The following is a 59124-nucleotide window of genomic DNA, read 5'->3' on the forward strand; positions in this document are numbered from 1 at the left end:
ACAGTATCCCTCAATGACCGCAGGATATTTACTGTAGTGCAAAGCAAAGTCCTGGGTATGTACTAAATACCCCAAAACTCGTTTCATGGCCATCCAATGAGATTGACCTGGATTGCTCGTATATCGACTCAATTTACTTATAGCACAAGCTATATCTGGTCGTGTACAATTCATGATGTACATTAAGCAACCCAACACACGAGCATAATTCAATTGTGATATGCTTTGGCCTTTGTTCTTTGCTAATGCAAGATTCACGTCAATTGGAGTCTTTGCAACTTTAAAACCCAAGTGCTTGAATTTTTCAAGTACTGTCTTAATATAATGAGATTGTGACAATGCCAGACCTTGAGAAGTCTTATGGATCTTAATTCCCAGAATTAAATCAGCAACTCCCAAGTCTTTCATATCAAACTTGCTAGTTAGCATACGCTTAGTAGCATTTATGTTGGCAATGTCATTACTCATTATGAGCATATCATCCACATATAAGCAAACAATGACTATGTGATTTGGAACATTTTTAATGTACACACATTTATCACATTCATTTATCTTAAATCCATTTGACAACATTGTTTGGTCAAATTTAGCATGCCATTGTTTGGGTGCTTGTTTGAATCCGTAAAGGGACTTAACAAGTCTACAGACCTTCTTTTCTTTACCTGGAACCACAAACCCTTCAGGTTGTTCCATGTATATTTCTTCCTCCAACTCTCCATTTAAAAAGGCAGTCTTAACATCCATTTGATGAATTTCTAGACCATAAAGTGCAGCTAACGCTACTAACGTTCGTATGGACGTAATTCTTGTAACTGGAAAGTACGTATCAAAATAGTCAAGACCTTCTCGTTGTCTATGCCCTTTGACCACAAGTCTTGCCTTATATTTGTCAATAGTTCCATCATCTTTCATTTTCCTCTTAAAGATCCATTTAGAACCCAACGATTTATTTCCAAGAGGAAGATCAACCAATTCCCATGTATGGTTGTTCAATATGGATTCTATTTCACTATTGAATGCCTCTTTCCATAACAATGATTCCGAAGAAGACATAGCTTCTTTAAATGTTTGAGGTTCATTTTCCAATAAGAAAGTACAAAATCTGGTCCAAATGAAGTAGACGTTCTTTGACGTTTACTACGTCTTGGATCCTCCTCGTTAAGTGTACTTTCTTTTGTTTCTTCCCGAGGTCGTTTACATCCTTCACCAATCGACTCACATTCCTTTTTATACGGATATATATTTTCAAAGAACTCAGCATTATCTGATTCTATAACTATATTATTATGAATGTCGAGATTTTCTGATTTATGAACCAGAAATCGATATGCTTTACTATTAGTCGCATATCCTATGAAAACAGAATCAACTATTTTCGGTCCTATTTTTACCCTTTTGGGTTTAGGAACTTGCACTTTTGCCAAACACCCCCACACTTTAAAATAATTCAAGTTGGGCTTCCTTCCTTTCCATTTTTCATATGTAATGGATTGTGTTTTGCTATGGGGTACTCGATTTAGTATTCGGCTAGCCTTTTAAGAACGGCTCCCCCCCATAAGTTTTGTGGCAAACCAGAACTTATCAATAATGCGTTCATCATCTCCTTTAATGAACGATTCTTTCTTTCTGCAATCCCATTGGATTGGGGCGTGTAAGGGGCCGTTGTTTGATGAATAATTCCATATTCTAAACATATTTGTTCAAAAGGAGATTCATATTCACCACCCCTATCACTTCTTATCATTTTGATTTTCTTGTTAAGTTGCGTTTTAACATCATTTTTGTATTGCTTGAATGCGTCTATTGCTTCATCTTTACTATTAAGTAAGTAAACATAGCAATATTGAGTACTATCGTCAATAAAAGTAATGAAATACTGCTTTCCATCGCGAGATGGTATTGACTTCATGTCATAAATATCTATGTGAATTAAGTCTAAAGGATTTGAATTCCTTTCAACCGACTTATAAGGATGTTTAACATACTTAGATTCCACACATACTTGACATTTTGATTTGTCACATTCAATCTTAGGCAATACTTCCAAATTAATCATTTTCCGTAAGGTTTTATAATTGACATGACCCAAACGTATATGCCATATTTCATTTGACTCAAGTAAGTAAGACGAAGCTGAAATTTTATTATTATTTTCAACAACCATTACATTCAGCTTGAAAAGGCCCTCAGTGAGGTAACCTTTTCCTACAAACATTTCATTCTTACTTATTACAACCTTATCGGAAACAAAAACACATTTAAAACCATTCTTAACAAGAAGTCCAATAGAGACTAAATTCTTCCTAATCTCGGGAACATGAAGGACGTTGTTTAAAGTCACCACTTTGCCGGAAGTCATTTTAAGAAATATCTTCCCACATCCTTTAATCTTGGCCTTTGAAGCATTTCCCATAGAAATCGTCTCATCGGGTCCAACAGGAGCATAAGTAGCAAAAGCTTCTCTAACAGCACAAACATGGCGAGTGGCTCCAGAATCAATCCACCACTCTTTAGGATTGCCCACCAAGTTGCATTCGGAAAGCATGGCACATAAGTCATCAACATCATCATGCTTTTCAACCATGTTTGCTTGACCCTTCTTCTTGTCTTTCTTTGGAGCACGACACTCCGTAGATTTGTGTCCGGTGTTTCCACAGTTGTAGCAGTTTCCACTGAGCCGCTTCTTGCTTGGGTTGTATTTTGGTCCAGAAGCCTTCTTCCTCTTTTTGTTCTCTTCAACAATATTTGCTCCATTATTGTTGAGTTTCCACGGCCTCTCTTTTCAGCAGCTTTGTTGTCCTCTTCGATTCTCAACCGAACAATGAGATCTTCAAGGGACATCTCCTTCCGTTTGTGTTTCAAGTAGTTTTTGAAGTCCTTCCACAAAGGAGGCAACTTCTCAATCATTGCTGCTACTTGAAATGTTTCATTGATGACAAGACCTTGAATGAAATTTCTGTTAGTAAAAATGCTAAGATTACTACTTTCAACATCAATATTAATTTGATTTATACCTTCAGCAAGGAGATCGTGAATAATCACTTGCAATTCCTGGACTTGGGTAATAACAGACTTGCTATTACCATTTTTAGTCCAAAAACTTTGCAGCAACAAACTTTTTCAACCCGGCATCTTCGGTTTTGTATTTCTTTTCAAGCGCAGACCACAATGCTTTTGAGTTTCCACGCCACTGTAGACGTTATACAAAGCATCCTCCAGCCCTCTTGGAATATAATTCTTGCACAAAAAATCTGAATGCTTCCATGACTCAATCACGAGAAAGCGTTCAGTTTCTGGAGTTTCATCGAACAGCACAGGAACATCTTCCTTGATGAACTTCTAGAGACTTAGAGTAGTCAAATAGAAGAACATCTTTTGCTGCCAGCGCTTGAAATCAATCCCGAAAAATTTTCCGGGTTTCTCGGCGGGTGCCAATGCTGCCGGTGTTGTTCGGCTTGTTGAGGCATTGGCAGTCACCGTTGGAACAGCTTGGTTCACATTATCATTAGTCATTTCTGTAAAAGAATGACACAAATGTAAAAATCACGTAGATTTTAATCTCCAATAGAGTACAAAACCACAAAGGTTTTACTCTCCAGAAACAGTAAGTACAAATACAGAAAATATTTAAATTCCTTAAGCTTGTTAGTATACTGTATTTGTAGTATAATTCTGGAAATATAAATGAATATAAACAGAAATGAACATAAACAGAAATGACAGAAAACCAATTCGAGCCCACTGAATTTACAGTGTTTCCTTAGGGAATCTAATCCCCTTCTAGTACCCCAAGGTTATGGATTATTTTCTCCCAGGATAGAACGAATTACACACTGGTATAGTGGTACTTCAAACTCCAGTGTTTCAGCGAACACAAAGTTCGGTAGCAAATCACACTTACTTTTGCTTTGTTTCATGTTAAAAGTATGCAGAAGAAGGAGAGAAAAATTAGAAAATCGTAGTGAAATTCTGAGCAGAATAGTGTTGTATTTATAGCCAAAGTTGGACTGAAATCTGAAGAGGTGCAACTCTTGAGAATGGCTGTTTATGCAAAACGGCCACAGCATAAATGTCATTACATAAATGGCCATTTACTCAACAATAAAGAGGGAAAATAAAGAGGAAAAATTGAAGAGGGTAGTTACTTTTCTGTTACCAAAATAGAAAACAGATTGGATTTAATATTAATATTCTGTTATTAAAACAAATATTTAATAACATTTCTGTTAATATTTTACTATTAACAAATAAATTTGGTCCAATAAGTTAGTCAATCAATCGATCATTTGACCAAATCCAAATCCAAATCCGAAGCCGAAGCCGAAGTTGTAGCCGAGCCGAGCGAGCGACGGCGACGACGGCGTGAGGCTTACCTTCTTCTCAACTCTTTAAGAGCTAGAAGAAGAGCAATTGCTTATATACCCATAAAAAACCTCTTCCTCTTCCAATATGGGACAATGTCCATTTGCCAAGGGGGGAAACTTAAAATTTCACTCAAAATTTCATTTCCCTCCATTTCCCATTCACCCCCTTTAAGTATTTAATATATTAATTAAATACATAAAAAAAACCCAACAGATTCTTCGTCCAACAAGATACGTAGGCAATCCTACATAAGGATTCGGTCATCCTATTTTATTAAAATTTCGTGTCCTCAGAATCGAAAACTGGGGCATATCTTAGAATAAACCAACTCTTCACATCTTCAGTCATTCTACCGGTTCACTACATGCCCTCAGTATTGGAAACTGAGGCATATTTTTAGATCAACCAACTCTTCAAATTTTAGCATTCTAATTATCTCAAACTCCAGAACTGAAAATTGGGGCAGCTTTTGAAATAGTTCAACTACTCTTCAAAAATTGTTCAACCTACAACCAACTTGTTTATCCCTACTATAAATTTCATTTCCACCCATACCTATGTAATGACCCGACCGATCGTTTTGAGCTTTTGCACTTCGCTCGCCAGTTCTCAGGCATGATTAGCCCCGTATTATGTATTGTGATTTATGTAAATCGTCGGTTTTGGTTTTCAGGGCAATCGGAATGGACTTGGAAGGACAGTTCTCCGTTTGAAGCTTAAAATATGAAAGATTTGACCAAGTTTTGACTTGTTGGTATATGATATCGGATTGGAATTTTTATGATTTGGTTAGCTCCGTTAAATGATTTGGGACTTAGGAGCGTGATCGGAATGTAATTTGGAGGTCCGTGGTAGATTTAGGCTTGAATTGGCGAAATTGGAATTTTGGCGTTTTCCGGTTGATAGGTGAGATTTTGATATAGGGGTCGGAATGGAATTTCGGATATTGGAGTAGGTTCTTTGTGTCATTTGTGACGTGTGTGCAAAATTTCAGGTCATTCGGACGAGATTTGATAGACTTTTTGATCGAAAGCAGAATTTGGATGTTTTTGGAATTCTTAGGCTTGAATCCGTTGATGATTTGATGTTTTGATGTTGTTCTGAACGTTCCGAAGGTTGGAACAAGTTTGAATGATGATATGATATGTTGGCATGTTTGGTTGAGGTCCTGAGAGCCTCGGGTGAGTTTCTGGTGTATTTCGGATCATTTTGGGCTACTTTGAATGCTGATTTTTTGATATCTGGTGTTTTTCTTCGCGTTTGCGTAGAGCCCGTGGCGTTCACGAAGAAGAATTTGGCTTATGGAGGTTTGTTCTTTGCGTTCGCGAAGAGATTCCCGCGTTCGCGAAGAAGGAAATCTAGGTTGCACAGATCTGACTTCGGAGGCTCATATCTCACAATCTATAAGGAATTAGGAGATGATCCAAACACAAAAAGTTGTAGCCGTTTGTGTCTAGTTTTCAGAAATGTAAATTAATTGGCATTTTGATTTGTGTACAAGAAGTTATGGTAGTTACACTACAGTCTGTCCGGGGAGAGTTTGAAATCGCAATATATAATGATTCAGGAAATGAGCAACCTATGAAATTATATCCCTTGGTGTCTAGTTTTCAGAACATCAAACCATTTGTCATTTAGAGTTGTGTACAAAGAGGTATGACAATTATACTAAAGGCTGTCTGGAATGAGTTTGGAAATCGCTAATGAGGAATTTGTTCATCGCGAATGCGAGAGGAGGGTCGCGAACGCGAAGAACAAACCCTTGGGCAGCAGAATAAAGTCCAAATTCGTCCCATTCTTCCATTGTTGGACCAAGGAAGCTCGGGTGGGGCGATTTTTCGAGGGATTTTCAGAGAAAATAACGGGGTAAGTGTTCTTAACTCAATTTTGGTTAGGTTACTCGAATCCATCGTTGTTTTTAACATTTAATTGGTGATTTCAAGTTGGAAAAGTTTGAAAACCCTCTTGGATTAATCTAAGGATTTGAGGGGTCATTTGTGGTCGGATTTTGATGTATTTGGTATGTATGAACTCGTGAGAATGTAAGGATTCTAGTTTTGTGATTTATATCAGATTCTGAGACGTGGGCCCGGGGGCCAGGTTTGAATAATTTCGGGATTTTTGATGTAAATTGAATATTTTCGAGTGGGCTTTGTTCCTTTAGCATATTTCAATGGTTATGTACTGATTATGGCTAGATTTTGAGCATCCGGAGGTCAATTCGTGAGGGCAAAGGCATCGCGGGCTAGAGTTTGGACTGGATAGAGGTAAGTAATGATTGTAAATACTGTTCTGAGGGTATGAAACCCCGGATTTCACATCGGTGTGCTACCTTGAGGTGACGCACACGCTAGGTGACGAGCGTGGGGTCGTGCACCATTGGAAATTGTGACTTGGTCCATCCCGTACGACTATTAAGTAGCGTATTTACTTGGAAACTATTTGATATTGTTATATTTTGGAAAGTATTATTGTGTTTGGGGCTAAATGCCATGTCTGGGCCTTGTGTCGATTGTTTGGACCCTTAGGGGCTTTTATTACTGATTTCCTCACTATTTTTGGTTTGATATTTACACTCAGTCTTGCTATGTTCTTACTGTTTTCATAAATCGGTTTTATTCACTCCTCTTGATTTCAAAAATGATATTTTTAGCCGAGTACTTGTTTTTACTGGCAGCCCGAGGGGCTTGAGTGAGTTTTGGCTGAGTGAGGCCGAGGGCCTGTGTTGTGAGGATGTTATGGGATCGGGCTGCATGCCGCAGCATGTGGTACTGATTTGTGATATATGAGAGGTCGAGGGCCTGGTTTATTATGCCACGAGGTGGCTTGTGATTGACATGAGGCCGAGAGCCTGTTGGATTATGCCACGAGATGGCTTGATATTGCGGTTGGGCCGTAAGGGGCCCCTCTAGGAGTCTGTACACCCCCAGTGAGTGCTGGTACCCAGTGTGATGATCCTGTCTATTATGTGAGGCCGAGGGCAGGATTGATTATGCCACGAGATGGCTTGATATTGCGCTTGGGCCGTAAGGGGCCCCTCCCGGAGTCTGTACACCCCCAGTGAGCGCGGGTACCCAGTGTGTGTGATGTGTTGTAGCCCGAGGGGCTGTTGTTGTTTCATATTGAAGCCCGAGGGGCTGTTCTTGATCTATGTTGCCCGAGGGGCTGGTTCTATTGATATTATGCCCGAGGTGCGGTTTATGGTATATGTTTTGGCCGAGGGGCTGTTTACGTTTCTATCATTTTTACTCACTGATTTTATCACCCGTTTTGAAATTATTGAAAGTTGTTTTAAAAGGTTTTACTGAAACCAAGCTTGATTTACGAAGTAAATAATTTCTGTACTGTTTTGGAAATGTACTGTATTTGCTGTAGCGCTATGACGTGGCTTACGTGTTATCTTACTGCTCAGCTTTTATTTACTTTTATTACTTACTGAGTTGGCGTACTCACATTACTCCTTGCACCTTGTGTGCAGATTCAGGTATTATTTTGAACCCGGTAGCGAGTGTTGGCTGCTCAGTGACAGAGTCATCAGAGTTAGCGAGGTAGCTGCCCGGTGTTCGCAGCACTGCTTTTCTCCCTCTTGTCTTCCTTAGACTGTATTTAGTACATTTTTAGACTCTTAGCTGTATTCAGACCTTAGTAGATGCTCGTGACTTGTGACACCCCGATGTCGGGCTGGGTTTTGTTTTCCGCAGTTGTTATATTTCGCTTTATTTTTGGGATTGATCATTATTAATGACTTGATTATGAATCATTGTATCTGTTAATTACACTTGGGGTTTGTGTCGGCTGGCCTTGTCTTCACGAGAGGCGTCATCACGATCGGGTCAGGGTTTAGGGTCATGACAACCTAAAACAAGTACAACTCTTTAGATGGATCCTCATAAGTTAGAAAAATTTGAATTCGAGGTCCAGAGCTATCTACTTTTCATTATTACTACACTAAATGATCAAAAATCCCAAATATGATGGTTCAACACAAGTCAACCATTTTCTTTTAAACAAATGAATTTTACTTTGAGTGAGCAGGAGCATACTGTCATAGGAGCAACAAAAGCCACAAGATGATGATGTTGAATCAAACATCAAATCTACCAATCATGACCCAAGACGTCATTAGGAATTAACACCAAGTCTATCACTCAAGATCATAATCGTGATAAGAATCAACAAACAAGTCCATTAACTAAGACTGAAAATATTATTTGGCCTGCCACGACCTCGCCTTAATAAGACATACGACTTAATCTCTCCCTTTATTAACATCTTTACATAATCATTTGCAGATGACATTTTGCTAAAATAATAGAGGAGTTAGCAATTAAGTCTACTGACCAAGAAGCACCATTCGCCCTCCTGTGGCCTAATCATCATAAGCCAAATGGCTTTATATCTCACTTTATCCTTCACTTTAACATTTATATTTATCCTAACTTTATGACTCAGTTAATAACTTTAGCCTAAATTTTGTTGTAACAAATATCAAGTCTATCATTCAAGATCGGAGGCGTTATTCAGCTCGACACTTCCTTACATCACAAGCCGGACGATTTTTCTCTTACTTTACTCTCTACTATACCCGTTATATTATCATTCACTTTATCTATTGTATGCGTCATATAGTCCATCCAAGCCTCAACTTCATAAGCTGAACAACAAATTTCCTTCCTTACTCTATACTTTATCATTTACTTTATATCAACTTTATGACTATAATGATTTTACTGTGAACTTTACATGAAAATTTATTCAAGACTTCACAAGCATCCACATGACATAATAAGACAAAAAAACTCATTCATACTTAATCATTGACTTTACCCCCTACTTTATTGTGCCCTTTTAACTTTGCGAATTTATCCTGAACTTTACAAGAATAATCATCAAGTCTCCAGAGACAAATGAAGGCATCATTCAACATCAAATCTTCGAAGACAACCGGAGATATCACTTGGACAACCTCATCTTCATAAGCCAAATGGCTTCATTCATATCATTGACTTTACCTTACTTTATCATAACTTTACGACTTTATGACATTATCCTGAATATTACAGGAAATTGTACCCATGACTTTACAAACATCATTCGTCATTAAGTCTCCGAAGACAACCGGAGGCTTCATCAATATCAAGTCCAACGACCACAATCGGAGGAATTATTTAGGCTCGTCCGCCTTCAATAGGACATTTAGGCTCGTCCGCCTTCAATAGGACATTTAGGCTCGTCCGCGTTCAATAGGACAATTAGGCTTATCCGCCTTCAAAAGGACATTTAGGCTCGTCCGCCTTTAATAGGACATTTAAGCTTATCCACCTTCAATAGGATACTTAGGCTTGTCCGCCTTCAATAGGACACTTAGGCTTGTCCGCCTTCAATATGGCATTTAGGCAAATCCGCCTTCAATAGGATATTTAGGCTCGTCCGCCTTCAATAGGACATATTTAGGTTTTTTCACCCTCAAATAGCACATAACAGGTTCGTCCACCATCAAATAGGACATATCAGGTTTATCCACCTTCAAATAGGATATATTGGGCTAGTCCACCCTCGAATAGGACATATTAGGTCGTCTACCCTCTAATGGGACATATCGGGCAACTTTACCCAAGACTTTACAAGCATAATTCATCATTATGTCCCCGAAGACAACCGTAGACGTCATTCTTCATCAAGACTCCTAAGACAAACGGACTTATAATTCGTTATCAAGCCCCGAAGACAACCAGAGACATCGTCTAGCTACACAACCTCATTTTTACGGGCCACACGGAAACTTTATCCAAGACTTTACAAGCATCATTCGTTATCAAGTCCCCGAAGACAACTGGAGACATCATTTGGCCACACGGCTCCATCATCATAAGCCACATGGCATCTTTCCTACTTTAACATTGACTTTACCCTTTACTTTATCATGACTTTATGACTTTACGATTTTACAAATGACTTTACCTGAACTTTACATGCAACTTTATTTAAGGATTTACAAGCATCAACATCAAGCAACCTTATCTAAAACTTTACAAGCAACTTCGTACAAGACTTTACAGACATCATATCAAGGCCATCGTCCAACAATCAGAGGCGTCATCACGACTTTTGTGGCCTCATCCTCATTCTCATAATCATCTTCATTATCATGTTATTCTCTTCGTAATTCTGCACCACTGGCTTTATCCCAAATTTTACTAATGATTTTACTACAAACTTCCAGATGAATTTTGCAACAAACTCTACAAGACACAATTTTTGAGCAAAATACTATCAATGTTCTTATTTGAAATTAGAGATGCCAATTTCGACTCGTCACAACTTCACTTTCATTCACATAGCCAAACGGCTTCACTCTTATCTTATTACTTTATCCAACTTTATTTGCTAACTGCTTTACATTAGATTTGACAGAAAATACAATCAGAAATATGATTACAACTACAAGGGATATACAACACAACGTAGAACTATCTCTTAGCAGTGAACTGGGGCAAAATTTGCTGAAGAGGAATATCAAACTCAAAAGCAAGTCAAGGATCTACTCTCTCACTTTACTCCGCCTACGTCCTATAAACACGAGATATGTAGGTGATCTAAATAATTCTAAATTTTTCATCGTATCCACCACTATATTTTCTCAATCAGTTGCTTTTATAACCCCTTCATTCCTCAAATATCTAGTGTCATCATAACTCCACACTGGGGAAGATTTTGAAAATCAAGTGGTTCATTCAATCATAGGGTGTCATGGAACTTTGTCTAGTAGGGTCCTACTTATAGGTATGCTGTCGACCATATTTTATAATTAGGAGACTACAAGCATTTTCCACTCTCAAACAAGTATTTTCCACTCTTAAACAATCTTTTCCAAGATAACTCTCGAACTACATATGGCCTGATTCTCATGAAACCCGAGGTATGTAGGCAACTCGGAATCGGGGTGCGGCCACAAATTCCCAAAACATCACTTTATCCATAATTTTTCCATAACCTCCTTCTACGCGTAATCTTCCCAACATCCTTATTAGTTCAATCAAACCGTACCTGGTGATCGGAACAAAATTGGCGAATATGTCAATTTCTTTGCCCGAAAACTCTTATATCGTCTTCAGTCAAAGAGGGGCAGCTGTTGACATCCAATTTTGTCCCTCCTTTCTTCCAGTTAATTTCTTGAGCTTCTAAGTTATTAGTACATCAAATACTTTATTTTTCAGTATTATTTTTCATCTACTATTATTATTATTATTATTATTATTATTATCATCATCATCATTACTACTACTATTACTACTAGTATTATTTCTATTACTACTACTACTACGACAATTCTTAATATTATTGCTACTACTATATTATCACTATTATAGTCATTATTAGTATTTTTATTATTATTATTGTTGTTGTTGTTGTTGTTGTTGTTATAACTATTAGTATTATTATTATTGTTGCTATTATTATTATTGTTTACCTAGTAGTATTTCATAATGTGTTTGAAAAATAATATATGTGATCCAATTTAAAGGCCCAAAGAAAATAATTGAAAGAAGTAAATAGGCCATGAAATACAAGCCCAAACCCGTTTAGCCATTTCTTAGCCCAAAAAATAAAGAAATCCTAAATCAGCTAGGGTATCTATTTTTTACTCCATCATCACATTGCTCCCACAGTTTCACCCGTTCTATTACCCCTTTGCTCATTCAAGCAAAAGCTTCAGTAGTCTTAAACATGGCAGAAGCTTGCCTCGCCGATTTTGAGTAAGTTCATTGTCTCTCTTCAAATCTCATGACTTCTCTTTCTCTTTCTCTCTCTCGTCCGCAACAAGATTTAGTCAATACAAGAGGCCAAAATACTTTTGAAATTTCTGACCTTTGTCCGGAGATAATTGCTGGTGTAAAGATTTTCTCTTTGATTTCAAACGGCTCTTTTTTAAATTCAAACGGCTAATCTGCTCTTCATATCCCACCCGAGAATCACTTCTCAAGGGGCCCTAACCTTTCTCTATAAATACTCTCTTTGGATCTCAGCCGAAAGCAGAGGTGGAAGGGAACAAGAAATAACACTTTACATTATCAAAAATACTGTCTAGGACCGGAGCGGCTGCTCGAACACTACTGCAAATACTACTGTTTTTCTTACTCTTTGCACTCTTCTCATCCCTTAGAACTCTCAGAAAGAACTTTCAAACTTTTATTTACTGTCTCGGTGTACTTTATCCGCGATAGAGGTGTTCGAACCCATTTGACTCGAGGTTCGGATCTGTTCATGACGAGAGAATAGATTCGAGGTCGAGGCTCCCGTACACTGCCCTACAAGAGGTAAAATCTGACCTTTATCTGGCTTTTTCTCTTCCGTTTAGAAACTTTGTGTCTGCTTAGAAATTATGGTAAAAGGGCGTGTATAGTCAGATTTAACGGTGTTATTATTTATTGTTTGGATCTCCAAAAGTCATAATATTTGAAATTGTTAGTAACCGTGTTCATGATTGTGAGCTAAGCATAAATAAATGTAGTAGAAATCATGTTTAGGCATTCTTTTAATCGTGTGAAGATTTGTGGCAAATTTTGATAGTTGTTGTGGTTTAAAAATTCATCTTTAGTTTCCCTTTTAAGTCAAAATCATGAACAACTTATTTGTGAACTAACATATCTTGAGATGTCTTATTTGTGATAATTACTTTAACCTCTAGAATACATGATTTAGGATTTTTACTGTTTGTGAAACAGAAACCATGATGATAAGATTAATTTCATAGTAGAAGTCACGTCTCTGATTATTTATATCCTTGGTTAATATGAGTAATATTTTAAGGAAGCATGATATGTGCCCTTTGGCTCAAACGCCAGATAAATGAACCTGACCTGCTAAATTTATGTTTAAGCCTTGCACATAAAGCTATTTAAAAGTATTCTATATTTTCTGTTTGCATTGAGGAACACTGTAGAACCAAGGTAAGATTCTGCTATGACTAATAAACTAAGAAATCCCTTTGATTCATCTACACATGATGTAATTTGTGCATGGTTCTTACGATGGCATATCCATTCGTATATGTTTCAGAAATACTAGCTTTAACAAACTCCGTGCTTGACTGAGCGTGTCTGATATTAACTGAAAATATTCCAACTCACTGTTCGCTTTCAGTTTAAGGCCAACATGATTTTACTTAGTTTATTTCATCTTCAATAGGAAGCAAGATTAATAAGATTTCTTCCTAACTTCCTCTTTCCTTTTCTTTTCCTTGTTTACATGACATGACGGAGCTGCTCCCGAGTTCCATTTTGAGACTCCATGTCGCTGTCTAGAACCAGTGTTTGCATTATCATCACTCAGCTCTCTCTCCGAAATAAATCCGAACAGCAAAAAATGGATTTTAAAGGCGCTGAAACAGGAATTGCAAAAGTTGTTATCCTTTTGTTAGGAGCTAAATGGGGCTGTCTACCATATTATTATTTTTTTTTCTCCCTCTTATTACTGCTTACTTGAATGATGGCTAACATTTTACTGTGTGATTATCTTTTAACTTTAGTTGTGTGATTGACATTAAAACCAAATATTAGTACATGATTAGTAACTATGCTCCCATTTGATCACATAGGATCTTCACCTCTAGTTAACAATGTATTACTGACTCTAAAGATCTGTCTATGGTTTAGTTAAAATTTCCCATGTTAGATCTCTTGCGCGGTTTAATTCTTTAAAAGTCGTTCTTGGGCCAATAACGAATATCGTTTTATTTGTCTTTGACTAACTGTTTTCCTTTTTGTTTGACGTAAGTCGAAGATGACCTTCTACTACAGAAAGAGGATTTTGTAAATTAATTGTACTTTCTTCAAGCCTAACATTGATCTTTGTATTTGAACTTTAGTCCAATTTTTAGGACATCGTCTCTTTTCAAAATTTAAGCCCTTTAGACTCTAAAAAGGAAAAGCAGATTTCATGTTACAATACTTTAGTGACGAATTCTTTTGAAGTCATGTTTATGTTACTTCGGACTAAAACTATTTTACACTTAGCCTTAATTATTCTAAGTCCGGTCGGTTAACCATTTTTAAAATGGATGTTAAAGGGTGCCTTAAAAATCTTCCCTTTAGATTCACCCTTACCTAGAATCTTTAGGTTAAGTAGACCATTAACAGAGTTATACTTTAAATTACTTTAACCAATATTAGGTGTCCTAATTCTCCATAATTAATTAGGTGGCGACTCTTTAACTTTAATCAAACTCGGAATCGCCTATATGTTATGCCCTACTTTAACCAGTTTAAAATGGGGTATAACAGCAGGACACTAATAAAGCACTGCAGTCAGGGGGTATATCTAAGAAGAAGGACGTGGGAGTAGCAATGGTCGCCCAAGGACCCAAAACCCCATTCGTATACCGAACCTCCCCACTTGCATATCAAGCACCTCCATCCACATATCAAGCACCTCCCCACTTGCATATCAAGCACCTATCAACCGTCACCTCCACCTACATATCAACCCTCGTCCCCAAGATATTCCCAACCAGCCACTGCGTATCACACCTATAATTCCCAACCATCTCATTTTCAGTCACCTCCATCTCGTCAAAATTACCCAAGACCGCGGCCTAATTTTGACTGCAGACCACCCAAACAATACACTGCCATTGCTGAACCCATCGACCTGCTATATGAAAGGTTGAAAGCTGCTGGTTACGTCTCTCCCATCCCTGTTGTGGCCACGGAGAACTCATCCCAATGGGTTAACCCAAATAAGACTTGTGCGTACCATTCCGGTATGAAAGGGCATACCATTTGACGAATGCCGCACGTTGAAGGAAAAAATCCATGCTTCGATTGACAACAAGATCATCCAGGCAAAGGAGGTCGCGCCTAATGTCCGCAATAACCCCCTCCCAGATCACAAGGGTAAAGGTGTCAATGTGATAGAGATGGATGAAGAATGGGAGTCGGAGGGATCAATCGGACTTATCAAAGAGGGAGACGACCCCAAGAAACCCGCAGTCACACTCAATCCCATTATAGTGCAGGTACAGCCGCCAGTGGAGGTCGAGGTAACAACATCAGTCCCATTTGAAGTTGAGGTAGCACCCCCTACAGTTGTACCTATTCCATTTGAGGTGAAAGTAGCCACACCATTTAAAGTGACAGTATCAACAATACCGCCTTTCAGCACCGAGGCTGTACCATGGGATTATGTGGCCGAAGCTAGAAGAAAAGGAAAAACCAAAATGGGGGAATCTGGTGTTGCACAAGGGATGACTAGGACTGGAAGGGTCTATACACCCGAGCATTTGGGAGAGTCCAGTAAACAGGCCTCTAACAGACCTCCCGTTATTGAAACAGGTCCAGATGACCTCAGGAGGAAAGTACAAGCAAGGGAGTATTCAGTCATCGATCATCTGAACAAGACTCCCGCTCAAATATATATCCTGTCGCTGCTACAGAATTCAGAAGTACACAGGAACGCTCTGATGAAAGTATTGAACGAAGCATATGTGCCCAATAACATCACAAGCGGAGAGATGGCTAACATGGTGGGACAAGTATTGGAAAGTCACAAAATCACTTTCCATGAGGATGAGTTGCTGCCTTAGGGTTTGAATCACAATAGGGCGCTGCATATCACAGTGCAATGCGAAGACTACTTCATTACCAGGGTCCTGATTAATGGAGGATCCAGTCTCAATATTTGCCCATTAACAACGCTGAAGAGGTTAGGCAAAGGCCTATACGAGATACAAGAAGGGACCATGAATGTAAAGGCATTTGATGGGTCTCAGAGGGCAACCATCGGGGAAATTAATCTCTGTCTGCAAATGGGGCCTACGTGGTTTGATGTCGAGTTTCAGGTGCTGGACATATCTGCATCCTACAATCTGCTGTTAGGACGACCATGGATATACACCGCTGGGGCCGTGGCATCAACTTTGCATCAGGCAGTAAAGTTTGAGTGGAACCATCAAGAGGTGATTATCCATGGAGACGGGAGCAACCCCATTTACACCCGTCAGACTATTCCCATGGTCGAGAATAGGAGAAAACTAGGCGGAGAAACTTATCATCACATCGAGCGGGTCAATGCAATCGACAAAGATAAGTGGTGGTATGGCAAGATAGAAAGCATGATGAACTGGGGAGGGTATGAGCCTGGCAAGGGTCTTGGTAAAAATCTTCAAGGCATCACCAAGCCAATACAGCCAAAGTACCATGGTACCACTTTTGGGCTGGGATATCAATACACCTGGCAAGAATACAATGACTAGTCACCACCATGGCGAGGTTCGTACTATCCATTGGAGCAACCTATACCGCATTTGAGTCAGACTTTCCAACAGGCCGGCATCATATGGGGATCAGAGGAGGAAGAAGCACTGGCAGCCTTAAAGAACCTGTTCTTGGAAGATGAGGACATGGACTGTTGTGTAATTGTTAAGGAGGAGGAGGAGGAGGAGGAGGAAGGCCCGACCATCCGAGCTGTGGAGAGAGGATCATTCCTCAAGAATTGGACTGTCAGACCATTCAGGGCCCGACGAGTCCCGGGGTAGCAAGGTTGAACAGTATTGTTTCGTTTATTTTCTAAGAAAATGATTTCCCTTTTGGCATTTTGTTTTAAATAATATTTCCAATATTTCAAAAACGTTGTTAAAAATCGCTTTTATGTCTCAATGAATCAATATTTATTATTACCATTTTTCTCTCATATCTTTATCTATACAACATTACTATTTCCTGTCTCGATGAACCAACAACTGTGACATGTAATGAGACAACACAACAAAAGGATAGTGATTCGGAAGAAGAAGATATCATACCCGAGGAAATTGTCAAAGAAGTAAAAGACTTTGAGAACAAGCCTAAGTCCAATCTGGACGAAACAGAAATAATCAACTTGGGAGACTCCGAAACTGTCAAGGAAACCCGTATCAGCATCCACCTGTCGCCATCAGAAAAAGAAGAGTACACACAGTTCTTGAAAGAGTATGAGGACATCTTTGCATGGTCATACGATGATATGACCGGGTTAAGTACATCCATTGTGGCTCACAAGTTGCCCACAAACCCAGCATGTCCACCGGTAAAACAGAAACTCAGGAAGTTCAAGCCTGACATGAGTCTGAAAATCAAGGAGGAGGTTACTAAGCAAATCAAGGCCAAGGTCCTCAGGGTGGTTGAATACCTAACTTGGCTAGCCAATATCGTGCCAATTCCAAAGAAGGATGGGAAGGTTAGGGTCTGCGTTGATTATCCGGATCTCAACAGGGCCAGCCCAAAGGATGATTCCCGCTTCCAAACATACATATCCTAATCGACAATTGTGTCAAGCATGAACTCCAGTCGTTTGTGGATTGTTTAGCTGGTTACCATTAGATCTGGATGGACGAAGAGGACGCTGAGAAAACGGATTTCATTACACCATGGGGAGTATACTGTTGTAAGATGATGCCATTCGGTCTAAAGAATGTTGGGGCCACCTACATGAGGGCTATGACTACCATTTTTCATGACATGATACATAAGGAGATCGAGGTATATGTGGACGACATCATCATCAAATCCAAGAAAGCCACAGATCATATAACCGATTTGAGGAAGTTTTTCGACAGACTGCAGAAATACAACCTGAAACTAAATCCCGCAAAATGTGCATTCGGGGTTCCGGCCGGAAAGTTACTTGGGTTCATCGTCAGCCGCCGAGGGATAGAATTGGATCCGCCAAAAGTCAAAGCCATCCAGGAGCTGCCACCGCCAAGAGTAAGAAAGATGTAATAAGTTTTCTAGGACGGCTAAACTACATTAGCCGGTTCATAGCCCGGTCCACAGTTATATGTGAGCCGATTTTCAAGATGTTGAAAAAAGATGCTGCAACTAGTTGGACCGATGATTGTCAAAAGGCTTTTGACAAGATCAAAAAGTACTTATCAGCACCACCAGTCTTGGTCCCGCCGGAGCCAGGTAGACCCTTGCTACTCTACCTTGCGGTGCTAGATGGAGCCTTCAGCTGCGTTCTGGGGCAGCACAACGAGACAGGAGAAAGGAACAAACTATCTATTACCTGAGTAAGAAGTTCACTCAATATGAAGCGCGGTATTCTCTATTGGAATGTACCTGCTGCGCTCTGACTTGGATAGCTCAAAAGCTGAGGCATTACTTCTGTGCCTACACAACATACCTCATATCAAGGATAAATCCCTTGAAATATATCTTCCAGAAACCCATGCCCACTGGCAAGCTGGCTAAGTGGCAAATCCTATTGAGCGAGTTTGACATTGTTTATGTGACTCAGAAAGCAGTCAAGGGGGCGCGACAGCATGGCGACTCTGCTGGGGACAGGCATTGGCAAATCATCTTGCTGAGAACCATGTGGAAGGAGAATACGAACCCCTGAAAACGTATTTCCCGATGAAGAGGTGCTATTTATAGGAGAAGATATTGCTGAGTCCTACGACGGTTGGAGAATGTTCTTTGACGGAGCGGCCAATTTTAAGGGAGTCGGCATTGGAGCCGTTTTAGTATTGAAAACTGGTCAACATTATCTGGTATCTGCTAAACTCAGATTTCCCTGCACCAACAACATGGCAGAGTATGAAGCCTGCATACTAGGGCTCAACATGGCCATCAACATGAATATTCAGGAGCTGCTGGTAATCGGTGATTCAGATTTTCTTGTGCACCAGGTACAAGGAGAATGGGCCACCAAGAATTCCAAGATATTTCCATATCTGCACCATGTGCAGGAATTGAGAAAAAGGTTCACGAAGATAGAGTTTTGCATGTTCCTGGGATTCAGAATGAGTTTGACGATGCATTGGCCACCTTGTCATCCATGATACAGCATCCCGACAAGAACTTCATCGATCCCATCCTAGTAAGGATCCATAGCCAGTCGGCGTATTGTGCCCATGTTGAAGAAGAAACAAATGGGAAGCCTTGGTTTCACGATATCAACGAATATTTGGCAAAAGGGGAATATCCGGAGCATGCAAATCATACTCAGAAACGTACGTTTCGGAGGTTGTCCAATAATTTCTTCCACAGCGGAGGAACCTTGTGCAGAAGAACTCCTGATTTGGGATTGCTAAGGTGTGTCGACGCAAAAGAAGCTTCTAAGCTACTTGAGGAGATACATGCTGGGACCTGCGGCCCGCATATGAATGGCTTCGTCTTAGCCAAAAAGATACTTAGGGCCGGTTATTTCTGGATGACCATGAAGACAGATTGCGTCCAGTATGTCCGAAAATGCTACCAATGTCAAGTACATGCCGATATGATAAAAGTGCCGCCAAATGAGCTCAATGTAACAAGCTCACCTTGGCCATTCGCCGCCTGGGGAATGGATGTCATTGGTCCAGTCGAGCCCACCGCCTCAAATGGGCATTGGTTCATCTTGGTAGCTATTGATTACTTCACCAAATAGGTCGAGGCAGCATCCTAGCGGTAACTAAGAAGGTCATAGCAGATTTTGTCCGCGACCGGATTGTTTGCCGATTCGGGGTCCCCGAATCAATCATCACTGACAATGCCTCCAATCTCAACGGTGATCTGATGAAGACCATGTGTGAAACTTTCAAAATCAAGCACAAGAACTCTATAGCATACAGACCTTAGATGAATGGAGCCGTAGAAGCCGCCAACAAGAATATCAAGAAGATACTGAGAAAGATGGTAGAAAAGCACAAACAATGTCACGAGAAGCTGCCATTCGCTTTATTGGGGTATCGTACCTCAGTCCGCACATCAACCGGGGCAACTCCCTACTTACTGGTTTATGGTACTGAAGCTGTTATTCCCGCTGAAGTAGAGATCCCTTCTCTAAGAATCATACAAGAAGCTGAGCTCAACGATGCAAAATGGATAAGGAGTCGTTATGAGGAGCTAGCCCTCATCGACGGAAAAAGGATGAATGCAGTGTGTCATGGGCAGCTCTATCAGAACAGAATGTCCAGAGTCTTCAACAAAAAAGTCAAGCAGAGACAGTTTACACCAGGGCAGCTGGTGTTGATGAAGATCTTTCCGCATGAGGACGAAGCGAAAGGGAAATTCTCTCCCAACTGGCAAGGCCCTTACATGGTTCATAGAGTATTTACAGTAGGATCCCTCATACTTGCAGAAATGGACGGAGAAGTCTGGCCAAAACCGATCAACTCAAATGCAGTCAAAGATACTATGTGTAACTATTTATGTTTTCACAAAATGATGTAAATTGAACTACACTTGACTTGATTCCCGTTTAAGAGGGGATACGTAGGCAGCCCTGTGGGTTCGGTCATATCATAATAAAATTTTCATTTCCCCCAGAACCAGAAACTGGGGTAGAATTTTGAGGAGGACCCTCAAAATTCCGGAGCAAGTTCAGCCAACGCCATCATATGCCAGAAAATCAGAAGTCAATCAGAAACTAGGGCAGAATTTTGAGGAGGACCCTCAAAATTCCGAAGCAATTTCAGCCGATCGCAGCATGTGTAGCAGTCAGACGTGTCCATCTAACTGGGGAAGAATTTTGAGGAGGACCCTCAAAATTCAATAGTATGAGAGGTTGCGATGTCTCGGATCGTGTCACAGTCACTGGTTCATCTAACCAATTTCCAAAATAATATATTTTTATTACGTCTTTGAAACTATGCATGCTTGCTTGTAAAATGACTCTGTTTAGCCAACGCTACCCCATTGATTTGAACAGGTTCTTCGAACCAAGCGAAGCAAGCCGACTGAGGCACGAACCGACCTCCCCCGTTACAGAACTCACGATTTTTCTTTGGATGCAGGAGCGAAGAATATACATGCTTCCAAGTCACAATCTTCATAACAACCGTGATACTGAAATCTATTATTAGTTAAGAAAACTCTGCTATCACCTGCTATTTTACTTTTGCATGGGACTAAGCCCTGTCCCGAATCTGCATGAGGCTAAGCCCTGCCTCCATTTTGCATTAGGCTAAGCACTGCCTTCCATTTGCATGGGACTAAGCCCTGTCTCGAATCTTGCATGAGACTAAGCTCTGTCTCCATCTGCATGAGGCTAAGCCCTGCCTCCATTTTGCATAAGGCTAAGCATTGCCTTCCATTTGAATGGGACTAAGCCCTGTCCCGAATCTTGCATGAGACTAAACTCTGTCTCCATCTGCATGAGGCTAAGCCCTGCCTCCATATCTGCATAAGGCTAAGCTCTGCCTTCCATTTGCATGGGACTAAGCCCTGTCCCGAATCCTGCACGAGGCTAAGCCCTACCTCCATATCTGCATAAGGCTAAGCTCTGCCTTCCATTTGCATGGGACTAAGCCCTGTCCCAAATCTTGCATGAGGCTAAGCCCTGCCTCCTATTTGCATAAGGCCAATCATCGCCTTTATTTGCCAAGACTAAGCATTATCTCTCCAGCACTATCTATTTGCTCCTCTTTCGGGCTAAGCTCTGCCCTCAACCTCATAAGACTAAGCCTTGTCTTGTTGATTTTAGCATCATATTATTGCATCTCATGGGCTGAAATATCGCCAACTTATCCAAAGGCGTCATTGTCTAAAGGCATCATCCACATAGCTGGAAGATACCATGCCATGGCCTGAGGATCTCTCAAATTTGTATATCATTATTCAAAGGCGTCATGGTTCGGAGGCACCATTTTCATGGCCCGAGAACATCATTTCATGGCCTGCGAATCCCCCACCGAACAATTCATGGCCCAGGACATCATGGTCTAAGGACGTCATCCTCAACCGTCCAAAGACAATTCTCATGGTCCGAAGGGAATCTGCATCATATTTAAATTTCCACACAAATATATACTTGTAGTATCTCTTTACTTGCAGGTGACCCGATAAGCAACTACTACTCCAATAGGAGCAATCCTGCTCCAGTTCTTTCAAATTATCTCAAATCTGACCACTCACCATAACCATCTTTCCACCCATTCCAAAGTCTCGTATCCGTTCTTGTGATTACTTCATCGGTATATTCTGCCGATGAATCCGGAACTACACATGGCCCGATTCCTGTAAAATCAGGGATATGTAGGCAGCTCAAAGACCAGAGTCCGGCCTCTATTTTTCAAAACATCCCATTCGGTCAAAATTGGCCATCATTTCTTTACCCGAATAAAGAGGGGCAGCTGTTGATACCCAATTTTTCCCTAAAATATTTTCAAAACTATGCATTAGCATCAATGTGCATTAGCATCAATTGGTATTTTTCATACAATTTTTGCTTTTTTAAAAGATCTTAATTAATTTATCCCAGTATTTTATTTATAAAACAATCACTGATTGCATCACAAATAGTTTTATAATAATTTTGTGGCTTAATTTCATCATTTGCATTTGTACTAAGTTTCAATTATTGCACAAATAACCGCATTTGTACTTTTTAGGTTACAATTGCAATTACTTTGCAATTATAGCCCATGCATGCATTATTACATTATTTTACCGGAAAATTGCCTTTTATATTTTTAAAATATTAAGTAATCATTTTAAAACGTTTCTAGGCATGAAAATCATTTTTATAACTTATTAACTATTTTTAAAAAAATTGTTTTAGCGATTAAATGTGTATTTAACAAATAGCCCCTTTTTATTCGGACCTAGCCAATTAAACAGCCCAATTTCAATCCCAAATTAGCCCAAAATCTACCCAGGCCCAATTCTTTCCTGACCCTAACCCAATTAAACTATCCGACCCAATAACCCCATTAAATCGTAGCCGTTGATCTTTTAGATCAACGATCCACGATGAAACTTTCCTTTTTAATTCCAAACGAACCTCTAACCTCTAACCTCTAACCTGGCACAGATAAGGGCTCTCCATCTTGATCAACATGTCTGTCCTTCTCACAAGAGAGGTGAGCTTCATCAAAGATCACATGTATGCTTTCTTCGACACATTGAGTCCTTTTGTTGCAAACCTTGTAAGCTTTGCTTTGAGATGAGTATCCCAGAAAAATCCCTTCATCACTTTTGGCATCGAACTTCCCAAGAGCTTCCATTCCATTGTTATGAACAAAGCATTTACACCCAAAAGTTCTTAGATGTGTCAGCTTGGTCTTCCTTCCATCTAGCAGTTCATATGGAGTTTTGTTCAGAAGGGACCTGATCATGCACATGTTTACCAAGTAGCATGCAGTATTGACAGCTTCTACCCAGAAATACTTTGCGATCCCACTATTAATTAGAATTGTTCTTGCCATGTCTTCAAGAGTTCTATTTTTCCTCTCCACTACACCATTTTGTTAAGGTGTTCTTGGAGCAGAAAAATTGTGAGTGATGCCATTTTCCAGTGCAGAACTCATCGAATTTGACATTGTCAAACTCCGTCCCATGATCAGACCTGATGCAGGCTACTTTATTACCCATCTTCACTTGGATCTTTTTGACAAAGGCAACAAACACTTCAAAGGTTTCATCCTTGGTCTTGAGGAACAAAGTCTAGGTGAATCTGGAATAGTCATCAACTATCACAAAGATGTACTTCTTTTCTCCTCTACTTGGCATCCTCATAGGTCCACATAGATCCATGTGAAGGAGCTCAAGTGGCCTTGCGGTGCTGACTTCATTTTTGGGCTTGAATGAGGATCTAACTTGCTTCCCTTTGACACATGCATCACTCACTTTGTGATCCTTAAAGCTTGACTTGGGCAGACCACGAACCAGGTCCTTCCTGACTAATTTGTTTAACAACGTAAAGCTTGCATGACCTAGCCTCCTATGCCATAATTCAGTATCATCATCAACGGCGCTTAGGCAGCTTAGATCACCATTCTTCAGCGACTCAAAGTCAGCTACATAGATATTCTTATATCTTTCTGCCACTAGCACCACCTCACCAGTCACCGGGTTTGTGACTGTACAGGTTTTTGACACAAATTCCACCTTGTTTCCCTTGTCACAGATTTGGGAAACGCTTAGCAAGCTGTACTTCAACCCTTTCACATAGTACACATTTTCAATTGAGTGAGAAAAAGACTTCCCAATCCTTCCGACTCCCAGAATGTATCCCTTTTTGCCGTTTCCAAAGGCTAAACTCCCTCATTGTAGTGCCTTAAGTGAAAGGAAATAATTTGTACTTCCAGTCATGTGCTTTGAGTAGCCACTGTCCATGTACCATTTTAGGCTGCTCCCTTTCACTGTTCCCTGCATAAGAAGAGTTAGAAGTTAGCTTTAGGAACCCAAACTTATTTGGGTCCCTTGTAATGAGGAAAGGGGTGAATCGGGGATTTTTTGGTCCATGCAGGCATTATGCGTTTTTTAAAAGAAGGACCGGGTTCTCTACTAGTAGTTACTTTTTCAGCAAAGGATTTATTTTTCTGCTGTGACTGAAATTCGGCCTTACAGTTTTCTTTAAGGTGCCCATTGTTACCGCAGTGGGTGCAAAGCCAATTGTCAGGTACAGTAACGTACTTGCTATGAGGGTTGTAAGGAATCTTTTCCCTTTGAAACCCAATCCCCTGCGTGTTTCCCCCATTGTTGGAGTACATGGCTGTGATAGCATCAGAGGACCAGGTCCATTTGAGTTATTTTTCAACATCACTCTTCACTCTACCAAGTTCTTCCTGAAGTTGTTTGTTTTTCTCAAGCTCAGCACACTAACTAAACTTCACTGAATTTAGCTCACTTTCAAGCTTAATGTGTGCCTCGCTTGCAACTTATTTCCTTTTTGATAATTTTCAGCCCTACTCTCCATTATAGGTTTCCCAATAGTTTCCTTCAAATCTATTACTACCACTAGAAGGTCATCTCTTTCTTGTTCTACATTTTTAATCCTTTTTTCTAAGACATTTCTTTCTTTCTTCAGGTTCTCAATTGACTCTCTTAGATCAACTACAACTATTACTAGGTCATCTCTAGACTGTTCTGCTTCTCTTAGTTCTTCTGTTAAGATATCTCTGTCATTTGTAAGACTATGATAAGCGTCGATTAGCAGATTTGCCAAAGACATGAGTTTCTTAAGAGAATAAGATTTTAGATTTCTCTGAACATCCATAAAATTTACCTCATCATCATCGTCATCTTCATCATCAGACTGGGCCATCAAAGCAAAAATTGAATCATACTCGGTTGCTTTACTTTCAACTACCATCATAGAGCTGTTACCTGGTTCATCATCTTCTTCAGATTCGCTTGATGAATCTCCCCGTGCAGAAAGAGCTTGTCTCACGACATTGTCAGCGGCGTTTTTTCTATTGAAGCGCCTGTCAGGAACCAGGTTCCTTTTGGCTACTTTGTCAGAGTTGTTCTTGTACTGATCCTGCTTTAGGAGAGGGAAATCCTTGATGAAATGTCCTGGCTTGCTGGCAGAGTCATAATTCTTTGGCTTGTTAGAACTTCCTTTTTTTGGGAACGCACCACAACCTAACCCCGATCCTCAAAACTCAACCAACGACCACCACTACACCCAAATCCCTAGAGTACATCAAAGCAACCCCATATATGTGGAAACCTTACCCCACACTCCTCAACAAACCTTATACATACCCAAGTCCGCCGAGAAGGACCTGCTCATCAAAGATATGGCAGAGGAACTTAAGAAGCTCACAAGTCGAGTCCAAGGTGTCGAAGGGGGTAAAGGCATTGAGGGATTGAACTATGAGGATCTGTGCATTCAGCCGGACGTAGAACTGCCAGAGGGTTACAAACCTCCCAAGTTCGAGATGTTTGACAGAACGGGTGACCCAAGGGTGCATCTAAGGACATACCATGACAACCTCGTAGGATTTAGAAAGGATGAAAGGATTCGCATGAAATTATTCATGAGGAGCCTCAATGGAGATGCCCTATCTTGGTACATCAATCAAAATCCAAAGAAGTGGGTTAGTAGGGTAAATATGGCATCGGATTTCATGGATCGGTTTCAGGTTTAATACGGAGAATGCACCAGATGTCTTCTATATCCAGAATCTCAAGAAGAAGCCAATAGAGACTTTCTGCGAGTATGCTACTCGATGGAGATCAGAAGTTGCGAAAGTAAGGGCGGCATTGGAAGAAGAGCAGATGAACAAGTTCTTTGTTTGGGCCCAGGATCCACAATGCTACGAAAAGTTAATGGTTATCGAGAATCACAAATTCTCGGACATCATCAAATTGGGGGAAAGGATTGAAGAAGTAATCAAGAGCGGAATGGTAACTAATTTTGAGGCATTACAGGCTACGAACAAAGCATTGCAGTCGGGGAGTATATCCAAAAAGAAAGAAGTAGGGACCGTGATGGTGGCCCAAGGTCCAAAATCTCCTCTTACATATCAAACACCTCCCCTACATATCAGCCTTCACCTCCCAGATATCCGCAAACCGCCACCGCCTACCATACTTATAACACACAACCTGTATATTACCACTCACCACCACCAGCCCACCAAAACTACTAGAAACCCAGACAGAATTTCGATCGCAGACCACCCACACAATACACTCCTATTGCTGAACCTATAATCAGCTCTATGAAAGACCGGAGGCTGCCGATTATGTCACCCCAATTTCCGTTGTTGCTGTGGAAAATGCTTCCCAATGAGTTAATCCGAACAAGACATGTGCCTATTACTCGGGCATGAAGGGACACACCATCGATGAATGTCGCACTTTGAAGGATAAGATCCAAATGCTGATTGACACCAAGGTTATACAAACAAAAGTGGTTGCACCTAATGTCTGCAACAATCCTCTCCCGGATCATAGGGGCGAGGGGATAAATGTGATCGAAACTGATGAAAAATGGGATCCGGAAGGATTAATTGGACTCATGCGTGAAGGGGATGAAACCACAATACCTCCAGTCACTCTCACACCCATTATAGTGCAAATTCAGTCACCAATTAAGGTTGAAACAGCCGCACCAGCTCCGTTTGAGATAGAAGTGACCACACCTTTCACTGTGACGGTAGCACCCACACCATTCTTTAATTCCAATGCTATACCATGGGACTATGCTGCAGAGGCGAGAAGAAAAGGAAAAGGAAAAATGGAAGAAACAGGTGTCGCACAAGGCATGACCAGGACCGGCAGGGTTTACACACCTGAGCATTTGGGAGGAACAAGTAAAGAAGTCGCTCCCAAACAAACTATCATTGAAACCGGCCTAGATGATCTTTGGAGGAAGGTGCAAGCAAGAGAATATTTTGTAGTTGATTATCTGAACAAAACCCCTGCTCAGATATCCATTCTATCATTACTACAGAATTCTGAGACGCAGAGGAATGCATTAATGAAAGTGTTGAACGAAGCTTACATTCCCAACAACATCACCAATGGAGAGATGGCCAACATGGTAGGGAGAGTACTGGAAAGCCACAAGATCACTTTTCACGAAGACGAGTTGCCACCAGAAGGGTTGAGTCATAATAGGGCATTGCACATCACAGTACCATTTGAAGACAAATTCATCGCCAGGGTCCTGATAGATGGGGGTTCAAGTCTCAACATCTGTCCATTAACCACTTTGAAAAGGTTAAGTAAGGATTTCCATGAGATACGAGCAGGGAGTATGAATGTGAAAGCATTTGATGGGTCTCAAAGGGCCACAATTGGAGAAATCAACCTTTGTTTGCAGATGGGCCCGACTTGGTTTGATGTTGAATTTCAAGTATTGGACATATCCGCCACATACAATATGTTGTTGGGACAACCTTGGATACATGTTGCTAGAGCCGTAGCTTCTACGCTACACTAGGCCGTGAAGTTCGAATAAAATCATCAGGAAGTGATCATTCATGAAGACGGAAGTAATCCCATTTACACCTATCAAACCGTTCCGGTTGTCGAGAATAGAAGGAAGTTAGGTGGAGAGACGTACCACCGCATCAAGCGCGCTAATGCAATCGAGAAAGACAGGTGGTGGAGCAATAAGATTGAAAGCAGAGTATTATGGACAAGGAATGAACCTGGTAAAGGTCTCAGCAAGAATCTCCAGGGTATCACTAAGCCAATACAACCAAAACGTCACGGCACAACCTTTGGACTTGAATACCAGTACACCTGGCAGGAGTACGATGATTGGTCGCCGCCATGGCATGGTCCCTATTACCCTCTTGAACAGCCAAGACGTTTCAACAGACTAACGTGATATGGGGATCTAAAGAAGATGAGGCTTTAGTTGGCCTAAGGAATCTGTTTCTGGATGATGAAGACATGGACTACAATGCAATAGTTGAGGAGGAGGAGGAGGAAGACCTTACCATTCGGATCATGGAGAAAGGAGCCATTCTCAAAAATTGGACTACTACATCATCCCGGGCCCGTTGAGTTCCTCGGTAGCCTGGCAATAAGCATGATCTATTTTTAGCAATTTTAAGCATTTAAGACATTTGCAGTATTCTGTTTTAGGCGCATTTTTTTTTGAAATAATTGCTCAAATCATCAAGCCGTACTTGTTTTAACATTTCCAGATTTATCTAATGCATTGCTATTTTAGTATTTATTATTATCCTTTACATTTTTTTCTCTACAACACTATTATTACTTATCCTGATAAACCGACAACTGTGACATGTAATGAGACAACGCAACATATGGATAGTGATTCAGAGGAAATAGAAGAAGAAGATATAATCCCTAAGGAAATTGTCAGAGAGTTGGAAAATTTTGAGAACAAGCCCAAGTCAAAATTGGACGATACCGAGATAGTCAATTTGGGTGTTTCTGAAACAGTCAAAGAAACTCACATAAGTATTTACCTGTCACCGTCAGAGAAAGAAGAGTACACCCGTTTCCTAAAAGAATATGAAAATATGTTTGCATGGTCTTATGATGATATGACCGGGTTGAGCACATCTATTGTAGCTCATAAATTACCTACCAATCCAATGTGTCTGCCTCTAAAGCAGAAATCAGAAAGTTCAAGCCTGATATGAGTCTGAATATCAAAGAAAAAGTCACCAAGAAGATCAAAGCTAAGGTTCTTAGAGTGGTCCAATACCCTACTTGGTTGGCTAACATCGTGCCAGTTTCGAAGAAAGATGGGAAGGTCAGAGTATGTGTCGACCATCGAGATTTAAACAAAGCAAGTCCCAAAGATGATTTCCCGTTACCCAATATACACATACTGATCGACAACTGTGCCAAGCATGAACTCCAATCCTATGTGGATTGCTTCGCTGGATACCATCAAAGCTGGATGGATGAGGAAGATGCCGAGAAAACACCCTTTATCACTCCATGGGGGATGTATTGCTATAAAATGATGCCGTTTGGCCTGAAGAATGCTGGAGCCACTTACATGAGAGCTATGACGACCATTTTTCTCCAGAGCTTCCAACAAAAAGGTCAGACCCACACAGTTCACACCGGGTCAACAGGTGCTGAAGCGAATCTTTCCACATAAAGATGAAGCCAAAGGGAAATTTTCACCTAATTGGCAAGGGCCTTACATCGTTCATCGAGTACTAACAGGAGGAGTACTCATACTTGCAGAAATAGATGGAGGAATTTGGCCTAAACCTATCAATTCAGACGCAGTCAAAAGATACTATTCTTAGATTGTTTACACTTCTTCATTTAATGTAACTGAACTACGCTTGACCTGATTCCCATTTAAGAGGGGATACGTATGCAACCCTGTGGGTTCGGTCACATCTCAATAAAATTTTCATTTTTCCCACAACCAGAAATTGGGGCAGAATTTTGAGGACCCTCAAAATTCCGGAGCAAGTCCAACCGACGTCATCATATGCAAGACAATCAGATAATCAATTAAGTAACTGGGGCATAATTTTGAGGAGGACCCTCAAAATTCCGGAGCAAGTCCAGCAAACTTCGTCATATGCAAAACAGTTAAAGAAACGCTTCTTAAACTGGGGAAGAATTTTGAGGAGGACCCTTAAAATTCTAATGCAAAGAAGTCGCAATGTCTCTAAAGTGTCGCAGTCATTGGTTCATTTAATTTGCTCGATATCGTAAACTACTATGTTTTGAAATGACTATGTCTATCAAATGCATGCATACTTTTCGAAAACTTTATTTCTATGGTAGCCAGATGTTACCCAGGGTAACTCGAACAGGATCTCCAAAGCAAAGAAAACAAAGCAAGCAGGCAAAGACATGAACCAACCTTACCCGCAAAACTCACGATTTTTCTTTGGATGCAGGCACAATGAACATGACAGGAGAATTCGCAAGTATACACGTACCAAAATAACTATCTTCATAATGGAAAGGCTGCCAAACTCAAATATCTTTCCAGATAAGAAAGTACTCTACCACTACTTATTATCTGTTCACTACATGAGGCTAAGCCCTGCCTCCTCAATTGCATAAGGCTAAGCACTACCTTCCATTGCATGAGACTAAGCATTGTCTCCCCATTTTGCATGAGGCTAAGCCATGCCTCCTCAATTGCATAAGGCTAAGCACTTCCTTCCCTTACATCGAGACTAAGCATTGTCTCCCCATTTTTCATGAGGCTAAGCCCTGCCTCCTCAATTGCATAAGGCTAAGCACTGCCTTCCCTTGCATCGAAACTAAGCATTGTCTCCCCATTTTGCATGAGGCTAAGCACTGCCTCCTCAATTGCATAAGGCTAAGCACTGCCTTCCCTTGCACCGAGACTAAGCATTATCTCCCCATTTTGCATGAGGCTAAGCCATGCCTTATCAATTGCATAAGGCTAAGCACTGCCATCCATTGCATGAGACTAAGTGTTGTCTCCTCTTCTTGCATAAGGCTAAGCCCTGCCTTCCTAATTGCATAAGTCTAAGCACTGTCTTCCATTGCATGAGACTAAGCACTGTCTCCTCTTCTTCCATGAGGCTAAGCCCTGCCTCCCTAATTGCATAAGGCTTAGCTCTGCCTTTCCTTGCACGAGACTAAGCATCATCTCCCATTTTGCATGAGGCGAAGCATTGCCTCCCCAATTGCATAGGGCTAAGCTCTGCCTTTCCTTGCATGAGACTAAGCATCGTCTCCCATTTTGCATGAGGCTAAGCATTGCCTCCCCAAATTGCATAAGGCTAAGCTCTGCCTTTCCTTGCACGAGACTAAGCATTGTCTCTCCTTGCATAACCACAAATGCTGCGCTGTTCAAAACCTTGCATTATTCTCTTCTCTCGGGGCTAAGCTCTGCCCCTCGACCTTACACAGGACTAAGCTCAATCTTGTTTCATCTCAAGCATCATGTCTTTGCATCTCATGGGCTGAAGCATAGCCAAATTTTCTGAAGGCGTCATAGTCCGAAGGCATCATCCTCATAGCCGGAAGACACCATGTCATGGCTCTGAGGATCTCTCAATATTGCACATCATTATTCAAAGGCGTTATGGTTCAGAGGCACAATTCTCATGGCCCGAGAACATCATTTCATGGCCTGCCTATCCCTTATCTCACGATTCATGGCCCAAGACGTCATGGTCTAACGACATCATCCTCACCGTCCGAAGACAATCTTCATGGTCCAAAGGGAATTTGCATCATATTTAAATTCCCGGAATAGCCTATATATATTTGCGTGCATCGTGTTTTAAGTTTTTGCAGGTAATCCAGGAAATAACCATTCTTCAAACAGGAGCAATCTTCACTCCGGTTTCCGCTCAATCACTCCCACTCTGCCGTTATTTCAAACGTAACCGACTCCCATCAATTACTCGCTTTTACTCTATAACCGTTCAGATATCTACCCTGTGATACATCCATAACATCTCAAATTCACATTTATGACTTCACATAAATTCATCCTATACTATCATACTCAAAAGAACCCTTTCCGAAACACACGACCACTCCCTATAACAACGCCATCGGTTTCGTTCACCGTTGGATTCAGAACTACACATGGCCTGATTCCTATAAAACCGGGGTTATGTAGGGAGCTCAGAGACCAGGGTGCGGCCTATATTTTTCAAAACACCCAATTCGGTCAAAATCGGTCATCATTTGTTTATCTGACAACTCTTTCATCCTTCCCGAGTAAAGAGGGGCATCTGTTGATACCCAATTTTTCCCTCATATTTTTCCAATTTGTATATATGTATATATACACTTTCAAAATAGTGCACATGCATCATCATTTGATTTACAAGTATGCACAAGTATTTCTCATAATTTTCCATAATTTTTAAAAGCTTTAAATCAATTTATTTCTGTATTTTATTATATAAATATCCAATAATTATCCTTCGTATTATTTTTATGATGATTTAATCATCCAAAATTTATCATTTATTCCAACATAATGTTTTTTTTCAGTGCATTTTTATAATTACATTTGCATTTTTAAGGCTAAACTACACATTTTGCAATAATATCCCATATGTACTTATGATTATATTATATGCAAAAAATAACCTTCTATATTTTTATAGTGTTACATAATTGTTTTAAATCATTTTTATGCACAAATAATATTTTTGTTATTTATTTGTTATTTTTATAAATTATTTTATTTAATAAATTGGGTATTTAAAATCTGGCCCCAATTTTTCAATTAATTTCGGACCCAAACATACCCAATTACCCAAAGTCCAATACCCTGGCCCAATTACCCTTACCCATTTAATAACCCGACCCAACCCTGCCTAAATCCCAGCCGTTGATCAAAAATGATCAACAGCTAATAAACAACCCCTCCCTTTCCTTATATCTCCACCCCCAAACCTTAACCCTCATTTCCCAAATCCGTCGTCTCTATTTCCCTCCTGTGATGAACCCTAACCCCGCCGCCTCACTAAAATCCCCCAAATCTCGTTCCTAATGGGATTCTTTCCCCATTCACTTACCATTTCGGTATTTTTCCTTTATTTGGTTACAGAATAACTTAGGTACTTGGTAGGTACCCCACTTTGATTCTGGCCAAATCAATGTTTACCTCTTGAATCTGGATGACTTTGAGTCCAAACACGTTATTTTGTAACATGTAAGCCCGATTTGTTCGTATCTTGCTCAACCCTAAAGGTTAGGGTTTCAAATTCTCTTTAATACGAACCTAAATTGGTTCGAGTTTTTATTTTGAGTATTATTTCGTCTATATTCACTCTATTATGCGTGAACCTGCCTATTTCTATTGATTTCTTTTACTGGCCCTAAAAATAGGGTTTCAGATCTTCTCTAATTAAACCAAATCTGGTTCCATTCTGTGTTTCTTTCGGAATAATCTCCTATCTATGTTCGTTTTATGCAAATATGTGATTCTTTGCTTTATTTTCTGCCGATTTTGCGGTTTACCCAAATTAGGTTTTCAGACCTTTTTTTACCGAACCAAATCTGGTTCGACTCTGTGTTTCTCTTGAATAGTTTCCTGTCCATGTTCATCTTTAAACGTTGTGTGATTATTGTGTCCTTATTTCTCTGCCGATTTTGTGTGATTTACCTAAAACTAGGGTTTCGAATTTACCTTTCCTTACTGATTTGGATGCCTGAATTAATTATTTTTCATATTGTGTGTTTAGTTTTCCGCACTAACTCCTCCCCACTTCCCTTTAAAAAAAGACCAGAGGTTCTGAGTTCGAAAATCTTTCACTACTATAACAAAAGTTGTATGCTCTTACTCTTTTGAATAATCTTGTTCCGTGTTTTGATTCCTGACCGGATGAAAGCCAAGGCCAGAAATCTCCAAGTTCTTGCTTCTGTTTGGTGATATTTACTACACTGTTGGATTTCTTCTTCCCTGTTTCATCTTAACTGGTGAGTTATTAGACCCTCTATCATTTCATTATGATTAGTTGCTCAATGTGTTACTACGATTAGACTATGTTATCCTAAATGCTATTACTTGTAGTTTGAGACATGTTTGAACCTTATTTGTAGTTGAGTAATGAAATCCTGCTTAACTCTATATTATTGATAACTATCTCTCGAAGTTAAGTTATGAACCTGCTTGTAAGTATGCTCTTATGCCTTTCCTGTGGATTGATTGACTAGGTATAGATGTCTTCCTTAATAGTATAACAACTCTGCTTTGAGTACATTATAATGTGGCATGTTTAACTCTGTTCTTACTGTGTTATGACACCTCTTGTAATTGCCTTAATCAATTTTAACATGCCCTGACCTATCTTTAATTAATGTAATTCCTCCCTATGACACTAGTGTTTGTACTTAGTCTAATCTGGACTCCCTGTTATCACTATGAATCTTCTTATGAACCTGCCTTGTTAGTATGTGACTGAGTTTAATTCCTAAAACTTGATTAGGTATGCTTAGGTTCAAACATGTCTACTACTTGTTTGTATATGTTCAGTATGTGATTCTGTCCTTAAGTGGATTCCCTAACCCATTCTACTCCCTCCTACTCCTTTACTATCTAATCCTTTTGAATCCTCATTCTTAGCCGGCTGAAAGCCAAGGCTATTTAGGTTCTGTCCTCTGACCTCCCTAGTGTGAGCACTGCTCAGGGTCCATGTGAGACCCTTGTGAACTCTGACACACTAGGACTTGGTCCCTAGTCTTCTCTTGAACTGCTTCAGATCAATCTCTCTAGTGTGAGCACTGCCCTAGGTTCTTGAAGCTCTTGGGAACTCTGACACGCTAGGGATGTGGGTTCTGTATGCTCAGCATTGATATATGGGTGAATCATTCCACAACTGGTTATGTTGTATGAACATGGGTTTTGGAGCTATTGTGAGTTGAAGGCCTGGCCTGTCCAGGTGTAATTGGGGCCTGCTGTAGGCTCCCTATTGTTTACTCACTTTGTAATTCATTACATTAATTTCTGGTCTGTAATAATTATTTTGTAATAACAATTCTGGGGTGTTAGTGAAATTGGGAAGGGTTTCTTATTTTTTGGCAATAAAAGTTGGGTAGAAATCCAACCTATAGGTCCAACAATGTGTTATTATATGTAATGTGTTAGAAATCCTGCCTATAGGTCTAACAGTGTGCTATTATATGTGATGTGTTAGAAATCATGCCTATAGGTACCTTATTATGTTTAATCATCCTATACGGGCAACCATGCCTATAGACTTAATGCTTGGTTCTATTATGTTTTGCTTTGCTAGAAACCATGCCTATAGGAAATGGTGTGATCCAACATGTGTGCAAAATGCCTGTTTCCATACTGTTCTGTTCAAATACTAGAGATCATGCCTATAGGATCTAAAACTGGATCAAATTGTAGAATGCACGTTACAGGCCTGAATTTGTTTAATTATCAGTTCTGCCCGAGTTTCCAAATACTGTGCTGTTACCCTCACTAGAAAACATGCTTATAGAATTCAAACAAATAATTCTGGATCTGTTTCTGTGACCTGCCACTGTCTACTATCGCATAAAACACCTAGATACCATGCTAATAGGCTTAATCGTATTATCAGTAGGCAAACTTATGTAGGTTCTACTTATCGGAATAAGAAACTGATTTTATACATGACTGTTTGTTTGTTCATTCAATATCACATAGATATCCTGCCTATAGGATTCTGAAATTAATAAAATCTGTCAATGTTAACCACTTTGGCGTGCATTTGATGTCTAAATGTGGAGGCTAACTCGAGCCTCTACTTGTTTCTATTTGAAAGTCCTAACTGTTTTGTTTGTCGCTTAGTATTTTTCCATTCTGAGCAGCCTAAGTTAAAGTCTAGAACCACCCTGAGATAGAGGTCCAAATGTCTCCTGGACCATAGGCATGGGACGGGTAGTGCACGCATAGGACACGACTTAGAATTGACTAGTGCGATTTAAGTAAACAACTTAAAGATAGTAATTGGGTAGCAGGAGATAATAGTCTCTGCCCGCTGAATAATATGAGTAACACCCCATCTCGAGGGAGTTACAACGTATTATTTATGTTGCACGGGATGATCCTTTAGGCTAAAAAAAACTTAGGACCCCCTCCCCTTTGTCTTTCAATTTTTTATTCACGCTTAGTAATTCCTTGTTCCTTAGCTTTGATCACATAGACTAATTCATATAATTGAGTTCGGCCGGGACCCACAGTTGTGGACCTCGAATAGTGCCTAACACCTTATCTTCGAGGTAATTTCGAGCTCTTACCCGATTTTTGGTGATGCAAACTGGTCAAACAAAGTTATTTGCAAATAGGTGCCCTAACGCACCTTAATCCGTTAGGTGGCGACTCTCTCTTTTAATACCCTTTCATTTAAAAAAGTTGTCACACGTCGAAACCCGATTTCGCGAGAAAAAGGGGCGCGACAACTACTGCGGAAAAAGAAAACTTTTCTTATTCAACACTATACTTAGGTGCTAATGTAACACGTACCTAATTCAGTTTTAATTGAAAATACTAGGTTGTCAAACTCACATGGGATATCAAAAATGTATACTGTACTATTGATGTTACTACTGTGGAAAAAGAAAACTTTGCTTATTCAACACAATACCTAGGTGCTAATGTAACAGGTACCTAATTTAGTTTTAATTGAAAATACTAGGTTGCCAAACTCACATGGGCTATTAAAAATGTATACTGTACGTATTGATGTTACTACTGTGGAAAAAGAAAACTTTGCTTATTCAACACTATATCTAGGTGCTAATGTAACAGGTACCTAGTTCAGTTTTAATTGAAAATACTAGGTTGCCAAACTCACATACTATTAAAAATGTATATTGTACATAGGATTGCCATTGCCATTTTGGCTCCAAAAAATCTGACAAAACCCAATTATCTTATCTCAATGAATCAAAAACACCCCCATCAACTGATCATATATTTTCAACTACATAACACACGAAAAATCACCTAGAAAACAACATTTTTTTTTATTTGTTATTGTTCTGAAGCTTTAACAATGTCAAGAATGTCAGAGAAGGATCTTAACACCATGAGAAGGAGAATGGCATCAGTTGCAAACCATCTTTTGCCTGCTTTTTCTTCTTCTTCTTCTTCAGCTCAACATGTTGTTTCTTCAATTGGGTGTAGCTCTTCCATTAATGATACTTACCACAGAGTTCATGGTGAAGTCCCAACCCACGCGCCCCATTGGAGACTCATTCCTTGTGATGAGAATGGAAAGGATTTTACTGATATCATTTATGAGAAAGCTGTTGCTGAACCCATTGCTAAGGTTTTTTTCCTTTTAATTTTTAAATTTGTTTTTGTGAATTCATTTAAAAAAAAAAAAGTTACCTACTTTGTTTTGTGGATAATGTTTATTGACTGGTTAGGACCCTTCTTTGCAATTTTACCGGAGGAAACTGAATAGTATGCTTCAAGAATGTGAATTTGAGATATTTTAAGTTCATTTAAGGTGGGAAATTAAGTAAATTAAATCTAATCACCTCGTTCCAATTTATGTGGCACCGTTCGAGAGGCGCAAATTTTTTAAAAAAAAATGAAGACTCCTGAAATTTATGGTCTGAAACAAGTTGACATTAATCATCTCATTAAGGGTAACATGAAAATTTAAAGTTAAATTATTTCATAGAAATATAACATTCTTTCTCGGACACACTAAAAAGAAAAGTGTGCCACATACTATTAGTACTTGGGGATGACCTGAATTGATAATGTAAGAAACTCAGAGGCTGGAATGCTGGAGCTTTAGTTTAACTCATGTTGTTCACCTTTCATCTCGTAGATAACCATCAATAGACCGGATAGAAGAAATGCTTTACGACCAAACACCATTAAAGAGCTTATTCGTGCATTTAACGATGCCAGGGATGACGGATCAGTGGGAGTCATCATCCTCACAGGAAAGGTAAGTATGAAGAAAAAAAGCATATCATGTACAAACTCAAATAACTATGCAATTCAAAGTTAGTGAAATGATATCAGTTTCTCATATTGAGTATCAAGTATTCACTTCCAGCCTGCCATGTGATAATACTTAGTGACTGAGATGAAAGACTGTAAATTGATTTCCTTGTGAATGTACATCAAACAAGTTTGTGTTTGAACTCCTAATTGTTATGGAATTTGTTGTCGACTAGAACTGACCCCTTCTAGTGATGGTTTTGCTTCTTTGCTATGCATTTGGACTAACTGCTCTTTTGATTTGCTTCATTATCTTCTGTTCGAATCATCTACTTATAGGTAATCCTATAGTGAAACTCCTAACTGGTTTTGCAGAGTCTTTTCCTTTTCCCGGACGAGATATCAAGTTTGACTTGCCCTTTTGGCTTATTTTGTTGGAATAAATAAATAAGAAAACCTTTTTTATGCCCTATGAAATCACTTTCTAGATTTCTTTTTATAGTGTGTTAACTTCAGTAGACTGTAAATTAGTTGTGCCATATGCTTTGTTCTCAAGAATGACTTGATGCAGGGTACAAAGGCATTTTCTAGTGGTGGTGATCAGGCAGTGAGAAGTAAGCATGGTTATGCTGATTTTGAAAGTTTTGGTCGCCTCAATGTTTTAGATTTACAGGTAACCTAATCTGTCATCTTCTTTAAGTTATTTCAAAACATTTTTTTCCTTAAATAGATAGATAGTTTTAGGACTATAAACAAATAAAAGGAAACTGATATTAAGTTTTTGATGTATCACATTCTTAGCTTCACTTGATGTATTTTTTGAGTTTACCTTATTCTTCATCTTTCCTGCGTAGGTGCAAATTCGCCGTCTTCCAAAACCAGTAATCGCAATGGTAAGGATCTCTTTCTTTCTTCTGTTAAGTGCTTTAATTTTGTGACCCCGTTTATCACATAATTCAATTATCTTCGGATATCTCTTTTGCTTTTCTTGCGACTAAGGTTGCAGGTTATGCTGTTGGAGGCGGACACATCTTGCATATGGTTTGCGATCTAACAATTGCAGCAGACAATGCTATATTTGGTCACTCAGGCCCAAAGGTGCTTTTATCAGTGACATCATTTTTCCATGTGTACGTGAGAATACATATATTAGTAAATCAGTAAATGAGCATGTATTCAAGTACTGTTTGGAATAAAGCGATGTTCTATGTTGAATGAATATCCCAGCTTATTTACAAAGTCAATTGACTTCTTGTTATTCCTATAGCCTTCTTGACTTTATTCTTATTCTTTTTCCTTTGTGTTACACTTTGAGGCCCTTTCTGCACGAATAATCTACATAAAGTTAAAATCCGATGCCAGGCATGGATTCATGAGATCTGATTCTTTTGCAAATTGCAGGTAGGGAGTTTTGATGCTGGTTATGGAAGTTCAATTATGTCTCGTTTGGTGAGCATCTAAACATGGTTTTTCCTTTATGGATAACAGATTGGTCTTTTTATTTTCATGTTGATCAAGTATTGGTGTAAAAACAAGCAAAGTGCACCTCAATCATAATTAAGTAATCTCATTCATATTGGCTTATATCGTTTGCTGGCTGAACAGGTTGGGCCGAAAAAAGCTCGTGAAATGTGGTTTTTGACAAGGTTCTACACAGCCTCTGAAGCAGAGAAAATGGGACTTGTGAATACTGTTGTTCCAGTGAGTATATCGACTGATACTACTTCCTTAACCTTAGAGCTACCATAAGTGTAACAACCATAGGGAAGTGCTTAGAATCTACACCACAACACACTCATCAATTAGCTCAAAATTATACTCCTCGTGACATATCTATAGGTCCCCTTAAAGCTTAGAGAAAGGTTTTACTTCCTCCGTCATAGGAAATGCATTGGAGTTTTCTAATGCAATGTCTTGTTTCCTTTCACAGTTAGATAAGTTGGAAACAGAAACAATAAAATGGTGTAGAGAGATCTTAAGAAATAGTCCTACAGCAATACGGGTGCTAAAATCGGCTCTCAATGCAGTTGATGATGGACATGCTGGACTTCAGGTATATTCAACATCAAATATTTTCCACTTTTCCCTTATATTTCAAAATGTTCTCATATTAGAGCTAGCAAACTTTACCCAGTTATTTTACTTTTCGTTTTCCTTAGCCGCTACTCTATGCATTTCTCTTTTCATTGTATAAAGCAAAGCACAGAACATAAATCTCCATAATTCTGGAAATATCGAGATTTATGGAACTGAAGAAGCCAAATACTCATTTTCTTTCTTTAAAATTATCTCAGGGGCTTGGGGGAGATGCCACTCTTCTATTTTATGGAACTGAAGAAGGCAGCGAAGGCAAGAATGCATATAATGAACGTAGACGACCAGATTTCTCAAAGTTTCCCCGGCTGCCTTGAGTTTCCACTGTTCTTGTTATCTGTTAGTACATTCCTTATGATGATGTACTAATTACGCCATACTAATAAAATTTTCTTTTTATTTGCTTATTCGTATCGAAATTATTTGGAATAAAACAGTCCAAATGGAGTGACAGGTATTGAGGATTCATGTAACCAATCTCAACTTACTCGGGGTAAGCTGTAGTTTGTCATATAGGAATGCTGATTCGATTGGAGACCCGCGCAGTTTGTGACTGGCAAATGAATTTTGGACTCAGCTCTTTGTCTCACAAATAAACTACAGTACCTACAAGATTGAGACTTCTCATTTTATCCAAAAGCTACATTACACAAATAAGGCTGTGATCACCAACCAGATTGTTTACCATAAAATTCGAGTAACAATTAAACTTATATTTTGGTTTTAAGGATATGTGATTTAAATCAATGCCAATTGATAAATAAGGAATAATATAGATAAATTAGAGAATAAAATAAGTCAAACCAGTATGCTAACCATATTTCAACCTCGACTTGTGGTAGTCTCAAGGTGTGGTAATAGGAATCGCAAATGATAAAGCAACTCTGATGAACAGTAAGCGAAATAGCAAGAAAGTAATAAATTTATATACTCTTATCGGTGGACAATGACCCTTACAAATGAATGGGATCCCTCTTTATATAATAGGGGAGTCCTAAATAATGTATACTTCTAATTATAGTAAGAATTCATATTAACATCTAATTAACCGCTGCGGATCGATCCATTCCGAGATTCACGCCACGATTCTCGATCAACTGCGGATATCTCGCCTTTTCCATTAGCGAGCTACGCCAGTGTCACTCGAAGTCTGCCTCTCTCCGGTCCGCAATCGAGGTCGACCTCGCCATCCTAGCTCTTCGACGTGACATTCCTATCTCGACCAAAGAATGAAATCGGGTAGCCCCGATTTCCACCGTATACAGATAGTCCCCTCGTTTCTTAGAGTAAAACGATAAGAAATGACTTGAGCTTTCGATTTTTCGGAGACCCTGATAATGATGTCATCCTCGTGACGTAAGCGATCGAAGTGATCGAAACGTCCTGTCAGTACAGTTCCCCAAACCATTAATGATTGCCAGTGACGGCAGGCCACTAGTACCACCGAACCGTCGCAGTGAACCTATAAATTCAGGCTCTTTGGTTGAAATCAAACTTTACTTTCGCCTCCACCAAATTTTCTAAGTTACTTACTCTCTCTATCTCTTTTCTTTCACCACCCACTGAATCAACTTAGTTAGTACTAAAAAATACCAATTTTCTTCTCTTTCCGCTTCCGTCTACCTGAATCAATGGCGAAAACTTCCAAGACCGTCCCGCAAAAGGAGAAAGCTTTTTCCTCTTCTTCCCGGCCGGCCGGTCACAAAACACCGGTGGAGCCGCTCCCTCACGAGTACGTTCCCGGCCCTTGTGTCTTAAAAAACGACTTCAAAGTCGAGAACCCTCCATCGGTCCCTGGCCGATGTGAACACGTATCGAGATATATCTGCTGGATAACGGCGAAACATCTCGAGGCGGTGAAGAGAGATTGTAACTGGGGGGGCGAGCTCATGGTACAGATCCCCGCTCCCGAAGAGAGTATTACCACTTACGTGGAGGGGTTTCTAGGTGTCTACACTTACCCCTTCACATTGGGTCCTCTTGACCCAGTTATTGTCGATTTTTGCAAGAGGTACCAGGTTACCCTTGGCCAGGTTCATCCCTCCTTCTGGCGTATAGTGATCATGCTCTGCTTCTTCTCTAGCAAGGCCAAGGGGTTGGAATTCACTCTCAGCCGCCTCATACGGTTGTATCGAGCTCGACTTTTTTGAGGATTAATCAAGCTCTAAGGCCGATCAACAAAGAACTTTTTTGCAAGCATCGATGAGGACAAGGACCGGGGTTGGATGAGCCGATTCGTACGGGTAAGGACCTGCGACCTCATCCCAAAGGAGAAACTGTCGTTCCCCGAGAAGTGGAACCCCGATTGTAAGTAACGTATTACACATTAATCTTCGTACTCTATTTTTTGCTTTATGTAATACTTTCATCTGTTATGCAACGGTTTCCTGGATGACTCACATGGTCCCCGACCTCGAAGACCGGGTTCGGAAGCTGGCTGCGACTTCCTCCCATACCAAGCGCTGCTGGAGTGACTTGGCAAGGGGTAGATGGGAGGCCGAGAATCATGGTAAGTTTATCCTGCAAGCCTCTAATGACCTTTTCTGTAATGTTCCTCTTTGTTTACACTCGACTCTCTTTTACGCAGGCCTTGGAGATGTTGCTGAAATGAGGCCGGCCCCGCCTGGGGAAGAGGTTGAGTCCCCAATTTCGAAGTCGGAGAAAGATAAAAAGAGGAAGAGGGTCTCGGAGTTCGAGGACCCCCAACCTAAAAGGGCCCCAGCTCGAAGACGCAGGAGAAATCTCATCCTTGTGACTATAGAGTCGGTCAACCAGCTGGGGGAGGAAGAAGATGAAGACGAGGGCAACAATTCGGGGCTGGTGGTTCGAGCAAGGAAGTCGGTTGAGGTCGCCGAGCCTTCCAAGCCGGGGGCAATTGTCGAGACCCTGCCTCGTGATGAGGAGGCTTCAAAGAAAGATTCGGGCAAAAGCCCCCCAAATCGCCCGAGTTTGAGATTATCCCTCGACCATCAACAAATATATCAGAGGGGGTCGGTTTTGAGACCCCTAAGGCTGAACAGAGCGCCCCGAGCGACTCGCTCGGGGCTGTGACACTAGGTCACTCCCTTTTCTACTAGCCTTCTCTGAGGAGGCCATAAGGGATGTTCGGGCTCTACAGATCCCCGACATAGGCGGAGTCCCCTGTGAAGAGGATCCCTTCCGGGATTTCTTTACCGGGGTTGATGACGCCGCTGATCTCAATGATGCGTCTACCCTTTTTGAAGAGGCCCAACGCCTTTTATTGCGAGTAAGTACTAATCCCCGTTGCTACAATTTTCTTTTCCTTCTTCTCCCTTTAACCTAACTTATATTTTTCTTCTTATGTAGGCTTTTACCGAGTCTCGGGCCGACCTGAGTCATTGCGAGGTCGAGCTCCAAAAGACCTCGGAGAAGAGGAACGCTTTGAAGCTCCTTTGCAGTCAAAAGATGAAGAGCTTAGGGACCTTCCAGCGGATTTGGCCAAGGCTCGTAAGGAAGAGGCCGAGCTAGATGAGCAGGTAACTATCCTTTTGAAAGAGTGCAGGCTCGACCCAGGCTAATACTTCTATATCTCAGTTGCAGCAAAAGCTGGAAAGGATCGAGCTTCTCCAGGGGGAGGTCGATCAAATCAAAGCTGACAGTAAGCGGTGGAAGGAGAACATGGACCGCCTTGCTATGGAGAAAGAGGCTACCTTGGCCAAACTGTCATCGGTCGAGGTCCAACTTCGGGGCATAAAAGAGAAAAGCTCAGCCCAGGCAAAAAGGATCGAAGAGCTTGAAGCCGAGCTTGCTGAGGCCAAGGCGGAGGTCGGAAAGACGAAGATCATGGCTGACAAGTCCATATCCATGTACCTGGCCGATGTCGAGGCTGCTCAACGCAGCTAAGGGAGGCTTCTGATCGAGAGCGAAAGAGCAATGACTTGGCGAAGTTCCAATCCCATAGGGAGACCCTCGAGGAAATCCATGCTCGAGGCTTTGACCTCTCCAAAGAGATAGCTTAAGCTAAGGCTCTTGAAGCTGATGCCAGGTTGCTTGTCTCCTCCGATGATGACGATGATGATGAAGGCAACCATGGCGGGTCCGATAACGACGAGGGGCCCGAAGGAGAAGTTGCCCCTGAGGGAGAAACCAGACCCGGGCATAGTTAGGATTTTATTTTTCTTTTCCTTTTTTGTAAGACACCCGTCGGTCCCTTGTACATATTTTTCCCATATATATATATATAAAGAAATCTTCCCGTTTGAATGCCTTCTCAATTTTTATCTACGAACGCGTTTTTTGCCTTGTAAAACTTTAGCTCAATCTTATGCTTTAAATGGCGCATTCGAGATTTTGGTCTTGGGTGACTTCTTCGAAGTCACCACAGTCGAGTTCGAATAAGGTTCGAGCTTGAGGCATAGGCCCTTTAGGGTTTGTGTCAAATAATGGTGAGTCCCCGAGCCATAGCCAAGTCAGTTCTTATTTGGGCTCGGAATAGTCGAACCTTTAGGTTCGGATGGAGCAAGAACAAGATCTCGAATTCTAAGTGTATTGGCCCTTAGTCTCTTTAGATTGGGCCAATATGGCCTCTATAAGATGGCTATTATTCCCCTCTTTCGGCTTAAAATACTTAGTAAAATATTCTTTATGCCTTAGCAAGTATTTTTTACCCATTGGGTTTTCTGAGGGTTCGATGTCGATTGAAACCCCTCTGCTTTTTGTGCCTTAGCACGTTTATGTTAAGATAATTTGATACCTCTTAAGGTTTTTCGAGGGCTGATTTTATCGAAGCCTTTTTGATTATTTGCCGGGGGTAGCCTTTTTTAACCGGTTTTTCAAAGAATTCGAAGGCCTATTTTTATTGAGGGATTCGGACGTCTCCGAGCCGCATGAATTTGGCCGTAGCCTTTGGGTATGCATCTTGGGCTTATTCCCCAATAACACTTCAAACTTGTTCGAAGTTCTAGTCCTCGGGAATGATGGCCTTGGCCTATTGATCGAAGGGTGCCTCTTTGAGGTCTTATGAATTCGAGTTTAGATAACTCAAATATGTCGATCGTCAACGACAGTCCCCGAGTGTTCGAGGCATATTTGCGCCTGGCTCTTGAACCATTTCTCGCAAAATCATAAGTATGGAGCTCGTACAGTAGAAAATTTTCTTTGAGACACAAGACGTTTGATATAGAAAGAATGCTTCTTTGAATAATTTATATGTGCGTACATGTTTTGCCATCGGGGCTCGACTAATCTATGTGGACACGGTTCATTCGACCGTTTGGCCCATTACAAAGTTTCCCTATCGAGACCCTTTGACATGAAGTACTTTCCTCGAAAATATAACATCCGAGGGTGATGCCCCCCAGTATTCGAGGTTGATTGTAAAGAAGCCTTGGATACTGTTGAATTTTCCTCAGGTAGCACATAATTGTTGCCTCGTTAAAAATCTCAACGGAAAAACCCATATGGGATAAAAACCGATCTAAGGGTAAAAAGTGCAGCACGTGCTTTAAAACCTAAGGTCCTCGTGTTGAAGAGTTGCTCGACGTCTTCGATCGAACACCTGTAACAAGTTAGTATCAAATACAAATGGAAAGGGGGGAAAGTCATACCTTAGCAATAATACCGTTTAAAGAGTGACATATTCTAATTGTTTGGCAACTGTTCGCCCTCCATTGTGCCAAGTTTGTAAGATCCCTATTCGATGACATCGAGGACCCGATATGGTCCTTCCCGATTTGGGCCTAGTTTCCCTTTGTTTGGGTCTCGAGTATTGAGGGTGACTTTCCTTAGGACTAAGTCCCCGACTCCAAAATGGCGAAGGTTAGTTCTCCTATTGTAGTATCTTTTGATTCATTGCTTTTGAGCACCCATTCGAACGAGTGCGGCTTCTCATTTTTCATCCAATAATTCGAGGCTAGTATTCATAGCCTCGTGATTTGATTCTTCTGTTGTGTATCGAAACCTGGCACTAGGTTCCCCGACTTCGACTGGAATCAAGGCTTCGATGCCATATACTAAGGAGAACGGGGTTGCCCCCGTACTGGACTTAATGTTGTCCGATACGCCCAAAGGACTTCGGGTAGAATTTCTCCACTTCCCCTTAGTGTCGTTCAACCTTTTTTTTAGGTTTTGAATGATAGTATTGCTCGTCGATTCGGCCTGTCCATTCCCACTAGGATGATACGGCATTGATAATATCCGTTTTATTTTATGATCTTCGAGGAATTTCATTACTTTGCTGCCAATAAATTGTTTTCCTTTGTCACACACTATTTCGGCAGGTATCTCAAATTGACACACGATGTGACCCCAGATGAAGTCTATAACCTCTTTCTCTCTCACTTTCTCAAACGCCTGTGCTTCAACCCATTTAGAAAAATAGTCAGTCATAAATAAAATGAACTTTGCTTTACCTGGGCCGATGGCAGAGGGCCGACGATATCCATCCCCCATTTCATGAATGGACACGGGGATAGGACAGAATGAAGTTGTTCTCCGGGCTGATGGATCATCGGTGTGAACCTTTGGCATTTATCACATTTTCGAACAAACTCCTTAGTGTCTTTTTCCATGCTATTCCAGTAGTATCCTGCTCTAACGACTTTGTGAATCAGTGATTCGGCGCCAGAATGGTTCCCATGAGTGCCTTCATGGACCTCTCGTAAAACATAATCGGTGTCTCCTCATCCTAAACATACTGCCAATGGTCCATCTAATGTCCTTCTGTATAATGTTCTATCTTCATCCAATGTAAATCGAGCAGCTTTGGTTCGTAGGGCCCTCGACTCTTTAGGGTCCGATGGGAGCTTTCCGTTCTTTAAGTATTCAATATATTTATTCCTCAATCCTAGGTTAAGCTTGTAGAGTTTATCTCGGCATGACCTTCCTCGATCACAGATCTCGAGAGTTGAACGATAGTCCCCGAGCTGATCTCATCTTCCTCGAGCGATGACCCCAGATTTGCAAGTGCATCGGCCTCACTGTTTTGTTCTCGAGGTACATGCTGTAAAGTCCATTCCTTGAAACGGTGCAAAGTTACCTGCAGTTTGTCCAAATACCTTTGCATTCTATCCTCTCGAACTTCGAAGGTTTTGTTTACTTGGTTCACCGCCAGTAAAGAGTCACACTTGGCTTCAATGACTTCTGCTCCCAAGCTTTTAGCAAACTCGAGACATGCAATCATGGCCTCGTACTCGGCCTCATTGTTAGTCAACCTAGAAGTTTTGATAGACTGGTGCTACCTGCGGGCGGCTTCAAAATGATGCCTAGACCGAACCCTTTCACATTCGAAGCACCATCTGTGAAAAGGGTCCATAACCCGGGTGATATGCCTGATTTTAACAAAAGTTCTTTTTCAACTTCGGGTACGAGGGTTGGCGTGAAATCGGCCACGAAGTCCGCCAAAATTTGAGACTTGATGGCCGTTCGGGGTTGATACTCGATATCGTACCCACTAAGTTCGACGGCCCATTTGGCCAATCGGCCCGATAGTTTGGGCTTGTGCAAAATATTACAAAGTGGGTAAGTGGTTAACACGCATATGGGGTGATATTAGAAGTATGGTTTTAACTTTCTAGAGGCGCTTATCAGTGCAAGTGCCAATTTCTCTAAGTGTGGATATCTAATTTCTGCTTCTCCTAAGGTTCGACTTACATAATAAACAGGAAATTGCGTACCTTGCTCTTCTCGGACTAGGACCCATTTATCATAGTAAGCGGTAAGATTGTGCTAGCTAGCGTAATTCGGGAGAATATGTCTAGTAAATTTTTGTAGTTGCTTGGGAGAGAATTATGACACTTGAAGTGCTCACGACCAGTAGAGAATAATTAGGCGAAATTATAAGAGACATAGCGGGAAGGATTCCGACAATTGGGGAATCATAACTCTAGACCTCCTTAATCTTGTCTCCAACCCTTAGTATTTTTAGTGGTTAATTTGCTATTTTAATTTGTTAGTTAATTAGTTAGACATAAGAATCTTAATATTTATAACTTAGGAATTGCTCAAGCTTGTCTTCTTGGTGATAGTGAATAGTTGTAGCTAAACTTTAGTTATCTGTGGGATTCGACTCCGGACTTTTAGACCGGATTATATTTGCAGTGACCACTTACCCATTTTAGGACTAGAGTTGGGCGTGATCAACCACCAATCAACCGCCAAAAAGAATTGACCCGAAATGACTTCTAAAAACTATCTCACTAGAAACTCACCCTAAGTTTTTTATGATTTCTCTACCGAATAATGGCTCGTCGAAGATCTTTTTGCACTTTATCTATTTTTTTCCTTGCAAAAGTGTCCTCAGAAGCTGGGGGAGAAACAAGGGATTTAGAAAAAAACTTTCTTCATAAGTTGTTACCAATTTGGGAATGTTTTTGAATCTGGAGACATAGGAACATTGTGGTGGATGAGAGGTGGTGGAGATGGTTGTATTGCAATTGGGTTCTGGGTTAAAATGGGGAAGAGGTAATAACGGGAAGAAGAGAGGAGGAGAGAGAAGAATGGGGAAAGGGGAGGTGGGAAAAACGTAAAAGAGAAAGCTCATTGACTTTCTTTCTTTCTTTATTTAACATTTTGTCTTTTTTTAATCATTTTAACTAATTTTTGGTTAAAATAATTATACTCACGCTCCATATATTCGTGAAATATACGTATTTTTTCCATCTATCAGGCTGCCACATAGACCGAATAAACGATAAGAGGGATTTAAAATATTAATTTTAAATAACTATACGTGTCTAGATGAAACTTTGTTGAGTACAAGGACACGGATGACAAACGCAAACAAATACAAGTGTCCCTCAGGTTATTCTGCTGTCACGACCCAATTTTCTCTCCGTTGGGTTTCGTGATGGCACCTAGTCTTAAGGACTAGGTAAGCCTACTAAAATGCGGAATAACAACAACAACTAATAACAGCTAGAATTCTTTTGAGATGAATCCTTTATACAATGAACAACTTCCCAAAACCCGGTAGTACAAGTCATAAGCTCTACAGAATTTCGCTACAACTTCTAAACATAACCGTATGGAAATAAGTACAATAGTGTGAATATAAAATAGGAAGGTGACTCTGAAGCCTGCGAACACAGCAGCAGGACTACCTTGAGTCTCCTTGGCAAGAATCCGCACAGCTACTAGCGAACAATACCTGAATCTGCACACACAAAAATGTGCAGAAGTGTAGTATGAGCACACCACAGCGGCGCCCAGTAAGTACCAAGACTAACCTCGGTAGAGTAGTGACGAGGAACAGTCAAGACACCCACTGGTCTAATAAGCAGAACAAGCATAAGTATAGAAAAGAACCGACATGATATCTATATAAAGACTAAGCGATATTTCTAACAATACAGAAACTACAATAAAGAAAGGAAATAGCAAGTAATAGTAGGAAACCATAATAAAGCTCACAAAAGTGAACAAAAAGAAATACAACCCCAGACTCGAAATCACAAATACAGTAAGGGCGAGTCATAACTCAGCAACTACGGCAGCCTTCACCTTGAGTCTTAACCAGCAAGCATCAATCAAATAATCAAACTCTTTTCAAGTGATAAAGATGGTTTGAAATATACTTACTTCAAATAAGGGTTCTTTTCAAAAGAGTTTCTTTAAAAATAGTACTTTCAAATATAATATTTTCAAAAAAAAAAAGATAATCCTTCGAATATAAGTCACGCTGTGACACCTCATCTCATAATCGTACAATACGGGTCTCAATACCTGAACCCTAACACTTGGCATCCTGTGCTCTCTTCACACCTCATAATCATACTGACAACTCACGTGCCCAAAGAGTCATTCTCACATGGAAGGAAAATAAACAAGGGGTGCGTCTATACTCAGAAATCTCAAAGAGCCTCCTACCCGATAAGGGGGATTAACCACGTGTATACTTGTGCAAGTGTCCTAACATAGTTCGCACCAACTAGTAAGTATAAGGAAATGGAACGGACAGTACCTATAATGTATACACAGGGATATGAACAATGAAAACATCAGCTCGGAACACAATGATTTTAACAGGGGATCTCCCAGGATATCGTTCCGTAGTCCCAAATGTAAATATGTGTGCTAGGAATCTTTTGGTATCCTCAATATATGTACTAGGGATCTCTTGGTGTCCCGAGGATCTCTTGGTATCCTCAATATATGTGCTGGGGATCTCTTGGTATCCCGAGGATCTCTTGGTATCCTCAATATATGTGTTGGGGATCTCTTGGTATCCCGAGGATCTCTTGGTATCCTCAATATATGTGATGGGGATCTCTTGGTATCCTTAATATATGTGCTGGGGATCTCTTGGTATCCTCAATATAATGGGGATCTCTTGGTATCCCGCACTACAGCCAAAATCAATATATGTGCAGGGGAATCTCCCGGGTGTAGTCTCGTAGTCCCAAAAAAAATACGCAGCGCAACCAACAGAAACAACAGTTACCGCACAACAGAAAGCTCGTACATCACCACAATACATATAACCACAGCATGACAATAATACAAGGTAAGACAAGTAAATCAACTCAAGGACTATAAATCACAAGGAAACGGTAGAACCAGCTCACAAAGAATAACAACAGAAAAGAATGCTGGCATAAAGGGAACAGTTCAACCACGGGAAAACTAACATGTAGCAACGATCCCACAATATACAAGTCAATAATAAGGAAATCAACATGAGTCAAGTAGTCCCAAATAAAGGCAAGTCAACAAGATATAAATTATCTAAACTCATTTTAAGGTTGGACAAACTTTGAGGATATTCTAAAATTCAATTAAGGGAGGATGATCTTAGCTTCACCTAAGACTAAACAATTTCAGAAGGGGTGATGAAATTCTCAAATAAGATAAGCAACTGTGAAAAGATAGCATGACAATAGGTGAGGAGAAATTCTTCGGTCAAATCAATTAGGAGTCAATTAGGCAATAAGAGTGAATCATGAAGCAATTAATTCCAATCAAGAATGTAGAGGTGAAATAATAAATAGGAAACTCAGTCATGTCAAGAACACATTCCTACACAGTGAATATAGAGACCTAAGAACCCTAAAAGGCCAACTTTTCCACAAATAAGTCCGAGCACGCACTCGTCACCTCGCGTACATGAACTACAATCAACATTGAAGACTCAAATCCTAAGGGGAAGTCCCCCACACAAGGTTAGTGTTGATCCCCAATTTTTTCTTATGTATTTTCATACTCAAAAATACTTTCAAAATAGCATGTGTATGCATATATAAGCATGCCCAAGAGTTTTGATATTTTTCCTAATTTTTAAGATTTTTAAAATTAATTTATTGTCTATTTCTAGCAGTATAAAATCCAATAATTGCTCCCAGGATTATCATTTTGGGAATAATTTATTCATATTCTCATATTTACACCAAAGTATAATTAAGGTGATTTTTTTGCATATTTTTATATAAATTTAATTGGCATTTATTAAAGCTAAATTGTGTATAATTGCAATTATAGCCTATTTTACAATTAATAGCATTTTACAATTACAAAATCTTTCCCAGTATTTTTAGATTAATGATTATATATTATTAATTAGTTCAGTGCTTTCAATTTGTTTTAAAATCAGTTTAATTATTTTATAAAAATTAAAAGGGGAGAAATTGGTTACTTAATACATAGCTATTTCCAATTGCAATTGTAGCCTCAATTGACCCCAATTCCACCCCAATATTAAACGACCCAATTTTGATTTTGACCTGACCCTTTAGCCCTATTTCTTAAACTCGTTCGGTTCTCTTTAAATCCTGGTCATTAATCGTTTGATCAACGGCTGTAACTCGTTCTTTCCTTTTTTAATCCCCTAACCCCTCTAACCCTAATTCATTTGCACAAAGACGCCGCCTCTAAACTCCCTCATCTCCCAAAAACCTCTCTAACCCTCCGAAACCCTAACCCTATTCCACCGATCTCCGTCTCACCTCCATTGGAATCCATGGCACCCCTGGCAATGGATGGCCTGTGCTCCCTCTCCCTCACCCTCAGCTTGAGTTACTCGATGTTTGGAGGTCTGACTTCCACGGTTTACTTTGGATCTGTCTCAGATCTACAAGATCTATGGCCTCTACGGCCATTTTCCGGCATGTTCAAGGCAATATGAGTCTCTTCGACTCAGGATCCGACTTTCCTCAAAACCTTCTCATTCTAGGGTTTTCTCTGCCATTTTTAAGCATTCTAAGGTTCTATACTCGTTCATTTCTTTTAGAACTGTGGCATGCTTGGTCCTTGCTTGACGTTTTAAGGGTTTTCCCCAAATTTTCTTTCTCAAAACCGTCAAATCCAATTTTTAGGGTTTCTGGAAAAAGTTTCTTTAAAATGTTTTGACTCTTTTGCTCTCTCTTATGTGTGTTTATACTCGCTTGTTTATTTCTTATTATGCTCAAGTTTGTTTTCTTATTTCGATTTTGCAAGATCTTTTTGCTATTCCTTGTTCATATGTTAACTAGGTTGTTTGTCCTTTACTCTTTGCTATGTGTTCGTGCTCTTTGATTTTGTTTCACTTTACTGAGTTTTGTTGGTATTCCTGCTAAGTATTGCTCTTACTTGCTTTGTTAAACTTCTGAGATCTGTTTTGAGTTCCAAGATTTTCTCAAGCATGCCTTTGAATCAATGTGTTTGCTATCGCGTATGTTTGCCTCTCTCAATGATTTCCCACCTCTGATTCTATTTGAAACCCTAAAATTTGGGGGTTTCTCTTTGGTTAGATGGCACTAGGGTTTCACTTTGGAACCATAGGTTTCCAGACTCACGGTGAGCCTGTAATCGAACTCAAATCCTACTTGCCTGTGGTTCTGAAACTTTCATTGTTAGACTCTTCTTTTGCTTAAACTGTATGCTTTATATATGAGGAAAACTCCCCTTTCAAAAGATTTCACCAAGAATTGATTTTGAAATCCCTTTAATCATGCTAATGATTCATCACTGATTTATTTCGATTGAATCCCTTTTACCCTACAGGCTGTTTATTTTGATCCTTTTGTGTAAAAATCCTAGGCTTGCGATGGTTTCCTTAAAATACTTGGTCTTGTGTACTTCTGTGATTCTATACCATCGTTTGAATTATTTTCATATCTATATGACTCTTTCCTTAATTACTTAAGGTTCTTTATGATTACAATTGGATCCGTGACCCTTTTTGATTAATTTTCAAACTGATACCTTATTTTTACTTTATAAAGAGCACTACTATTCCATCTTTCCTTATTTACCAACTATGTATTTGACCCTATTTGTGCACTACATGGTTTCCTTACCTTAATTGAGACTTAGTAAACTGATTTTTTCTCCTTATTTCATCTCAATTAGCCGTTTGACCTAGACCCCCTAATTAAAGGAGTCTAGTTGTCTTAATTGGTACTAATTGATTGGTTTCTATGTTTGTGCACTCTTTGCCTTCCTTACTTGTTTTCAAAAAACTTTATAAGGACCTAGTCCCCCCTCTTTCTATCATCAGGGAATTCTCTCATAATCAAAAATACACAAAAATACACCACTCACACACGGAACTCACTTTTCGAGCAATACTGTTTTTCTAATCCTGCTTTACTTGAGATCTTTTGGAACTGCTGTTTGCAATGCGGCTTTTTCAAGGCTATTTTTGCTTACTTATTTTCTTTGAAACTAGTATGTCTTTTGTTTAAATATTCTGCTTCACCTCCTATGTGTTTACTTTACAGCTTCAGGCTTGTTGTTTACTTTATTGCTTACATGCTGTAATTTGTGCTTCATATCTCTTTTCTTTGCTTTTGTTTCTGTCATGGATCCCAATCCCTATTCCCTTCTATGTGCTGAGTTAAGGTCTTGGCCTGATAGTGTCCCAATTACTGCCCAGGCAATGACTTGATCCACAATGGATCCTAACTCTCAATGTTTGGCTAGCAGGCTGGTCAGGAGTGTGCCAGCATCCCAATTGCTGGGCATGACCACCCACCTGCCGTGTCTCTCCCTAATTCCCTTCCCCCTATGCACTTACACTTACTCTTAGATTCTAAGTTTTGCCCCTCTCTTATGAGCCTTGCTTTGGGACCCTGAGTTCCCTCTGAACTTGGACATCTGAGGGCTGTCATCTCCACACTGCACTATGCTCTTGATTCTGAAATGTTTGGGGTGTAAGCACTGCCCGGAGTCCATTTGAGACTCTTCAGAATTTAGACACACTCCAAATATGAGAAAGTCTTTTGGAAATCTGATCCTGGAAGTTGGTTTATCTCATATTGTTGGACTTTGAGTCTGAATTAGGCTGATTAGATGTAGATGTAACCGTTGCCGTAATTTTTTTACTTTCTTTTGATCCATTCGGTCTGTAATAACTTTGTAATAACTATTGGGGATGGATAGTGAAAAGGGATGGGGGAATGAATGCATGTAAAGGGTAGAAAGCATGCCTATAGGATTTTTTATAATTCTGCATGTTTTGCGCTTAGAAAGCATGCCTATAGGATCTTCTATAATTTCTGCATTTCTGCATGTAGAAACCTGCCTATAGGTCATTCACAATTTCTGCACTTCTGCATTTAGAAAACATGCCTATAAGTTTTTCCACGCTTCTGCACTTCTGCATTTCCGCATTTTAGAGATCATGCCAATAGGTTTTGCATATAAAATCATGCCTTATGTTTTTCTGCATATACACACCATTAGGCAAACAATCTTAGGCTAAATAATAACCAACTCATTCTAGACATCATATAGGGCTCTTGATTTATATAACTGTTTTAAAACTAATGAAACTTAGAGATCATGCCTATAGGAGCAAACCAACTGAATCTGAATCGTCCATCTCGCTAGTAAGTCTAGAATTAGTGGTAAAGTCGTTTTAACATCTGCAGAACTTTTGTTTGTTTCTAAAATCAATAATCCTCCGTAAAATCAGTACGCCTTCTGCATTGTTAGATATCCTGATCATAGATCTCACTTAGGCAAGCCAGTAGGTAATTGATTAATTGTATCAGTTCTGATAACTACATCTAGTCAAGACTAATTCGGACTCCTCATCTGAGAAATATGTGATGAATCAGCATATCCTACGCCTTAATTTAATTAAAGACCTAGCCAGTATCTAAAGTCATGCTACGTATTTGCATTTAAGTGAGGAGGCCTGTCTGAGCCCTAATTGATGTTTGCCTCCCCCTATTTGACTATATGTTTTGATTGTCGCCTATATTTTTTTATCCTTTCTTGAACTTCTGAAAAGCCCCAATTCCCTTCCCTTTAGGACTAGTAGTTCCATTGCCTCCGGAACTGATACGATCGGGACGGGTAATAGCACGCAATAAGTAACGATACCATTCCGTGCTTCAATACCTCAACGGGGTGGGAAGGGTAGACCTGGAGATGATGATCACGTGATAACACCATGCGTACGATTGACTACCGGTGTTGAGTGGATGATCCATGTATTTTACAAACCTAGGACCCCCCTTCCTTTATGTAATTATTTTAGATTGACAATTTTCAGTTCTTTGAAATTCTGCTTTGTTTCGGTCATTAAAATTTCCCCTTTAGTTTTTGCACTGTCCTCTTCTTCTAAATAAAATTTTCTGCTCATTCACTTCTGTATCTGATTGGTTATATTCATTATTTGGTCCCTTTTTTTTTGCACTTAGACATTCTTTCAAATAACTAGGAAATCACCTATTCAAAATTTCGGCATGCTTAGTAACCATTATACATATCTATTCGAGGTCCTTATGTGAAATTTGTCTTGTATGCTTACTTGCTTTAAAGTCACAATTGTAGCATGGCCGGAAACCACACTAGTGGATCTTGAGGGGTGCCTAACACCTTCCCCTCGAGATAATTTCTAGCCCTTATCCAAACTCTGGTTTTCCAACTCAAACCCTTCTTAGTGTCCTAATGCACTTAATCATTAGGTGGCGACTCTTCAAACTCCAAAACCCAATTTTCAAAAGGGAAAGGAGTTGTCCGCCCAAATGTCGTAAACCCGATTTCACCTTTAAGAGGGAAAAAGGGGGCATCGACACTAACTTCGCATTTGAGAACAGGGTTCGCATTTGCGAACCCTGAGGAATTCAGTCCTCTTTGCATTTGCGATACTGCCTTCGCATTTGCGATGTCGCATTTGCGACAATTACATCGCATTTGCGACCAAGGCAGCCCAGGCCACTATTCGCATTTGCGACACATTGCTCGCATTTGCGAGCCGGGCTTCGCAATTGTGAAGCCTGCAGGCCTGCAACACACCAGAAATTCCTAAGTCCAAATTTCATTTCGTGGCCTATCCAAAACTCACCCGAGCCCTTGGGGCTCCAAACCAAACATGCACACTAATCCAAAAATATCATACCGACTTGCTCGTGAATTCAGATCACCAAAATAACATTAACAACTATGAATTTAGCATCAAAATCAAAGAAAATCTCAAGAACTTTCAAAGTTTCAAATTTTACAACTAAGGTTCCGAATCGCGTCATATGACCTCCGTTTCTTACCAAATTTTACAGGCTCAACTTAAGTCACATATAAGACCTGTAGTGGGCTACGGAACCAAAATACTGGTCCGATACCATTGAATTCCGGACACATTTCATTTTCAAAAACTCATATATATTCCAGAAAATAATTTTCTTTAAAAATTCATTTCTCGAGCTTGGGACCTCGGAATTAGATTCGGGCATACACCGAAGTCCCATATTTTCCTACGGATCCTCCGGGACTGTCAAATAGTGGGTCCGGGTCCATTTACCCAAAATGTTGATTGAAGTCAACTTAAATTCATTTTAAAAGCAAAATTTATCATTGTCATAGATTTTCACATAATGGCTTTCCGGATACGAGCTCGGACTGCGCACGCAAATAGAGGTGAGACAAAAAGGAGGTTTCAAGGCCTCAGAACATAGAATTTATTTCTAAAACAAGTGATGACCTTTTGGGTCATCACAAATCGGATGTTATTTCACACGGAGGGGGAATGCATTCCTCGATGCGGGGCGGCACCACCGTTTTACTTTTGGCTGACCGCGATGATGAAGAGGCTTATTCCTTTTGTGGAACAGATTTAGATGATTAAGCAATTATAGTGTAAAAGTTCAAGAGAAGAGTAAAGGCTGATGGTGAAGTAAGGACGGAGTGCAAAGAAGGGAGAACCCAAAAAAGTTGAAAAAGCTAATGAGATTTTGAAAACAATCTGAGAAGTTTGTAAAATTGGGAAGTTGGCCTATTTATAAAAGTCACTCAAGCATATTGGAGAAGCCAAGTAGACTACCAATACTGGTGTGCATTTAATATTTCGGGTAAACAGACCGACGGGACGTTTCAGTCACTTCAAGTGCCTACGTCACGGTAATGACATCATCATTATAGACTCCGAGGAATCGAGGTTCAAATCGTTTCTTATCATCTTACTCTACGGGGTTTATCTGTATACGGTCGAGATCGTATGCCTTCGATCTATAGGCTCGAGAGATCACCCAAAGCCCGAGTTCAGGTGAGATCAAGTTCGAGTTCGAGGGACCAGACCCAAGGTCGAGGGCAGAGCACGATGCATGCCGAGGCCGAGTATGCTCGACCCTGAAATAGTACCATTAAGGATTTGTAACCGATTGAGATAGATTCCTTCCACGTCCCCTAGATCATGGCGCAAATCCCGTAATAGGATAGTACGATTCCGTACTAGGTGGTTAGACAGTTGTATCAAGAATATTCCCTACTGTAAATAGAAATATACCTTATTTAGGATTCCCCTATTATATAAAGGGGACCCCAATACTTTACTTTTTTTACTTAATCGTTCTTATTGCTTTGAGCCTACCTCGAGGTCACTAAGCTCGAGGTCACCACTGCTGAGTAACATTGGTTTGATTCACTTATTCCTTTCATTTCTACTTCATATTTCTTGATTATTAATTGGTATTGAATCAAATAACATATCTTTAAAACAACAAATCAAATTTAATTGTTACTCGTATTTTCGAGGTAAACAACATTTAATTAATTTTTTCTTTATAATCGTATGTTGAATAAGCTACTTTACATGCATTTGGTAGCTCTACTTATTAAAACTTAAGCGTATAAGAACATTTATTTAACTTTTAGTTATATTCATTTTCCATGATTGTTATTCTAACGTCTGGTTTTGATAGAGATTCTGAGTTTGCGGATCTTCCAAGTGCTAGTTATGGCGGGATTCGAATATTGCCACTTGCCAGCTTGTTTGCCTACATCAGAAGGGTGTTTGAAGTTTTATTACATGCGATAAGTTAATAAGACTCAGAAATTATGTAATTGTTTTGTCTCATTAATTAGAGGTTGAACTTCTTTCCTAATACTGTATATACGTAATGGAAGCAAAAACCATAATGGCTAAGGCAATTAAATCATAACGTGCCTATACTTGGTTTACTATGCTCGTCAAGTTTTCNCAAGAGATCCTACGCAGGGACAGGGATGATCATATCGCTTCCATCAGCCAAGGCGAATGAACTATATGCCTAACATGTTCGCTCAACCAGAAGACGCTAAAGGATGGGTAGAGTTGTTTGAAAATCTGAAAGAAGACCAAGTGCAGTGGATGTTCGGATAGTTCCCTACTGAAGAGTTCATTGTCCGATCTCGGGATGCACCATTTCTATTCTCATCGGCCTGAGAGGAACTTACCCTTTATGTCCCTCTCCGAGCCATGAGGCAGGCAGGAAGGAAGCAGGTTATACCAAGGGTCGACAAAATGGGTCATTTCAGGGCCGATTTTCAGGATGACGATAGCCCTCATAAGTGCCAAGCTCAGCACATGTGGCACTGCAAAATCATACTGGAAAGAGACTCTATTGAGCCGGATAGATACCACGCCGGTTGTTCGCCATACTACTCAGGTTGGCTGGAAGATGATCATGAAGGCTTGGGACAACCAGGGTTTGCTCGAGGTCATAGGGTCGTCGATGAAAAGGCTGAGGAGCGGTTTAAGTACAACCAATTGCGTAAGAGGATTCGGGAGCACGAGAATGAACACCGGGAAATTCAAGAAGCTCATCAAAAGTTGATTGAGGAATGGAAGGATATGGCTGTCAGCGCCAACAAACGACTAGGGTATTTGGAGCGAGGTTTGGTAGAATTGGAAAGGAAGTTCATCCAAAGGATCGAAAACTGCCAGAATACTGAGGGAAGCGAAGGAGGACACTT

At 40.1% G+C, this 59124-nt stretch overlaps 1 protein-coding gene and 1 long non-coding RNA gene across 3 annotated transcripts; both read left to right on the plus strand.

Moving 5' to 3' along the window:
* Positions 1-12027: 12027 nt before the first annotated feature.
* Positions 12028-14037, plus strand: LOC109219448. Its single transcript, XR_002066945.1, has 2 exons — positions 12028-12125; positions 12396-14037. It is a non-coding gene; the product is annotated as an uncharacterized LOC109219448 (long non-coding RNA).
* Positions 14038-36852: 22815 nt separating this feature from the next.
* LOC109219449 (1,4-dihydroxy-2-naphthoyl-CoA synthase, peroxisomal-like) lies at positions 36853-40549 on the plus strand. Of its 2 annotated transcripts, XM_019383908.1 has the most exons (9): positions 36853-37288; positions 37802-37924; positions 38492-38593; positions 38775-38813; positions 38920-39018; positions 39322-39369; positions 39526-39621; positions 39851-39973; positions 40215-40549. In XM_019383908.1, the coding sequence occupies exons 1-9, from the start codon at positions 37013-37015 to the stop codon at positions 40329-40331; spliced, it is 1023 nt and encodes a 340-aa protein (XP_019239453.1). In that variant the 5' UTR covers positions 36853-37012; the 3' UTR covers positions 40332-40549. The 2 variants fall into 2 exon arrangements, with proteins under 2 accessions (XP_019239453.1, XP_019239454.1); XM_019383909.1 differs by lacking the exon at positions 37802-37924.
* The last annotated feature ends 18575 nt before the right edge of the window (positions 40550-59124 follow it).

Source organism: Nicotiana attenuata, unplaced genomic scaffold (genome assembly GCF_001879085.1).
Source record: "Nicotiana attenuata strain UT unplaced genomic scaffold, NIATTr2, whole genome shotgun sequence".
NCBI lineage: Eukaryota > Viridiplantae > Streptophyta > Magnoliopsida > Solanales > Solanaceae > Nicotiana > Nicotiana attenuata.

What these genes read in the sequence shown, in the direction of transcription:
- LOC109219449 (XM_019383908.1), top strand. Translation starts at nt 37,013, where the DNA reads ATGTCAAGAATGTCAGAGAAGGATCTTAACACCATGAGAAGGAGAATG. An exon ending in TCAATGTTTTAGATTTACAG is followed by an intron (nt 38,594 to 38,774) that starts GTAACCTAATCT and finishes TTTCCTGCGTAG; the next exon opens with GTGCAAATTCGCCGTCTTCC. An exon ending in CAAAACCAGTAATCGCAATG is followed by an intron (nt 38,814 to 38,919) that starts GTAAGGATCTCT and finishes CTTGCGACTAAG; the next exon opens with GTTGCAGGTTATGCTGTTGG.